A 72089-nucleotide genomic window follows, 5' to 3' on the forward strand; every position below is an offset into this window, starting at 1 on the left:
CATATTTCAAGGTACTGGGAGTCTTACAGTAAAAACCTAGATTTTGTCCAATTGAAATCACAAAACCTTTTCACAATCAGAAACCCTCCAAATTGGATAGTATTGATTGGATTCATTCAAAAACTAGGGCACTGAATTGAAATTACATTTAAACAGATGACTTAATTGGATCCCCCAACATCCTTTCAGTTGGAAAAAAATTATGAGGAAGGGCAACATGGATTGGAGCCACAGCATTAGAACAGAAGGGGTTTATCCCTTTCACCAACAAAGATAGGTGGCCTTCTATCATGCAGCTCTGCTGGCTGAACAGTTCTTTGCTATGTGGATGAGTCAATACGGTGATGGAATGCTTCGTCATTGTTTGCAAATTGTTAGGAGATAAGTGATTGTGAGTGTAGGAAGAAAGCAATTTTGTTTTGAAATGCTGGTTTAAAAGAACTCATTTTGCAATTAGTTTGGGATTTTCTATCTTCCTAAACAATTAAGCCGTAGAAATGGAGTGCATCAAAATATTAACAAGAATATGCCAACAAACATGGAAAACAAAACAATGCTCCACAGCCTGGAAACTCTATATCCAAAACCCAATTCCAAAAAAAGAGGCATCAAAGACTGCAGCAACTATTGGACCATCCCATTAACTTCTCATGTGAATAAAATGATGCTCAAAATCTTACAACAAAGACTGTTACCATATGTGGAATGAGACATGACAGATGTTCAAGCTGGATTCAGAAAAGTAAGAGGCACTAGAGATCATATTGTAAATTTATGTTGGTTACTGGAGCATACGAGAAAATGTCAGAATTTCAGAAGCGCCAATGCAGGATTATAGTTGAAGATCAAGAAGACAAAAGTAATAACTACTGGGGAATTACACAACTTAAAGGGTGACAATGAAGAAATTGAAATTGTTGAAGATTTTCTATTCCTTGGCTCCATCTTCAACTAAAAGGGAGACTGCAACCAAGGAATTAGAATGAGATTGAGACTGTAAAGGACAGCCATGAAGGAGTTAGAAAAGATTAATAGGTGTAAGGATATGTCACTGGAGACCAAGATCAAGATAATTCATGCCATAGTATTCCCCATACTATATATGGGTATGAACATTGGACAATGACGAGAGCTGACAGGAAGAAGTTGATTCATTTGAAATGTGGACTGCCAAAAAGACAAATCAGTGGACTTTAAATCAATTCAAGCCTGAACTTTCCCTAGAGGCTAAAATGACCAAACTGAAGCTATTGTACTTAGGTTACAATGCCATAGAGTCCAATTGCCAAAGTGGTCATTTTCTCCAGGTGAACTGAACTATATCGGCTGGAGATCAGTTGTAATAGTATGAGATATCCTGCTACTACCTGGAGGTTGGCAACCCTATACCATGTATATATTTGTGTATATATAACTGTATATAGTGTATGTATTAGAAAGTGTATGTATTAGAATGAATATAAGGTCTTTATGTGTTTTAGAAAGCTGAGCATTAATGCAAATAAGGGTTTGTAAAGCTAACCAATTAGAGAAGGAGAGAAAATAGAGTTGTTGTATTGGTAAGCCTGGTAAGAGAAGACCCAATCAGGCAGCAGGGAGAATGTAGCAATCCTATTGGCCCATTTAGAAACCATCGATAGGAGCCAATTAAATGTTAAAGTTTTCAATCCCCCTTCAGTCTATAAGCAGAGCTAGTTTAGTCAGCTGGATACACAGAGGAAGTACTCTGGAGGATTTCAGAAAGTGGAGACAGAGCTGACGTCCAGATACCTGCAGCAGAGAATTCCCTCAGTTGGTGGAAGGAGCCTGAGAGCTGAGGAAGCTGCAGACCAGGCAGTGCTGAATAGCTATGGAAAAAGCTAGGCCCCAGCAGCCTGACTACAGCCAGTCTTAAGGGAGTCCATGAAGGGAGCTGCTACACTGAAGTGCAGGGAAGAGGAGATACCCCTCCCTGTGAACACTGACAGAAAAGGCCTCAGAAGATTGTAAATTGGAATTAATATAGAATAAAAATAAAGACAATTCTCCTATATCCAGTTTTGCATTTTTCTATTGTTACAGTTGTTTGGATACAGTTGTTTGGATCTGAAGAGAAGTGAGCTGTTCTTTTACTTGGTAAGCAAGCGGCCAAGGCGAAACTACGTTAACCAACCCTGAGTATCCTGACAGTCACATAGGGTTGCCAGGTGGGTGGTATTGGCGGGCAATTGCCCGCCAATCCACCCAGCTGCTCGGGGGCCATGACTGTGTGTGCGTGTGGGCGAGCGCATGCGATGATGGCACTCCCAGTTTTACTTCCAGAAGTGCAGCATTGCGGTGGCTGCTTTTGCACTCAAACCCCCAAAACAGCCACGGCGCTGTGGCGCTTCCGGAAGTAAAACCAGAAGTGCCGTCATTGCATGTGTGTGACCACGACCGCTTCAGCCCCACCCCCTAAAACCTCCCACCGATTGGATGGGGGGACCTGTAAACATCTACAGTGACATTATGAGAAGACAAGAGTACCTGGAAAAGAGGACAATGCTAGGAAAAGTTGAAGGCAGCAGGAAAAATAGAAGACCCAACACGAAATGTATCGACTCAAGAAAGTCACAGCTCTCAGTTTGCAAGACCTGAACAAGACTGTTAACAACTGGACATTTTTGAGGTTATTAATTCTTAAGGTCACCATAAATTGGAAGTGACTTGATGACACTTAATACACACACAAATGATTTCTTAGCATTTGCTAACTTTGCTACTTCATTATTTTATTTCATTATTTCTCCAGACCATTTATGATCAAATTAATTAGCATAACTCCCAGTACAAATATTTGAAGCCTCTGCTGTTTACTTTCCTCCACTGTGAAAAGTATCCACATTTATTCCTGTCCTTGAATTTTTAACCAGCTTCTAGTCTATATAAGGTCATATCACATCCTACAATTGCTAAATTTTCCTAGGTTAACTGTCATTTTAGAATTGTTTGAACAGTTAGTAAGCATATAGACACTTATGTCTGTTTGTGATTAAAAGGTAGCATTTTCCCCACATTCTCAATATTGGGATGTTTTCTTAATTCTCAATATTGCATTCTCAATATTGGGATGTTTTCTTAATTATTAGATGATAACCTCCTGATAACCCCCTCCCATCTGTCTAATACCAGTTGGCACGATTTATACACCAGGAGACATTATAATTGATTGGAAAATGCTAAGTATGACTGGTATAAACCAGGCAACTAAAATTTGACAGATCAGCCAAACAGAGATTTAAAAAAAAATCAGGTGGAAGAAATCTGGATTGCCTGAACATTGGCGAATACTAACAAAACTGAATAATTACAGGTTTGTGCATCACTTCACCACAGCTGAAATGGCTACTTGGTCACCAAAATGGATTCTTGTAACATCTCAGTCTTACATTAATCTTAGTCTACTAGTATTTAAATAATAATCAAATTGAACTCAATTATTTTGTAAGGAATCTTTTAAATAGATTTTGAAAGATTTTTTTTTTAAGTTAAACTTTTTTTGTGAGTGTACTCCCTTTTTCTAAAATGACAGTAACGGCTTACTTCATCTGTTTTCATTCTTTCTTTGTCGTTTGTCTATCAGGAGACCACTATGATTTATTCTCCCATTCCATTTATTTTGCATTTGAATTGTGGGTCCCCCACACATGCATGCCAGGTTTACTAGCACATTTAAAGTGAAAACCTGTATTCTTTCTAAATAGCTTGTCCATATCCCTAGTACCAACTGACAGGATAAATTGAAAATTCCAGAACAGATGACAACTCAAAACAATAGATGACTATATTTTTGCCTGCTAGTTCACTGTGTCAGATCGAAAGCTCCATTTCTCAAGAAGAAGGCTTTTTATGAGTAAGACGACAGATAAATGGCCTAAACATATTGTAGAAATAGCATATAAAATCTAGTCTTCTATTAATCTTTATTCTTAAGTCATTGCATTATGGAGGCATTGCAGGGAAATTTTGTCAGAGGTTTATGATAATATATGGAACATTTGTGATTAAAAGCATAGCATGTGAGTTAGACATTAAAAGTTTAATTTGAGCTAAATTGCATTTCTGTCCACTGGGAAATATTACTGAGAGAAATAAGAGGCACACAACAATACACATTGATTTTGCGTCATATCTTTCCCTGATGGTTTCTTTTTTTCCTCATGACATATACATGTCATGCCCTTTAAGGAGGTAAAAACCAACAACTTTCTATTTTATTAATAGAAGTTGCCTAGAGATTGGAGGCATTCCTAATTTCTTGCAAGAGCTTCCCTGGGTAGCAATAAAATGGTTTAATGAAAAGAGGAAAAAATCTTCCGACATAAAGTTTTATCCTTCACAGCAAGAGTGACCAAAAATCCTGAATTGGCAGTTACGGGCAGATATACTATGTGTATGTATTAAGAAACACTTACATGCATTCTCTGTATATTCACATCTTGTCAGTTCAGGGATAATCAGATGCTCACAAGCCATATTCCCATTTTCCATCTCTCTGTCTTCCACCCCACAGTCAGGATTCCACAATAGTCATATCTGTACCAATCAGAACTGCCAATAGTAAAGCGCTCAGTTGATCAGTGGAACAGAAATGATCTATCCAAACAGAAATCCAGAAGAAATTGCAGTTGTTTTTAACAGCAAAGCTTCAATTTGACAGCCTGCTTCTTGGAATGTTGACATCTTAAATCCTGGGTCAGACCTTCCATCCATCTGTAGTGCTTCTGTCTCATTGGGATTAAACTTCAGTTTATCAGCCCACATCCACTCCAAAACTGCCTTCAGGCACCAGTTCAGGGGTTCAACAGCATCCCTGGGATCAGATGGAAGCATGAGACAAAGCTAAGTGTCATCTGCATATTTGTGATAACCCAACCCAAATCTCCAGATGACTCAGCAGTTTCATATAGATGTTAAAGAGCATAGGGGACAAGATGGAACCTTGCAGGACCCTGTAGGTGAAAGGGCTGAGCAGCAGTCTCCGCTCACCTTCTGAAGCCTATCCTCCAGGAAGGACCAGAACTACTGCACAATGTTCCCTCCCAATCCCAGTTCTGATAGGTGGTCGAGAAGGGTACATTAATCTATGGTATCAAAAGATGCTGCAAGATACAGGAGAATTAACAGAGTCACACTAACTCTGTCCATCTCCTAGTGCAGGTCATCCTAGGGCTGTTGATTCGGTTCGGCCTGAACTGAAAATCAGCCGAATTTCCCTTGATTCGGCGGTTTTTAGTTTGGGACGAACTGAACTCAAAACTGGCGGGCAACCCGGGAGCCAAATTCAGCGAGTTCGGGAGTTCACGAATAAATCCGGCAAATTCGGGGCATCAGTAAGCAGCATAACCGTCAGTAAGCAGCATTCTCCTCCCCCGGCCAATCGGTGACCAAGCTGGGTCTCCTTCTGGCCAATCAGTCAGGATTGAATACTGGAGGAATCAGTTGATGTGCGGCCCAGCCGGGGAGAGAGAGAGAGAGAGGGAAATCCTCCTGTGTGTGGGGGGGTGCTTGTGCACATTCGCTCCTTTCCGTGGCTGCAGGGGGTGCATTTTTGAGGGTACAGACCCCAAACTTTCAGCGGATATTCAGACAAGCCTTCTTAAGAGACCACCCAAGTTTTGTAAACATTGGGTCAGGGGGTCCCAAGATATGGGCTCCCCCCTTTTTTCTTTCCATGGCTGCAGGGGGTGCATTTTTGGTGGTACAGACCCCAAACTTTCAACGAAGCTTCAGATGAGCCTCCTTAAGAGACCCCCCAAGTGTTGTAAACATTGGGTCAGGGCCCCCTGAGATATGGGCTCCACCCCTTTTTCCTCTCCCCCCTTTTCCATTTCCGTGGCTGCAGGGGGCGCTTTTTGGGGGGTGCAGCCCCCAAACTTTCAGCATAGCTTCAGACAATCCTTCTTAAGAGACCACCCAAGTTTTGTAAAGATGGGTTCAGTGGGGGCAGAAATATCGGCTCCCCCCTTTTCTCTTTCCGTGGCTGCAGGGGGCGCATTTTTGGGTGTGCCGACCCCAAACTGTCAGCGGAGCTTCAGACAAGGCTTCTTAAGAGACCACCCAACGTTTGTAAACATTGGGTCAGGGGGGCCCGAGATATGGGCTTTCCCTTTTCCCTATTGGGATGAATGGATCACCCTCGAGAGATGCATACATATTGCATCGAGAGATGCATCTCATATTGGATACAAATGGAATCATATTGGATTACCCAGCCTCCCAGCCCCTCCTGATGGAACAGAAGACAACCACAGTATGACCCCTTTGGGGGCTTTAATCTATAATTTTTCCTTTCTGTGTGTGTGTGTGGGGGGAAAGCAGAGTCTGTGTGTGTGTGGGGAAGGAGCAGTTTCTTTGGTGGGGGGGGAGCCAAAGGGGGCTTTTGCCGGTTCTGCCTGGGGTGTGTGTTCCCCCTCCAGTCTCTCTCTCCCTGGTTTGAGGGGGGGGGTTCAGTTTTGTGTCTTCAGGTTTTCCCTCATTCATAACATCAGTTAGGTTATTTTGATGCTTGCTCAAAACTGGTTTTCAAATGGTGACTTAAAGAATGCATCTGCCTGGTCCCAAGTCCAATGCAAAAGGAGAAATTCCACCCCCTCCTGCTCATTATGCATAGCTAGCTGCCTCTGTCCCTTTCCATGGTTTGCAAACTCCCAGGTGTCAGGTGTTGCTTTGCACTGTTGCAAAGGTGTTGCATTGCATGCTTGTGTTGCTTTGCAGTTGTATTGCTTTGCAAATTTTTTCACACCTGCCCCACCCTTGCTCTCAGCTGTATGTCGGGTCTGGGAGCTTTGTGCATGGGCGGCAAGCTCTGCTCGGAGATACACATTAAGGGTGGGGGGTAGGGCTGTTGAAAAAAAATCGGTATAGTTCGGCTTCGGCAAAATTCGGCCCGTTTTTATTCGGGCCTTGCCGAAGTCTGAACTCCCCCGCTTCGGATCCCCGGAAATTCGGAGGGATCCGGAGTTCGGGGGAAAATTCAGGCCCCGCGCACCTTCAGGGGGATTCCCTGAACCGAATCAACAGCCCTAGTGGGGGGACCCCTTTCGGGGCCCATATCTCACCCCCCCGACCCAATCTTTACAAAACTTGGGGGGTCTTTCAAGAAGCGTTCTTTGAAGCTCCTCTGAAAGTTTGGGACCTTTACTCCCAAAAATGCCCCCCCAGAGCCGTGGAAAGGCGCAATTGTGTTTTTAATGGCTTTATTCGGCCGAATTTTTTCCCCGAATTTTGAATTCCCGCCGAATTGCACGGACCCGAAGAGGGGGAGTTTGGACTTTGGCATATCCCGAATCTAAACGGGCCGAATTCAGCCGAATCCGAACTATACTGAATTTTTTTTAATTCAACAGCCCTAGGTCATCCACCAGGGCAACCTTTCCTAATCACACCAAGTTGTGAGAGCAGTCCTAAAGAGAGCAATCCTAAGAAGATCTACTCAGAATCCTACTCAGGCATACTCAATGAGGCTTACTTTCAGAAACATGTTTTTAGGACTGCAACGTACAGCATGAGAAATAAATGACAAATTTTGTATATATTGGTGGAGACACTGGTGCATTATAAATCTAATATCAACAGTTCAGTGAGCCTGATCATGACGGGATATACCAGAATCACACAACCCTTTAGCTATGATTTGACAGTGTTATATTTCAACTAATATATTAATATCTAGAACACATAAAATATTTTATAGTATATCGCTAAGCCATTTTATGTAACTATGTATCTTCTAATCCCCAAGACTGTAATAGCTAAACATCTGAGGCAAGCATTCCCAAATTTAAAATATTATCCTAAGATGTTGACAACCGTATTACAAAAATAAGACTCACATCCATGAAATAATTACAATACACCAAGCAGCATAAAACAACAACAGAACATCTCTTGCAATCACCTGAAGATACTTCAGTGGATCATAACACACCTAAATCCTATTCTGGTTCATGATGCAACTTTCAGAGATGCAGTGGGAGTTGGACCAATGGTGGCATAAAGACAACCCATAATCTAAAATGGTTGAGTAATAAGAATATCATGCTTGACTTTCATCAAGGCTACACAACATAATGATGAGATGCACAACAAAATGAAGTGCCAGCTATGTCCCTTAAGGAATTGCAGCAGGCTTGCTGTTTTATGCTCCCTGGCTCCCAGTTCCCACCACTGGTCCTGTGGCCAGCAGGAGAAAAATAATGAGGGGAAACAGCATGACATGCAACAGCATGACATCACTTCTGGGGAAACCTGGAAGCGGCATCACTTCCTAGAGAGGTGTGATATCACTGTTGCCCGATGGTGTTCCCCATCTGGCTGCCAGATGCTGGCTAGCAACCCTCAATTTCAGCAACGCAGTCAGAGGACCTAATGTCACCATCCACACATCCAGGATGCTTACATATGTCGTATATGCAATATTTTGCAGAAATATCCACCAGCAATTTATATTGGGTAGACAGGGGCTATGTTTGAGAAAAAGGTTAAATGGACAAAATTGACATAAAGGACAAAATTGACTAAAAGAACAATGCGTTAAAAAACAAAACTAAACTATGGATAGATATTGTAGTGTCCCTGGTTGTCCCATCAGAATAGACAGTCTCAAACATCTGTATTTGGGTGGACATATGGAACATGAGGTGGCAAGACAGGGATTTATACTGAAAGCGACAATATTTGTCAAGACATGAATAGGAATTACAATTTCTTCTTACCCTGTAAGAACTGAGAGTAACATTGTTTTGTACTCTGACCTACTGAGTATCTTTACCAACAATGGGTTGGGAAATTCCTTGAGATTTAGGGGTGGAACCTGGGGAGGACAGGGTTTGAGGAGGAGAGGGACCTCATTGGTACATAATGCCATAGAGTTCACCCTCCAAAGCAGCCATTTTCTCCAAGGGAATTGACCTCTGTAGTCTGGAAATCAGGTATATCCCCAGGAGATCTCCAGGTCCCACCTGGAGTTTAGCAACCCTTGTAATGAACTATGAAAGGCTTCTTCAGTTCTGTGCCTTTGAAGCCGGCATGAAATATCTTGCCACCTCTGCTTGGTTTGCTGCCTCAAAGTTCAGACTTTTCTTACACTTTTCTCATTCTACCCCCCTTTTGCCCCCCTTTTGCTTTGGGCACATTCTGCTCCCTTTGCAAGTCAATGGTATCAATTTCTGGATTCTAAAATAGCTGGATTAAGGTTTTCCCTCTTTGAGCTAGGGTTTGATAGAGTTTGTACTTTGATTAAAAAACACCTGGAACTATTAGACTGGGGTCATCTTCTATTAGATGCCAAACAAATTTGCTCTCCGTTGTATTTGGGTTTTACTCCTTCAAGAGCATTTGTCGACAATAAGTATCTATATTCTCTCATGGTTCCCTCCTATAGCATCTCTTCTGGCCCAATAGGTAATGCTACCTATTGCTGATCTTTTGAGGGGATTTTCTAACATATCACGTGGCCAAAGGATTTGCTCCTGTGGCGTTGAGGTACCTGAGACCCTGTCACATTTTCTTCTCTCATGCAAATTCTATGGCAGTTAAGAGCTTCTCTGATAACCCCCACCTCACAACTTTTCACTGCTATTTGAAGGATTATCACTTACTTAATCTTTTGTCTGGAAACAAATATCGCATATCACTGGGAGTTGCCAAATATATCTTAGGGCTTTTCCGCATTCTTTTTTTCCTCCTCTGAAAGTTCCTGTTTCTTTGGTATTCTTTTCTTAAGTTCTGCATGTGTTTTCCTCCCTCTAGTGGTCTATTCGATATAGCAGAATGTTAAATCTAGTTTATTTCCCTGCTGATTTATCCAGCAGCTTTTAACTCTTCATAAAATATGATGTGATAGCAAATCGACCCCTAGAAAGAGAAAAGTATGTACAAAACCTTAACCCTCCCTGAAGAAACAGGAACATCAAGACTAGGAAAAAGAGAATGCAGAAAAACCCTCAGCTGCACTAAAAATTCAAACTACTACCATTAACTCAATGCCTAGTTAAATATCCTGGGATTCTGTGGCTATTGTAACTGCAATTTTAATTTGTTACCTAAAATATGTATTTAATATTTTTCCCAAAGTGACAAATGTATTTTAATTATTTTAATATTATTTTGTCTAAACGCCTGTGTGCTATATGAAATGTGCAATGAGCTATGAAAGTTCATATTCTGTAACTAAAAATAGTCTTAGGTGCAAATGGGTTTTATTAACATTCATTATTACATTACAGATTGTGAAAAATCTTCAGAGTTGTTTTTAAAAATCACAAGACCAGGACAATATGAGGTCTACTAAAATAAATTCAAGTAATTCCACCAGCAGTTTAGACTGATAATACTTTCAGTGATCAAAATAACTACATTAATTCTAGGAATAGTGAAGGAGGCCTGCTATTACCTGATCCTATCAGATCTTAGAAGCTAAGCAGGGTCAGAACTTGGAAGGGAGACCACCAAGAAAGACTCTGCAGAGAAAGGCAATGGCAAATCACTTCTGCTTCTCAATTGCCTTGACAGCTCCTTGCTGGGGTTGCCATAAATTGACTTTGACTTGATGGCACTTTACAGACACACAGATCTAGGAATAAACAGATTTTGACAGTCCTGCCGTGCTTAGAATTTGGTTTCTTTCTGCTACTGGGGCTTTGACCATGAGATTACCTGATGAGCTTCATGAACTTCAAAAGAATAGAAGCCCAGGAGCAGAGGAAAAGGTCCACATCTTCCTTCTCATTTTCACCCCTTCCATGCTTTTTTCCTACAACTGGAAATTTTTTGGAGCATCACTCCACCAAATGCTATGAGTGCATGTGTGCTATCAAAATTTAGTGACCCTGTCAAACATGCTCTCAATTTGTGAGGATCCGTCCCCTGGGCCCCGCCTCTTATCCCCGCGGCCTGGCCGGCTCGACTCTGAGGGCGCTTCCTTGGCCTCAGAATGGGAGTTGAGGAAGGACTTTTTCCCACTCCTCTCTACCCATGGCAGGTCTCTGCTCCACTGAGCCCCCGCTCCACAGCAGACTGCCTCTTCCTCCTAGGCCTCCATGCCCCTCCCGGGTCATATAGGCCAAGCCACCTGGGGTTCCGCCCCTTCACCTTCCTCCCCTCCTGCCCTGCTGGGGCTCCACCAATCACCTCCCACCAGCGCCTGTGTCCCGCCCTCCCTTTCCACTGAACCACGGCCCCGGCTCAGCTGTTCGGCAGCTCCTGCCCCGCCTCCCCCACTCGCGCCCGCCTGCTTTTCTCGCTTTTCCCCGCCCGGCTCTTTCCCCGCTGGGAGAGGCTGCAGCTGAGCAGGGGGCCCTGGCACGGCTCTCGGAGGCTGTGCCTCTTGGGCCCCAACGTCGCTGGGCGGTGTTTCTGCGTTGCCTGGCTCTACCCCTCCCGGCCTGGATGGTGGTCTCTCCAGGGACTTCGCAGGCGGCGGGACAGCTGGCTCCACCCCTTCGACCAGGGATGGCTGGGATTCCCGCCCGGTAAGTGCGCCGCCGGGCAGTCCCGCTGCCAGGGCTTGCCCGGGCGCAGGACACAAGTGTTCTTCAAGTTTGGGGAAATTTCAGGAAGTCATAGGAGCACAATTGCACTCCCAGAAGAAGAAAAATTGTGACACAGATGGCACGGTAAGTTTTAGGAGTTGGGCTATGAATACAATTGTAGGCTAAATGGAACAACCCTATCACTGAATGTACTCTCATTGCTTCCTAAGACTACAATCCTGAAAGGGGGAAAGCTCCCTAGGAGCCAGCATGACCCTGTGCTGGCATCCGTGCCATGTTCCCATGGCACAAAGTGGCACCTACGCTGGCATGGGGGCAAACACGCCAGCCCCAAGGAGCTGCAGAACTGAGCCAGCCTCTGCCACCAGCACAGCCTCAGTGGTGGCAGGGAACTCCTGGAAGGGAAAGTCTGCACTGGCATGGGGGGGGCATTCCTGGGGTGTTCCAAGGGGCAGAACTGATGTTAGTCAACTCACAGACCCCTTTAAGCCGGGAATGGCTCATACCTTTTTTTGGTGGTGCCGCCCCATTTTTTTTTTTTTTGCCTTTTCCATTTTGCCTTTTCCATTTTGCCTTTTTTAATTTTTGTTTTGCTGTGTATCCATCCCCACTCAGGAATAGGCTGCCTGCTTCTCAAACTGTAGGAAAGTTATACCAGTGCACTTGCCAAGGTTGCTAAACTTAATAGCACTTTGTAATTTTTGCCAGTGTCCAAATTCTCTGAGAACAGCGGAGAAACAATAAGTTTTAAAATATAAGCTGTTTTTGAACTGCTCATTAGGAGTGCCAGGAATGGTATTCAATCTGATGAGTGATCAAAGAAAATGAGTGCCCTGACCTACTTGGATTTTGCAATCACCTTTAATTAACACATCAGTCCTCAAAATAGTTTAATACAGGAGGTTCATATGATTATCTCCATGTTGTAAATAGAGGTTTAGGATCAGAGAGACCTGTCTGAGGGCACCTAGAGAGCATGTGGCTGGGATTAAATTTGAACTGTCTTCCTGCCAGATCATTCTGTTATCCATTATTAACTATACTATAATCATAGGATCCTTATCATTAAAATCAGTATATTGAAATCCAGAAGATTGTTCTGTTTTCAGGCAGAATTAAAGTTATTTGCAGATTGAGAAGATAAAAATCATAAGGTAGTGTTCCTACATCCACAACTGCAGGAGAAAGAGCCTTAAACAGATCAGGTTAAAATTGTCAGAAATGCATCTGGTTGTACAATACCAGTAATTAGTTCTCGGATAGGCTGCAGACAGCTATTAACTCAAGTAGTAATGGTACCATAGCCACTCCAAAGGGGTAAATCAGGTGGATTTGGGGGAAAGTAAGATCTGAATGTAAAATCTTGAGATAAGTAGGCCATATCAGAGTGCAAGGTAGACTGTGGCTCTGGCAAAAGTTTGAATATATTCACCAATCTGAGGGAGAAGTCATTGTAAAGGTAATGAATAGAACAAGTTAAAGGTCCAGGTGCCTGATAATGAAACTTAAAGTAATGCACTGAAAATCCAGGATAGCTCCAGGAACAAATGTTTCTTGAGAACACAGTAAAGGTGAAGAGCAAACAGTTTGGCCCATAAATGTCTGTATTCACTTTTAAGAGCACAAGTCTATGTTCATTCATGGACTTTTTTATTAAATGTGTCTGTCTGCTGAAGTGCTGGTATTTGTCTCCATTCATGGAGGCATGGTATTTGTCTCCATTCAGATGGAGACCATCAACTACGGCCTTCAGTGGGGTCTCCATCCCATAGCCCAGCACTAGATTGTCTGCCTCTGAGCATTTACCTAGTGAAATTCTGAATTTTGTAGAACCTCCCTTCTTTCCCCTCTTGTCTTCAGAGTTCTCTGTGCTCAAAATGGAATTAATTAGAAATTGACTCCAAATTCCTAAAAAGAGAAAAAGTGGATTATTGGGAAAAATTGGATGAAAAAGAATTAAGAGAATTTCTCTCTACCTACAAATGGGCAAGATCGACAACTGCCCATACACATGCATTCTCTTTTGTGGCCTTCGCCTTGTGGAATGGCCCACTTGAGGAAGTCAGGAACTGCCTGAAGCACAACTGTTCAGGAAGGCTATTTTATATAAAAGTGGCCCAGGAAAATGCTCTTATAAAGAGAACACGGACTGAGAAATATACCACTGTGTATGTGTATTATCTGTTTGCTGTATTATTATCCTACTCTTATTACATTGTTTTTTATTCTTCTGTCACACTGTTTTCTGCATTGTTTAACATGTCCAATACTCTATATACCTTGTTTTCAGATTGCTGTAATCCTAGTCCTATTATACTGTTTATTGGATGTCTCATCGTATTGATTGCATTGATTAACATTGTGTAATCTACCTCGAGCCTCAGTGAGAAAGACAGGATATAAGTAAGTAAGTAAATATTTGTTTAAAAGTTATCTTAAAAAGTTGGTAGAAAAAATTGGGCTTGTTCTGTCTCGTTTTCTGTCTCTATTTATACCACTTCTTACCATTGGCAAATGGATTTAACCTTTCATAAAAAGGTTTAGTTGTTTTCTGAATAGAGTCTAATTATGTAACAATGCACAATAAAAATATCAGTTGAATCACTGATATTTTTATTACGGAAATGTATTGCTGTTCCAGTGATTTTGACCTTTTCCAGTTCTTTATCATTTGTCTTCTTTCAGCTCTTGGAAAACACATTTTCTTATTTAAAACAACTTAAAGTTTCAACTCTAAAAAAAGTCTTGGAAAGTTTAAATTAGGTAAAGTGTTTTATATCCATACTTACGCAGAATATTTTTAAGAAATTGTATTAATCAAAACAAATTGTTTGTTTACCTATCATTTCCCGCTTCTTCCCAGGCATTTATAATTAAAGACTGTATGTAATCAGTGTTTGTAGTACTAGGGCAGGATAAGAGACCTTTGCATGCAACAGAATGCATGGTCTAGTGGTTAAGAGTGGTTAAGAGTGGTGTACTATAATCTGGAGAACCGGATTTGATTCCTCACTCCACTAAATGAAGCCTGCTGGGTCACCTTAGGGTTGCCAGGTCCCTCTTTGCCACGGGTGGGAGGTTTTTGGGGCAGAGCCTGCGGAGGGCGGGGTTTGGGGAGGGGAGGGACATCAATGCCATAGAGTCCAATGATCAAAGTTGCCATTTTCTCCAGGTGAACTGATCTCTGTCAGCTGATAATCAGTTGTAATAGCAGGAGATCTCCAGCTAGGACCTGGAGGTTGGTAAAAAATAGCCACTTCTGTGTACCCAGTGGTTTAACCAAAATTCACACAGAAAACACATGCTCAAGCAATTTCAACATTATTCCAATATTTCTATCCCTAACACAACATTAGGTACAATAAGCATAATCCATTATCCAATAGAGTCATATCAAAACAATAGTCACATAATACAAGTTAACAAGATGTAAATTCACAGGTAAGTATATAAATACAGGTAATTATAGAAATCACAATTTCTGGTATCTATCTAACAATATTTCTTTCTTTCTTTTACAGCAAGATAATTATTCATCAGATGTCAGACAGACAAGGAAGACAGCCATTTTGTTCTTCATCAGTTCCTCAACCTTAATTTCTTTAGTTGGTATATACTCCCTTTTGCCTTACAAGTTATAAATCTAAACTCCCCATGGGTAGAAGACTGGTCCTTCTGCCTAATCAGGCTAGTATATTCAGTCCAAATTCAGAGGTTCCAGGGTTCTGGATCCTCCCTCACCGATGTGGATTTCTCAGGGTGCTTGCCAATAATCCCTAACTCTTGTGACCAGACCAGCTGATCCCTGCCAAACAAGGGGCCTAGCCAAGCTTTACACCCCTTGCCCCACCTGCTGACTATAACATCCCTCAGATACTGATGCAGATAATGTAAATAGGCATCACTTCCTTCTATAGAAAGATGCATGTCATCATCAGGTGTGGCAAATCAAATTCAATGGACTCATGCATTATACAGACAAGAATTCCAACCAAATGTGTGCATCTGCCTTTAGCTGCCCTGACACCCTAATTGTTTGATGAACCTGCCAACCATTCCTCGTTGAATCAGCCATATTCTGTACCCAGAGCAGCTGCTTGTGTGCCTTACTGGAGAAATGGCCCCATTTCAAACTATCAGTTTTATTATTACTTTTTGACAAAGTAGGAGCCACATGTATTTAAAGTACAGGTCCTAAACTCACACTTGAACCTCATCTAACAAAAACCTCTTTTAAAAGTGGTTTCCTATATTATCACTTCACCAATCATGCCCAAATCCGTAAAAAGCTCCCCTAATTTTAAAAGCACCGTTATCATTTTCTACCGAGACCTGTGTGAGCTATCAAAACTCAAAGGAATTTTTGCACCCTTTACAAGAGCACTTCCCAAGGATAAGAAAACAGCCATTTAAAACTTTATAGATCTCTGCCATTGCTTTAATGATTTTATACAGAAGATGAGGTAAATTGAACTTTCATTCAAGAGTTCAACTAACAGAACAGCTCCTCGTATTTTACTCTAGTAACCAGCAAAAATATTGGGTAAGCTGTTCTTTATTACAGTGTTCATTTGCCTTGTGCTGCAGTGCCCCTGGCCTTGGCATATTTCTTGTGAGCTGTTGCTGGAAAATTCTCTGTGCTTGGCAGGTCAAGAATTTATGACGTGCCTCTGAGCAACGTGGAGGCAAACAGCAAAAAAAAAAAATCCTTATTCTCTGTAGTGCATTCTTGCAAGGCTGTCTATTTGAATGTGCACTACATCTGAAATATTTAGCTTACAGTTCAATATTGCTTTGCCATTGCTTCAGTACCAGAGAAGCTCCATCTCATTTCTAAATTAAGGATGCATGTCATAGCTCTGATGCAATGATTTATGTTTGTAAGCCACCTGCAAGGTAACAAGGATAAAATAACTCTTGCCCTTGTTAAGACAAAACTCAAACTCATAATTGTGACTTTTCTTTGCGGAGGTAGAACACGATCAGGAATTGTGTTTCGCAGCAACAACAGTAGCAGTGACAACCTTGTGATGGATGCAGGTGAATCTCCACGGGATGCCTGTTATTCAGAACATAAAACAGGCAAAGTAGAGCCTTAGGAGATGAAATAAGATGAGAATGAATGGTGTTAGTAAATCTTAACCTTCTCCTCTGCCAGTCTCTGCATCTAGGTAATTTGACACAAGAATTGCCAAACATCTCCTAGCAAGCTTCCTCTACCTCTTACAACTAGCGTCCAATCAGCTGGAGAATTTTTTTCCCTTGCTTGGAGCTGTAGGTCTTCTGTAGGTTTATATTCCTAACAAAAATAAATTTCCAAATGCTCAGAGCATGTGAGCTGTCTTCCTAGGCCAACCAAAGAAAACCTTGGACCATTCAACAATACTGCCTCATGTGTGCCAATTGTGTCTGCTACGAGCAGACATCATTCTCATCATTTGTTGGTTGCACTGTAGGATCAGAGCACTATGCAAGAGTGCTTAATCACTCCTCTGTTTGGATTTTGGATCATGTTTTTGAGTGTCTGAAACTGGATCATAAATGCCTTATGTATGTGTATTATCACACTATTTTGCCCACTCCCATCTCTCATGCGCTAACTTTCAATATATTGGGGGGAAATCAGTGAAATAAAAATGATGTTTAAATTTTTTGGGGTTTCATGGGGAGAGAAAGCTTGTCTCTCTATTCTACCCATGCCCAGTTTGGCTGGCTGGGCCAAGTTGGGGCTTGAATACACATTAATCTGTCCAGGACTGCCCCAGGTCCTGTCACAATGTCTTAGGTGCTTCTTATGTTTGGTGGTCATAGACTTCTTTAAACAAGAATTACTGTAAAAGTTAATTGTTTCAATAACAAACAGTAATTAGAAATGTCTACGGGCTTAGCAGGGACAACAGAGTACAGTTTCTCTTCTACCAGTCAACTCCACAGTCTGATTAACAGCATTTAAATATAGCTGACACTCTGAAGACACACTATAGAAAGGAATCATCTAGTTTTGTATCTGGTGATCCTTAGATTATGAGGTTACCTTTAAACAAGACAGAAGAGGAGTATGAGCAGACACAATTCAACCCTTCATAAAATATTCAGTTATCCCATCAAATTAAGAGTATTGTATTTTTAAATGCCTCAAAAGACTTGGGGCTTCAGTGAAGCTGAAGTGATATATATTTTTTCAATTTCTCTGGCACTAACAAAATAGCTTAATAGATGTTGTCTTAAGAATGCGAAGGAAAGAGGGAATATCACAAAAAAAATTAAAGACACTAGGATTTTTCAATTCAATCTGATATTTTGCCAATTACCTTCTCAAGGTGACTACCACATGAATTTCCTTTGCAATATGATTACAACTTTCTGGTTGTATGATTATGGTGATTGAGGAAATGTGTGAGGATGTGGTATAGGGTTACTGATTTTGTAAATAGTTAAAAAAAAACAGGCCACTGTATTTTAGATATGTTGAGATAAAATAAATCACTGCTAAGTGGTGTGCCAATTCACACAGTTGTACACAGAAGCATATTTTGGGCATGCCTGCATACAGAAACAAACCTGGAATGATGCCTGTGTAAATCAGCTCCTGTGTGTGTGTGTGTGTGTGTGTGTGTGTGTTAAGTGCGGTCAAGTCACTTCCAATTCATGGTGACCCTATGTAGTTTAAACTTATTGAGTCTAAACTACAGCTCCTATGTAGTCTAAACTTATTGAGCTCTTTGGTTCTTGTAGGTTATCCGGGCTGTGTGAGCGTGGTCTTGGTATTTTCTTTCCTGACGTTCGCCAGCAGCTGTGGCAGGCATCTTCAGAGGAGTAACACTGAAGGACAGTGTCTCTGTTATTGAACTCTGACGAGATCTTTCACAAGCTCCTAAGCTACTTTATCTCAACATATGAGGCCAAGGGCTTTTGTGATAATACGATTAAATGTTAGTCCCAGCCTGTAGCAATGATGTCACAATCTCTTCCTTGACGCTGCGTCAGCACAGCAGCATGGGAGATGGGGCAATGTTGTGCAAGCAATAGCCTCTATTGGAAAATGCAGTGCAGTAATGGACCACAAGCCTAGCACAGAAATGATCTGTTGCACAGATGGGATGGATCAAAACTAAAGATGAAAGTCTTAAATGCCAGCCTTTTGGCTAGAGTAGAACTTACTATGATAGGGGCTTTCCACATAGCAATGCTGACCTGAAGTATCTCCATTACTGCTGTGATTGCTACAGAAACACAGTGGCAATAAAACTTCCATATGGTGTCCCTTACTCCACTTTCCTCTTTCGTGTAGTGACTTAACCCTTACACATGGCCCTGCATTTTCTGATGATGTAGTTCTTTTTAAAAATAATTTAGTAAGCATTACATTGATATATTAGATATAAATTTCATTGATTGGGCAATTGGTTTCCCACCACTGAAGTTTTCCTGTCTTTGGAGCGGTGGACTCTGATCTGGAGAACCGGGTTTGATTCCCGCTCCTCCACATGAATAGTGGACACTAATCTGGTGAACTGGATTTGTTTCCCCACTCCTACACATGAAGCCAGCTGGGTTTCCTTGGGCTCGTCACACACTCTCAGTCTCACCTACCTCACAGGGTGTCTGTTGTGGGGAGGGGAAGGAAAGGTGATTGTAAGCTGGTTGGATTCTTCCTTAAGTGGTAGAGAAAGTCGGCATATAAAAACCAACTCTTCTTCTTCTTCTTTGAACTTGAACCTTCACCATTGATTTTACAGTCCACTGGTGGTTTATTCAGTGTGTTGTGTGGCTAAGGTGTGTGGTGAAATCTGCTTTGTGGTGATAGCTGTGACGTATATAGATCACAATCTCCTCTCTTAGCAGTGTACCACATTGTGTTGGAGGCCACACTTGTGATCTTCAGAAGTACCCTCAAGTTGTGTGGTGTGGTTCTTAACAACCTATCAATCAATCAAGTTTTATTTCAATACAATATCAGCTCTGAATAAAAATCAAAGATAGGTTAAAATAATAAAATAAAATAATAAAGTGTATGATTCTGGGAAGGATGATTTGAAGAAGAGAAGGAAAGATCTATGGGGAAAGGTTTTCAATTAGCCATTTACGAATCCCACCAGACCAAAGGCAAAATTTGGCTACTTGAATGGTTATCTCCCGAGAGGAGACTGCCAAGAGAAGGGAAACTTTAGCTTCTTCCGATCTCCCAGGAAAGGATGACAATATAGGGAGAATGTACTGCAATCTTATGTCGTTGTAGAAGGGACATTGCAGCAGAACATGCTCCATTGTTTCCACTTTCTTTGTTTTACATGGGCATAGTCATTGATGAAAGGGAGTACGGAGATACCTGCCTTCCAGGCGAGCTGAAGGTAAGGCGTTGAAATGTGCAACAAGAGTAAAGGCCCTTTGATATTTGGATACTTCCAGGAATCCAAGGTAGTCTGCAGGGTGGAAAGATTTGATGTATTGTAAGATGGTTGAATATTTATGAATCTGAGCCCTATCTGATTGAAGGGCATGGTCCAAGAGTCTCTCATTAACAACCTTTGCTAGTCACGGCAAGGAAATAGCCAGACTGCCTAAAAGGTGTTTCTTTTAGGTATTCTATTAGGACATCCATTAGGTTGCACTGGTATGCCCTAGCTGAAGCTGATGTTAATCATTGCTGGTGAGTGTACCCATGAAGCAACAAGTGGTGGCAAAACTTCATGCTGCTTGTTTAGTATGAGGAGCAATGGAGAGCTTTTGGACGACTGGTTCTATACTCTTTGAAATCTTGAAAGCCTTCAAACAATGCATGCTGCAACAGACAACTAACAGAAGAGAGCCCTTCCTGGTGGAAAGAGGGTGGCTATAATTGTATGGTACCTGGCATATCAAGGAAGTAATTATAAATTGAATTTGAAAAAGTGGGAAAGTATAGCTGAAGGGGTTGTGTCTCAGTGGTATAGCAGCAGCTTTTCATACAGAAAGTCCCAGGTTCAGTTCCTGGGAATTCCAGTGAAAAGATCAGGTAGTAGATGATATGAAAGACCTTTGAGATCGGGGAGAGTTGTTGCCAGTCATAACAGACAATAATGACCTTAATGGACCATTGGTCTGACTCTGAATAAAGTAGCATCATGTGTTCAGAATGGATTTATATCACTAGGACAAATAAAATAAAATATACCAGTGTCTCTTTGGTAGAAGTCATTTGCTAGGGGTGACTCTTTTTTCAGTGATGGATTTGTATTCCATCTAATGCACACATGCACATCACATAGTTCTTTATTTTAAAAGAACATGTGCACAGGTCTTATTTAAAAAAATCATTGAAGTAATCAATGGAAACATTTCTCTTTATTTCTGAGTGCTTCCACTAAACCTAATTTCATCTTTTTAATGAGAATGGGTCAAGAGTGATGTGATTGTTCAGAATGCTAAGTTGTTTATTTCACTGACTGCCTCAATTACTTTCTACCTATCCAGTTTGTCTTTGTTCAAAGACTGACTGATTTATCAATAAATGTCCTTTCCTTGAGAGCTACCATCCATACTTATAATCAACATATATTATTTTTCTCACTGTCTTGTACAGTATGCTCCCCCCTTTTTTTTAGAGGAATGTGTGATTTGAAGGTCAATAGTTGCAATCCAGAGCTCTGGCTCTGGAAAACAGCTTTAGGATGGCACACCACTTAACATGGCAAGCGGTTCATTTGGACCCCATTCGTAAATACGTTAAATTAGAAAATTCCTATTATTTCAGTAACTAGCAGTAGATTTGCAACTGAATCTATCTAGGGGGGGGGGCTGGGGCTTAGTGGTAGAGCATCTGCTTGGCATGCAGAAAGTCCCAGGTTCAGTCCCTGGCATATCCAGTTAAAGGGACTAGGTAAGTAGATGATGTGAAAGACCTCAACCTGAGACCCTGGAGAGCTGCTGCCAGTCTGAGTAGACAATATTGACTTTGATGGACCAAGGCAGACAACTTCATAGTCCAAAAAGTGGAAGAAACAACAAGGGGAATAGCCATTTTGGATCTGGTCTTAACCAATAATGATGACTTGGTTTATGGGGTAGGAGTGGGATCTTTAGGTGGGAGTGACCATGTTCTCCTGGAGTTTGTTATACAGCAGAAAGGAGAAGCAAGAAAAAGTCAAACATGTACTCTAGACTTTAAGAAAGCTGATTTCAATAAATTTAGGGAACTACTGGGTGTGATCCCACGGGTGAGAATACTGAATGAGAAGGGAGTACATGAAGGATGGGAAATTCTTAAAAGGGAGATATTGAAGGCACAATTTCAAACAGTTCCCACGGGGAGAAAAAAAAAGGTAGAGGTTTGAAGAAACCAGGGTTGATGACTAAAGAACCTTTGGTTGAGATAGGATTTAAGAAGGGCATGTACAAGAAATGGAAAAAGGGAGAAATCAACAAAAAGAAATTCAAAAAGTAGCCGGCACATGTAGGGAGAAAGTCAGGAAGGCTAAAGCGCAGAATGAGCTCCGGCTAGCCTGGGAAGTTAAAAGCAACAAAAAAGGGGTGAGAGATCTTCTTGTGAGTTATCCCCAGGTAGAATCAGCCATAATGGATCTCTTTCCCCTCGTGTAAGGGAATGTATCTTCTCTGTTTGCCCTTGGGTCAGTCATCATCATGTTATTCCTAGGAAGAGGTACAATCTAGTATTTGCCACCCCACCGTCTCCGTCCCCTTTTAGGTGTCGCATTCCTGCTAGAGTTTGAGATGACCTTTTGATTGGTTTCTACTGGCTAGAAGCATTTGAATAACCAAACCTTAAGTGAGTGCTTGTGAGAGCCAGTGCTGGGATGGGGGATTCTTGAGGGCAACTAATTCTCTCCTGTTTCCTGTCCTTGTACCAACAAGACAACCTTCTTGGAATGAAGATGGGATTTTGCAGCCCCAAACTCCCCATAGCATGATGTTGTCCAAAGTGGAGAGAATTTCTCCACAGTTAAACATGGTGAAAGTTTGGATTTGTTATTCTCAGTGCTGCAATGCTAATGTTCCTGAAATTACTTTGCCTCTCCTACAATCTACATAGGGAGGGAGGGAGGGAGGGAGAGAGAGAGAGAGAGAGAGAGAGAGAGAAAGAGAAAGAGAAGGGGAGTGTGCAGTTATACTTCCATGACCATGTATATTTTGCTGTGGACATTGGGAAACTAGGGAAGGCCAGAAACTACAGGACATGCTGTAGTACCATCCTGTTTAACCATGATCACGTTGATATAAAGAGATATAAATATGGCAGCATACTAGGTAGATATACTCTTGTGTGTGTGTAAAGTGCCATCAAGTTGCAGTCGACTTATGGTGACCCCTTTTGGGGGGTTTGTCTAGCCATAATACGAAACAATGGACAGCCTTTAATTTGTGAAAACACAATTCATCTCACAGTCAATCATTCAAATCCTGGTTGGCACTGTTTCCTAATTCCCCCAGCAAATACCTGGATGGTATCTTATCCTGAGCTGCAGTGAAGGATATACCAAGGAACAAGCTAGGATCAAGCCAGGATGTCCATGTTTGTATATTGCACAGAACCATAGTTAAGAAAACTAATCAAGCAAGGATCTGAAGCCATGGCTTGATGTTAGTTTATTAATCACAGTCCTTCACTATGATTAGTAAATTAAGGTCAAGCCATGGTTTCAGATCCTTTGACTGATGTACCCTAACTAATTGTAGCTAATGGAGCAGACCATGTTTCACCGTAACACAAACCACAGTTAGTGTAATTAAACCATGGTTGTGTGTGACATCTGAACCACATCTTTATGTTCTTCTACAGAGAAGGAGCTGTGTCTGGCCACAAATCTAGTACTGAGTGTATAATCAATTATGTAGCACACAATATAGTTGCTAATTTAGCATTTTATATCTCCTGTTGTTTGTGTGGCTTCTGCTATCCAGTCAATGGGCCAGAACATTCATACTGGAATAAATATTCATCCACAGGTGACAGGCTATTTGTTACCATTACATTTTGTCTGCAGCATGATGCCTCTTTAATGTCAAAATGTGATGGTCATAGCCTACCAGGAATATCTACTGTCCAAACCCCAATGCAAAGATTGGAAGCATGACTCTGCTCTTCAGCAGTTTCCATTCATTTCCTTTTTTAAAAGGAAAGTTCCCAGTAGAATGTCTTCAATATATCTGGAACTATAACACAGCCGCAGGTGCAAAATAGTCTTGAACAAATATAGTGGCGGGCAAAGGAAAGGTTCTTTTTTTCCCATTACCATTTGCAAACTGCTGACGAGTAAGGCGGGTTAAATGTTTTTTATATTAAATGATTTGCATTTAAACTTGTTCTTCAGAAGAATACAGACTCCTAAAGTACTTTTGGTATTCATTTTCTACTGTTTTTGTCCTGGTAGGAAAATTATCTCAGAAGCTTGAAACCGAAATTAATTTCCCCACTATACTTATCTCAAGCTTTTCAAAAAGAGGAAACTGAAGCTTTACACCCAGGTTCTATTTTAATAAGTATGCATTTGAAAATAATGATATACTGATGTGTTTTAGAAGTGTATTACTATTACCATCCAGATATTAATCTTTTGTAATGGAAAACCTGGTGATTACATTTGAACAATATTCCCTAATGATAAAATGATGCAAACTATGAAATGTTTATGAGTATGATTACAATTTTTAAGCAATAAGTTATAAAGTAAGGGTTTTTTAGTCCTAATCTTTGCTTCTGCTTTAGAAAAGCAGTTTTTCCTCTGAAGTGGATTATTAGTGTGAAACATTTATGTAATTTAAACTGTAACTAACTATGACATATGATTACTCTCATGCCCGTTTTCGTGTTCAATATGGAGTAAGAATAGCTGTATTCTAAAACCAATAGCATATGACAATTTTTTTAAAAAAATGTATGTATCAAGTAGGGAGTATTGACTAAGGAAACACAGGAAGTGGACTTATGGGAAAAGGCAAACCTCGTCCCCTGTATCTTCTTTGGGTGGCTTCCTCCCCAATAGTTCCAGCTCAGTCCATCCCACCTAGCCTACTTTGGGTCTGGCTTACTTCCTCCCCCTCAACTGTGTATCACTCCCCCCTTCACCTTCTCTTGCTTCTAGCCACTCCCTTGCCATTATTTCCCCAGTCACTGCATTTTTGCATACTATTTGAATTGCAATCCCCAACACAGCCTGAACTCTAGCAGTTTTGGAGGAAGCGTTAACCCCAAATTTGGGTTCATGTTACCCTTCCCAATTAAGTTTTCTTTTAAACTAAGATTTCTGTGCAAACCTGGGCATTCCCTTCCCAGTGTCGGAGAATCCTAAATGGTAGCCATGGCCACTCCTGTTGTACAGATTTGCCTATCCACATTGAGACTAGGCTTTGGCTATAAGATATAAGAAATGTTTAACTGAGCTAAAGATGGCAGATAAGTGTGTGGGGGGGCCTTAAAATTGGCAGCAAATTCATAATTAGTTCTTTCATACTTACACATTTTAATAAAAGAGTGAGTCTCATATTGTGGCAAAGCTTTGTAACTTACAGAAGCAACCAAATAGCTAGATGACTTGTTGAACAGAATCTGGGAGTAATCAGGGGCAATCTGGTAATCTACTTACTTCATTTATTTCATTTATATCCAACATTTCCTTCCAATGGGGACCCAAAATGGTTTATATTGTTATCTGCTCCTTCATTTTATCCTTTCAACAACCCTGTGAAGTAAGTTAGGCTATGAGTGGTCCAGAGTCACCCAGAAAGCTTCCATGGCAGAGAGTCAATTTGAACCTGGGTCTCCTAGATCTTCGTCTAACACTCTAACCACTACACCTTACACCACACTGGGATATAGAAAAGAGTTCTGTGGCAATCGTGGTCCACACAGGAATTTTGACCCTGGCTCAGGCCCTCAATCACATTAGGAGGTCCCAGTTATATTGCTCTGCTCTCATCTGCAACCCTTGCATCCATTTTTGCCAAGCAGAAGATCCCGGGTTCAATCAAGAATCAGGGTGCCCACCCTTCGTTAAAGGAACTGATGGTAGCTTTAAGGTCTGAAAGGGATAAGATCCTGGCTCTCCCCAGTTCTAGTTTAATATGCTATGCTAACCTCCATATCACACTGGTTCTTCTGTGTCTGTCATACCTTCATAAAAGCTGATCAGAACAGTGAGAGGTGCTGAACTGCCACCAAAGTAGCAGGCCAGAATACAAGAAGGACTGTTCCTTTTAGTTCTGCAATTGTCAGGTGACATAAGGAAGCCATTGAGGTTGTACCTGTCCTATAAAGGACCACTCTGTGGCCTGGCTTTTCAACCTGAGCAATTCATTATTTAATTGTTTCTCTTACTATCCATAGTCCTTTGCCCAATTAACATGTATGTTCCCTCAAATCAGCCAGCTTTGAAAGCTCAAACACTAGAATATAAACTAAAAGTAGTCACATTGGTCCAAAGCAACATCTAGAACCAAAACCCATGTAATACCTATTAAGAGCAACCAAAATTACACAAAATAGTGTACAAGCTTTCACGTTCTCCATATGTCTTCATCAGGCTGGATGTTAATGTTGGAATAAGGCAAGTCATCATGCCTGGACAATGGGAGGCAGTATATTGCTCTAGATGTATATATGTGTTACCTTCTTAATAAATGGCATGCCTTTCTTTGTCTAAACTGGGAGCCTCTCTCTGACTCTTCCTTCTCTTCCTGTGCCCTTTGTTCTCTCTCTTTCCTCCTGTGAGGAGCAGGATGCATCTACATGTCTCTCCTATAGAAGCGATGCCATCTTACTTGCATACAGGCGATGCTGGATTAGCTGGCCACTTGTGATGGGGAATAGTACTGTTTAGATTAGGTTTGTCCTTTTCTCCTTTTGACTTCAAAATGAATGTGAATAGAATTTACCTCGATAAATGTCAGTTTTACCTTTTTGCAATACAATTTACTGCACACAATACCACACTTTTGGGACTTTGTAACTTTGTTATATTAACTAATACATATCCGAAATAATTAAAAACCAAATATGATTGGGGGCACCTCTTGGGTTATGATATTAAAGGTTCTTGGTTGTATTCCACAGAGTGTCTGATGGATATCTGGAGAAGTTGTACACACTGTTCTGTGTCATTTTGATTGGTCTCAATAGAAGTCATTATGTGGCTTTTCCTTTTGCATTAGACTATAAATTGCAAAGTTTGGGATTTATTTACAACAGGGTATTTAAAACAGAACTGCACTAAAACTATACCAAGGACTTATTTATAGGAAACATCAGAGGCTGCCTACTAGTAGCACCAGTATTCTACTGTACCATACAGCAAAATAGTTTTCTATCTGGAGCACATTACAAAAACATCTTCCTTTTTGAATTCAGAACCTGCTGTGTAGTAGTGATTTCAAATAACAAAATAGTGTAGTGAAAATCAATACAGATCTCAGCTTGCAAGGCTATTTGAGGGTAGCTGCTGCTGTTTTTAATAGCAGGATCATTCATCTAACTCTTCAAATATAATGCAGCTATGTATCTCTTTTATAAAATCAATACATTCCTAACTTATGGCCAGCAACTTTCTGAAGACAGGGTACAAAATCTACAATTATGCTGCATACATATCTCCAGATACAATGTGGTATAGCATCTAGGCAGTACTGTATTTTTTTTTCCATTAAAATAATTTCCCCAAAATACACCGATAGCAAAACTGGAATGCATACTTTACATGACATGTGTTATAGTCATTTTACTTGTGGATCTACTCATGTCTTTGCACATTTATTTTATCTAAAGCTTTAAAAAATGTTATTTTACATAGTTATAGCTAAGTAACTTCCCCCTAAGGGCCCATGGTGGGTTACAAAATGTTATGACAGCAAGTCTTCAATACCATCAGTGATGAAAATAAGTGATCTTAAACAGTAATAACCATCAATAATAAGAATAATAAGAATTCAAATTAACCTGCTCAAATATGTAAATAAAAACAGTTATTTTCCAAACTCAGCAATCCCCTATCACCAATGACTGCCTTTTTCTAGAAAGAAAGAAAGAAAGAAAGAAAGAAAGAAAGAAAGAAAGAAAGAAAGAAAGAAAGAAAGAAAGAAAGAAAGAAAGAAAGAAAGAAAGAAAGAAAGAGGGGGGCTGAAAAGATCCATGCTAACAAGATGAGTGCAATTAGTACTCATATAGGGAGAAGTGGTCCTGATCTGCCTCTGAATAAATTGCAGAAGAGTAAATGTAGTAGCCTATCATCAGCATGGAGTGGATTTTCAAAGTTCTGTTCTGTCCTGAATTCTATTCTTCCTGAATTCCAGTTTAACCGAGAGACATTCTAAAATCAGTTTTAAAATTGGTGCATGAATAGTTTGGTTCTGCTTTCAGTTCTCTAATTTAATTTCTGTTTTTTTTTTCTCTACACTATCAAAGTGTATATCTGTGTTGGAAGGGAAGGCAGAATGGTATAGCCCAGTCTTGGAAGCTAAGCAGGGTTGGTACTTGTATGGTAGACCACCAAGGAAGACTCTGCAAAGGAAGGCAATGGCAAACCACCTCTGATTCTCACTTGCCTTGAAAGTCCCTTGATGAGGTTACCAAAAGTTGGCTGCAACTTGACAGCACTTTACATGCACATGTATCTGCATTGTTTAAATATTTATCGATGTTACCAAATTCGTGAAAACATTGTTTACATTTAAAAGGCCAGTTTCCAACATGGATACTCTCTGTTTGGAATGAAAATCTTTTGTATGTATGCAAACTTTATAAATTTGATAGAATTATTACCATTCAAATTAATGGCAGTTGTTGCATCAATTGCATATTAATGGTGTAAAAATGGTTTATAACATATAAAACACGTAAAAACAAACATATCAATCAGGAACAACAATAATGAAAGTGGACTAGAAGGCTCACAACAACTACCAAAGACCCTAGTGCATGCACTGCTTTGAAACAGTGTAAACAGTCTTGTAAAGATACATATATCACAATCATTCTTGTGTGTTATCGTATTGAGGACTGAGAAGACTTCCTGCATGTCACGAATTCTGCACCAAAAGAATCTTGATTACACATCCATATGAACAATAATTTAAAGGTTTTTTGTGGGGCAGTAGTGTTATCTTTGAGCAATGCCATGCTGGCAAGTACATAGATAATGAGCAACTGGAAATATGACACAAGTCAACTGAAAGAACCAAAAGTTACAGCAAACCATATCTGCTCAGAAAGTGCTTTTCCGCATGGGTTTTTCCTGTCGATTCTGGCCCCATACTGATTCAGATTATTCCCAATTTTCACACACATTTTTGCATCTTCAGTTTTCACTTCTAGTTTCCCCCTCTCCTCCCCCCCTTGTTCTTTTGAGAGCACTTTTACCCTGATGTTTTTCAGGGAGCCAATTTTGAGTGGGCTTTTTTCTCATGCATAATGTTTCATTCAGTTTTCTTTGTCCTGTCCATGCCCCCCCCCTCCAGCCTACTCTTTAATGATTGCACTGTCATGGTCAAACCACTTCCTCTCCTCCCCCCCCCCACTTTGAAGACAAGTGATTTCTTTTTAAAAACAGCACTAAAATATCAATCTATCACTAGAGCATTGTAACAATAAGCTTAGGAGGTTCTTTCAATTCCCAGCTTTCTTTTTTTTTTTTTTAAAGTAAGACTCTAACCCCTTGCCTCATGAAGATATGACTTTTTCCTTATATCTATAAAGGGATGGAGACTTTTTATATAAAAAAGGAAAGCTGGGAATTCAGAGAACCTCCAAAGTCCATTGTTACAATGCTCAAGTGATAGATTGATATTTTAGTACTTTTTTTTAAAAAAGGGGGGTTGCTGTGAAACCACCAATGACACCACTGATGACAACAGCATCCTCTCTTGAAGATCCTCATTGTTGAAGGCACATGTGGAAGAAAATAAACTGATACCACAACTATGAAAATGCACAAGGATGTGTAGAACAACTGTGCACAAACTGATTCCAAAGCCCAAGAAAATCAGGTGTCAGTTGAGTGTGCAGAAAAGCCTACTGTGTATAACATTTAAGAATAAAAGAAATGGCACAATGCATAGTTCCATCATTTCATGTTGAAATTAAACGGGGAGGGTAGCCATAAAGGAGCTAGAAAAAATTCTTAAGTGTAAGGATGTGACATTGGCAACCAAGATCAGGTTAACTCATGCCATCGTATTCCCTATTACTATGTATGAGTGTGAGAGCTGGACAATGAAGAAAGCTGATAGGAAGAAAGTAGATTCCTTTGAAATGTGGTGTTGGAGGAGAGTGTTATGGATACCCTGGACCGCCAAAAACACACACACAAATCAGTGGGTTTTAGATCAAATCAAGCCCGAACTGACCCTAGAAGCTAAAATGACTAAACTGAGGCTGTCGTACTTTGGACATATTATGAGAAGACAAGAGTCACTGGAAATGACAATCATGCTAGGAAAAGTTGAAGGCAGCAGGAAAAGAGAAAGACCCAACATGAGATGGATTGACTCTATAAAGGAAGTCACAGCCCTCAGTTTGCGAGACTTGAGCAAGGCTGTTAAAGATAGGACGTTTTGGAGCACATTGATTCATAGGGTCTCCATTAGTCGGAAATGACTTGACAGCACTTAACACACACACACACACACACGGAAAAGTACCAGCAGAAAGTGCTTGCTGACATAGGTCATTTCCCCCTTTTTCTTCTCCCAGAGAAGTCACCTGGCACCAAAAAGCTGCATGGCCTAGCTACAGCTGCCAAACCCCTGTTTGAGGTTGGAGATCCTCTTCTCCAAGCTCCCATTGCCCACTGCCACTTTGAGCAGCTGTGGAGAGATAATTTTTTCTAAAAATCCAATGCAACCATGATGATAGCACTTAGGGGTTTCCCCAGAATACTGAGGAATACTGTTATGCATTCGGGGTATTATATTGGTTTCGACAGCAAACCCATCCCCACATGTGACTTGTATACCTCCCACTCAATTGTGATTTATGAACTGAAATATTTATATCACACATTCTCAGCAAAAATACTACCAAGGCAGATTTCATTTTTTTTTAAAAAAAAATTGAATAAGTAGTCTGAAAGTTTAAAAAGAACAAACATCCACATAGCAGCAAAAACTAATTAATAAAAGTGCCATAAAAAGACAGTATGAATGAAATAAGAAAGAGCTGTACATTACTCTAAACCCTGTAATAAATGTAGCAGAACATCATCATATTGCAGTTGCAGGCTACAACACAATAGATTTGGGGCCAGGTGACTTCTCTGCGGATAAGGAATTCCAGAGTCTTGATAATTGCAGTCTCAGGAATTATACCCAAAAGAGCTATCCTCCCAAAAATCAGATTGATAGGAGAACACATTTCTAGAGGCAATGAATGGCATAACACATTTCTGGATTGTTACTGTCACTAAAGGGATGCTAATTGTGTTGGGGGAGGGGCAGATACAGAAGAAGCAAGGGAAGACCACTGGAAGACCATTAAAATTATTTCTTGCAGAGCAGCATATAGTTGTGTGGTGATGGATTCTTACTCCATCCTTTCTGACTGCTGAGATGCTGCTGTGAACATGGTTGGGGGTGGGAGGTTATTTTTTAAACAGAAATGGTGCAGGATGCTAAACCGTGCACATAAACATCACCCTTTGTTAATCTCATTCATGTCAGCATGTTTCTTCCAGTCATTGCCTAATGTAACTTATTTTCTGGTAGCTGTTAACAAGCTGGTGGACTTTCTTGGACAAAATTAAATGTTTCAAATAATGGAACCCAGTGTGATAAGGTGCAGGAGGGTGAAGGCTTTGGTTTGATTATCGCACACGCGCTGTTTTTGCAAAAAAGAAAAATAATATCTACCTCCCATCTCTGCTTCACACATGAATGGGTAGGCTTGTACATAATTAATATTTTAGGGCTAGTCCAGATGAGGAAAGAGATTTATAAAGATAAAATGATTGTTTTTGTTTTGGGTAGTGTGATTATGGGGGGAGGGATCTTTTTTCCGAAATTCACTCTTTTTAGATATAGTTATTGATTCCACTTATTCTTTTCTCTCTCTCTTAAAGATTTCTCTTTGAAGAAAAATCAGTGCATCCTTTGAAAATGCAGCCCTTAGATGAGTAGATGTTCTTTATATTTAAGATTATACTTGACTTACTTATACAATGAGTAATTTTTAGAGAAATGGTAGCCACAGTATATTTATCGTGTTACTTTTTTTTTAACATTAGCGGCTCTTTCATGTTTAAGAATACACTCGATTCGTTTATTCGATTTTTTTTTCTAATCTTTGAATTGAATAAGATTACGATGAAAGCTAGTATACCGAATTAACTGTAATAAGTATAACATTTGTTTTTTGAATGTATAATACCGACTAAAGAAAACACCGCCTATTGCAGATGGAAGTGAAGTTTTCCCTCCTCCCTTTTTTCCTTTTGTATCCTATATAAATATAATAAAAGCATTAAAATTTAAAAAAGAAAAGAAAAGAAAGAAAATGCAGCCTTTGCGGTTGTTTGATGGTACATACCACAGGATGATGCTCTAATAGGAGGATAAGAAGGTTAAGGAAGACATTGCCCCCTTCTGAGCATCTGCAGAGTGAATTTTTTTGTAGAAAATCTCTTTCTTCTCCTCCTCTCTTTAAAATTCTCTTTGATCAAAACTGAATTGATCAGAAACTGAATCCAAATTCCTTTTTAAAAAAGGGGAAAGAAATGGAGAACAGGGGGAAGGAAGACTGGCCTTGGGCTTTTTTTAGCTGTCATACAGATAACATAAATGCACCCTTTGCTTCTGTCCAGAAATGACAGGGTTGGAGTGTGATCAAATTGGACTAGACTGTAGAAACCTCTGCCTGCTTCTATTCTTCTCCTGCTTACTACTGCAATCAAGCTAATAGTTGAAATATCTTTTATAGAATGATATATCATTTATACTGTTTTATACTGTTCAGCAGCAGCCTACCTCATCCCCCCAAAAACAGTATAATGTAATTACTAGAGTGTCAGACTAGTGTCTCCTGTGGAAGCTCACGGGGTGACCGTGGGCCTATTACACTCTCTCTGCCTAACTAACACATATAGCTGTTGTAAGAATAAAATGGAGTCAAGGAGAATGATGTAAGCTGCTTGGAATCTCCATTGTGGGTAAAGTTGGGATATAAATAAAGCAAATAAATTATAAATATGAAGATGATGGGGCAGATTAATGTAGGATGCTGGTGGGTATGAAAGAAAGAAGCGGGGAAAGCAAGAGAAAGTGAGGATATCGGGCCGCCAGGAGGAAGGAAAGAGGAAATAGTGTGGGGAGGGGGATACAGGAGAAAATGGTACCCCCTACAACCCTTGCAGGTTTCCCACTATAGATCTGGGCCCAGCAGCCAGCACTGCACAACTGGGCCACAGTTTTCCTGAGTAGAGGCTGCCAAGGGGAAGGAAGGAGGGAAAATTGAAGACAGGGTGGCAAAGCTGAAGACTGAGATTGGGGCAGATAAAGATCGATTTGTTAGTGGTGGGAATGAGAGAAAGGAGTAGGAAAAGGGGAGAAACTATGCGAGCTTTCAGGAAAGAAAAAGAGGGAATGTGAGGGAGGGGAAAATAAGATGCTCCCCGCAAGTCCTTGTGGGTGCCCTGTTTGTATTTTCTAATGATTGTACTTTCTAAGATTAAACAGATGTCAGAATTTCTGTAGTCCTCAGCTCTGGAGAAAGCCAGGGGTCAATGAATTAAACAGTGTAATGCATTATTTTGTCTATTGAATATCATCCTTTCTCTAGCGTAAAAAGCAATTTAATGAGATAATTATCATTGACATTCGTGTTTCATTTCCATAAGTATTACAAAATGTGCCTAAGCATGTAAAGAAATTAACCTTGGGGAAGTAATTATTTGCCAAAGAAATCATGAAATTTTAAAATTCATATTAAAAGTACTCACCAAACCAGTTTCAGCTATGCATCTATTTTATAAGACCGTAACAGAATCTACTGACTACTCAAAGCTGTCTCAGAATTCAGTGATAGGGGGACTTCTGTGAAGGTATTTTATGTATGTATTTACTTCATTTATACCACACCTTTCTCCCCAACAGGGACCCAAAGTGGCTTATAGGGTTGTGCATATTGATATACCCGAACCAAAAAATAGCTGATTTGGTCATATTTGGGTTTCGGGTCGACTTAATACCAAAACATGGGAATCTGCCTGAACCCTAATAAGCAATCCCTGAAAAAGTCAAATAGATATTTGGCTTTTCGGGTTTCGGCTATTCGCCTTCAGCAGAGTCTCCATTTTGTGGCCCTTGTGCTTAAAGGAGCGCTATTTCCTTTCTTTGTATTCCTGCCCCCTGGTTGGTTTCCAGGGCAGCAGGAGGGAGGGAGCAGGCATGATGGAGTGGCCAATAGGAAGGCTCACTGAAGCTTCCCATGTGGCCAATGGCAGCAATCCATTTTGCATTGCTGCAAAGCCAGCTGGTGCCATCTACCTAGATTGCAACAGAGGACAACCTAGAAAGGAGGAGGGAGGAGGGCCAGGTATTGCAACAGAGGACAACTTAGATAGGAGGAGGGAGGAAGGCTGGGAATTCTCAGTGGCTAATAAGAACCCAGAAGAACAATGTTCTTTCACCAATCACATAAGGTGTTTTTTTGGCTGGGATTATTTTCAAACTTTTCTGTGCTTGGCCAAAGACTATAAAAGCAGGTCTGGTTCCCAGACCAGGCTGTTTGAGAGAGTTTGGTGGCATAGCTTGGCTTTAGTTCCCGCTGCCTGATTCTTCCTTTGTGATCCTGGATCCTGGTGCTTCATCCTGATCTGCTGGATCACAACCTGCTGCTTGGGTTGTATTCATTTCTCCCTGGAGGAGAAGACATCGAAGGGTTTGAGATATCAACATTTTCCTTTTAAACAAGTTGTTGTATTTGGGGCTTATTATCTAAATTTTGCTAGAAGCCAGCAGGCCTTGGCCTGTTGGTTGGTGGGGAGGGGCTGCTAGTTTGAGGGGGTGATTTGATGATTTGGGGTGGGAGGTCCTGCTTCCATTTCTCTACTGCTTGCTGTTTCAATGTTGCATTGTTTGAATTTTGGTGTTTTCTCTGCTTCAGATCTTGCTCCTTTTACTTGAAAGGAGGGAGTGATTTGTTTGGGGAGGCAGTGCTTTGTTGTTATCATTGTTCCAACTGTTGAATTTAGAGAGAGGTTTTTTTGGCAGTTTGGTGTCTTCTTGTTCGAACTTTGCATTGTTTTCCTATGGGGAAGGGGGGCAACCCCTTTGGAGCCCCATAAAATTGGACCCCCTTACTCAATGTTTACCAAACTTTGAGGTTCATGCACGGAGAGTTCCTTCAAGCTACCCTGAAAATATGGGAACTCTACCTCCAAAAACGACCCCACAGGAGCTTTGAATTTTTCCCATGGGCCCGGATTTTTTTGGTAAACCCGGAAATAAACTGAATATCCATATACACTGGTATGGGTATTCAGCTTATTTCGGGTTTACCAAAAAAAATCAGGCCCAATAAACGCGAACCTGAAATGTAACAAAAATTTTTTTTTGCACAACCCTAGTGGCTTACACCATTATCCTCTCTTTCATTTACCCCTCACAACCCCATGAGGTAGGTTAGGGATAAGCGTGTGTGTCTGGCTGAAGGTCATCCAGCAAACTGCCATGTCAGAGTGGGAATTTGAGCCTGGGTGTCCAAGATCCTAATCTGACACTGCCACACAGGCTATCTTTGTATAGTGTGTAGTCTTAATGACCAATCTTAATTCATATTCACTTTTGAATGCCCCTTTCCAAATAAAGCTGTAGGTATAAAAATAGACATATAGATACATCCCCCCAAAAGTACTCTCATAGAACACAAAATAAATTAAATTAAAAATAAAACCATGTAGATAGTAGCAGCATTTAAAATGTAAAATCAAACCCCAAACAATTAAAAGGAAAAAAATCAGATCTTTAATATTATTTAAAGCACAAAACAGCATTCCCTTCCTACATTTCAACCTTGGGGGGGGGGAGTGAATATAGATTAAATAAGACTTTAGTAAGATTTAATAAGTACATAGATGTGAAGTTTTACTACATCAAAAAGATCATACAGTGCAAAGATCTTGTAGAGTTGTTCTTAAATTTTTGAAGAGCTCAGGCTTGTTTCTGTCTTACGGACACTAGCAGCTGGGAATGTTTCTGAAATTTCCTCTCTCCAAATTGATCTTCAGATGCTGAGATTCTAAATAACAGTAATGGAGAAGAACTAAAATTAACAGATAAGCATCATTGGGCTCTTTAATAAATTTCATTTAAACAGCTAATCTGTTAATGCTATCTTGCACATAATTGCAAGATGAAATAAAGGAGAAAAATTAGTTGGAAATGTTTGCCTCTCACACATGTTGTGTCCTTTTCTTTTAATAAGGATGAAGATATGCAAATAACTTTGCATGGTCTTGTAAGTGTGTCTTGTTATAGCTTAATAGCCATTTTTAAATATAGCCATTACTGGATGCACATTTGGATACCAAAGTTCTTATCCATATTGGGGCAAAACTATGAAACTGGGCATAAAAATTGTGCTAAAATGCTGCATTGGAAACAAACCAATTAAGGACAACCATGAAAATGGATGTGCCAAAAAGGCCCGCAATGACAAAAATCAGGATCAGGACTGTGGTATGATAAGTTAGATGTCACATATTTTGTGATAATGTTAAAGGAAGTTGGATAACAGGAAAATGATGCTTTGTCTTTACAATATAAACAAAAGGTCAGCATCTTATGTTTTTCCCCCATGCAAATATCTTTGAAAAAGATATAATTCAGTATTTTTATGATTCATACTCATTGTTTGACAGCTACGATGTAAGTATTTACTTTCCTGACAGCTCAGGGTTTGAAAAGAAAACTTAATTGTTAACACTGGGCTAGAAAAAAAAGATGTTGCCAATTATTTTTTAGTGTAAATATATTCTGACATATCTAAGGACACATGCTGCAATTGTCTGAACAAGGAGAGAATAAATACTCTGAATAATAAAACGATGTTATATAAAATAATGATATACTAGTGAAGTTCAGCATTTAAGGAGTCTGACATTTCATTACAAACTATTTCACATCTTTCTTCCCACTTCTCATCTGAAGCATCAGTGTGGAAATCAAGCAGTAGGAAAGTGCAGTCAGAAATATGCTAATCAAGATCTACCCCAGGGAATACCCATTCAGAAATATCAAATGGATTTATAGTCCAGGAGGCAGGTTGTGTCAGCTGCTTCATTCTCTGGACCTAGTCAGGGGCAAAGAGGTTGCTTTCCATGCTGTAAGGCAGTGCAGGCGTGCCAGAGGCAGAAGCTTGGCCTCATGCTGCATTTCCTTTCCCCATCCCCCATGATAGCCACTTATAGCAATGGAAAGAGGAAAGACATTTCTTATAGGTTGTAGTGGAAAATTGCATAAGACTACTGTGAGTAAGAGGATACAGTGAGTACGAGGAGCATGAACCACATGCTTCTCCACTGTAGCACAGATTGTCCTATGGCAGCACTGGGATGAAAGGGGTTAATGGAGTGGAAAAGGGAGTGATGCACCTGGCATAGGCATGCAGAAGCTGCCTTAACTCCTGACCTTGTGGAGCTCCATTCCAGGTTGCTAGACACTCAAAGTCTCTCTCTCACACACACCTTTACTTTCCTATAATAAAGGGGGGCTACTTTCTCCTGGGGGAACTTCTTCATTCCAGACCATTGTGGAAATGCTTCTGTTTGTGTTGGAGTCTACTCAGAGCTGTATTTCAGGGTCCTTGGAGAGAAAGGGGCGTGGGTATTCTTCTGCTATTCCTCTGTTTGTTTGTTTAAAGCTATTAAGCAATAAAACCAATTAAATTATCCCAGTGTTGTACCAATTGCCTCTTGAAATACCTAAGGGTAAAGAACCATTTGCCCTTTGGCAATACACCGGTGCAGGCAAAGTTGCAGAGTCAGAGGAGTAGGGTTCATGTCACCCAATGATAGGAAGGGCTCATCTACATGAAATATGGGATGCAAGTTGGGTTAGGGGTCCCTGGACCAACTTGCAGTCATATGTACCATTGGGGGACTCACCTTTGAACGGTGTTCAAAGCAACTTGGGAGGGCTGTATGAGGGGATTTTTTGGGATTTTTTGCCTTCCCTCCTCCATCATTTTCCAGAGTGGAAATGGCTACACGGGGCCCTGTTTGTCCCTATCTCAGGTTCCACGTGTTCTGGAATCATGTGATTGAAGACATATGGGGCCCAAGATAGGGACAAAGAGACTTTTCTTCTATGGAAAATAGATGCTTCTGTTCTGCAAAAATGGCACAGGAAAGAAGAGAGAAGCCCTCCCCCCCTCACATAGCACCCCGAACCACAGATCACTGTGTAAGATGAATGCCCTCATGCTACATCTGATTGGGAGACCCCCAAACTGACTCACAGCACATGTCTCATGTAGTAGAAGTAACTAAATGCTAAACACACTTAGGAGAAAGGAAAGAGATGAGTGATGAGGAAGAATCCAATCATCACCCTAGTTAAGAGAAAACCTCTGATTCAAGATATGAAATCTGTATGAGTCTTCAAGTTCATACGTAAATCAGAAGGATCAGTTTTTAAATGTAACAGGTAAGATATGCAGGTAAGAAAAATTATATATATATGCTCACTCTCTCCTTACTGCACTGTGTTCTACTGTTAGAAATATACAAGTGGGGGTCTGTGAAACTCACGGAGGGTGACATCTCCCCCTTGAGGGAAGAGGAGGAATCTGATCTCCCCCGCACAGTGGGGAGGAATCCCTTCTCCCCCTTGTGAGAAGGAGGAATCCCCCGGCAGGGCCCGGATCTCTGCAGCTGGAATGGCCACCACCGGAGAGACTCAGGCTTGGATGTCCCCAGAGCAGCCCAAGGCATTCTCCCCCTTGCAGGGGGGAATCCTTTGGTCAGGCCCAGCTGTCTGCAGTGGGGATGGCTGCCACTGCATCGAGTGTGGCTGTCTTTGGAACAACCCTAGGCTTTGGGACAGCCCTAGGCTTCAACCCACCCCATGGGAGGGCTGGGCCTGGTTCTCTGAGGTGAGGATGGCTGCTGCTGCAGAAATCTGGGCCCTGCTCCACGGAGCAGCCCAAGGCTTCCCCCCTCATGGGGGAGGGGTTCCCTGGCCAGCCCAACTCTCTGCAGTGGGGACAGCTGCCGTCGCAGAAATCCGGGCCCAGCCAGCCCTGGCGCAGCCCGGGAGCCACTCCCAGCATCTGCTGCCATTCCGGTACAACCAGGCCTGGCTGTCTGAGGCAGCGGCCACCACAGTTTTGAAACAGCATTGTCTGCACATGCACAGACGTAAGAACATAAGAAAGGCCCTGCTTGATCAGACCAAGGCCCATCAAGTCCAGCAGTCTGCCCACACAGTGGTCAACCAGGTGCCTCCAGGAAGCCACAAACAAGACGAGTGCAGCAGCACCATCCTGCCCGTGTTCCACCGCACCGTGTTCCACAGCACCCAAAATAATAGGCACGCTCCTCTGAGAGCACAGGTATGCAGACCGTGCTCTTTCAAAAATTAGGGGGATTTTGTTGGATATTAAGGTCCATAGATCATGTGATTATAGTCAGGTTACAGTCATTCAGTGCACCCAAATAAACAGACAGAATCTTTCCTTCTTTTAGAATCAAAACTTTATCTAAAAGGAAAGGGTAAACTGGGATAAAACAAATACAAGCCTTACTACCAAATCTAGTTTCCTATAAACTTGCTAGATTTCTCTAGCAGGAATCTAAAAGCTTAATGGCGACCCTATCTGCTCTTGGGAGAGAGCAGAGACAATCCATACTGTTTCAGTAAAGTCCAAAGGTGTGTGACTGCCTGGGGCAGCTTCTCTTCCTGTCTTAAACAAAGGGCAAGAGTCCAGTAGCACCTTAAAGACTAACAAAAATATTTTCTGGTAGGGTATGAGCTTTCATGAGCCACAGCTCAGCTCAGCTGTGGCTCATGAAAGCTCATACCCTACCAGAAAACATTTTTGTTAGTCTTTAAGGTGCTACTGGACTCTTGCCTTTTTCTACCACTTGCAGACAGACTAACACAGCTACCCACTGTGAATTGTCTTAAACAAAGGAGAGCAATTACTCCTAAAACATTCTATGTGACCCAGGGACATGTGGTCAATGTTGAATTTGCTGACTAATTCACTAGAGGTTGCAATGACATGACATCATATTCCTGAGTCTGTCTAAACATCAATACAAACAATTAACTCTTAGCTTTCCTGACAGAGGAAACTAGTTTCCTATACCCAACAGATTTACACCCTCCCTTTTTATTTCAGAATTTCCTTAGGCCCAGGGGGTCCACTGAGTCTGCAGAAAAAAAACTTATTGGGGATCTGTCTGCCTCTTATCTGTGGATTTAAGTATCCACATGCAGGGGGCAGGCCTGGGAATTAGATATATTTTTCCAGGAAGGGACTGATATGGATTGGCTGGGAGAAAAATACAGAAAGCAACAGAGCCTGTGGCAAATGCTTACTTCCAGGAAGGCAGAGCCCCTACTTTAGAGGCACCCATTGGCTTATCATGGTCTGGAGGACCCTGCGAGGTAAGTGAGGCTGAGAGAGCATGACTTGCCCAAGGTTACCCAGCTGGCTTCGTGTGTAGGAGAGGGGAAACAAATCCAGTCCACCAGATTAGCCTCCCGCCGCTCACGTGCAGGAGTGGGGAATCAAACCCGGTTCTCCAGATCAGACTCCATTGCTCCAAACCACCGGTCTTAACCACTACACCACGCTGGCTCTCTAGGGGCTGTAACAACAGCAGTCATGGCTCTAATGGCTGTAAGTGACGTTTTCCTCGACACCTTAAATGCTGCTGCAGCAGTCAAGCAGCTGTGGAAATGTATAGTACTTTCCCAACCCAGAGCTGGCAACCCTATGTGACCTGCCAAAGAATGAAATGTATGAAGCCTGATTGTTGTCTCCCCATTCCATGGAGACTGCAGTGCAGATAATCTGCCGTTAATCGTCACATACTGAAGATAGTTGTGACAGATAAATATAGCCTTTGCCTGCTGTAGACTGAAGAATATGTGATTAACAATTATAGCATTTTTATATTACCATAATACATGTGGTAATACAATAAAAAAGCTTATGTACAGCTTATTTGTTCAGTGATACCTATGTAATCTCTACTTTGTACCATTGCCATTCATATACCCTTTGTGGTTTTTCCTGAAATATAGCTCTGAAAGATAGAGCTGTCTTGGCTGGATCAGGAGACTTTGGCAGTATATTTATCTCTAGTTTGTTGGGGAATTGAAATTGCAAATGCTCCAGCACAATCCAGCATCCATGACCGATCTTCTAATGGCTTACTTACTGCTCTGTATTTTTTCCATAATGGCTTGCACATATTCTGGAAATATTATTGGACAAAAAAACACTCTTCACCCATAGCTTTAAACCTCAATTCAGTTTATCGAACTGTTTCTTTAGTAGTTTGTTCTGCCATGACCTTCAGCAAAAAATACTGTGACACGTATGAAGGTAACACTGTTTCAGGCTTATCTATATATAAGGAGACATTCATGCATGTGTTACTTGTCACAAGAGAATTCCAATGAATAATAAGATGCCTACATTGTTGTTGTTGTTGTTTTGCAAAGACTGTGACATACAAAAAGGTAATACATCACAGTCGAGAATATCGCATAATTCAATGGCCTGCAGTTTTCTGTTTGTGGAACTGGATAGAAATATTATAACTAAAGAATAGAAATATTATAACTAAAGAAATCAACACAGGGTGTTAGTATCAAACTTATGTGAGGTTGTATTTTACTTTTCCATACACTATAAAAGGTGCCAGGTACAAGGTTTATTTTTTCCCTTTATTTTATTTTATTTGTGTTGGGAAAACACAGAATGTGTTGGACTGTCACATATTTTTGATATTTAATACACTTCCTCTTCTAGAGTAACAGATGGTGATCTGTCCTTTTAACAGACCTGTTATTGTTTATCAGCTTTGATGAAGTAGAAAAAACGTCCCCTCATATGCACCTATGCTTATCCCCGATGATGTGATTATATTGTCATCCATCAATTTTACTTTTTTTCTGAAATTATTTTATACAAAAGCAGTGTACAAAGAGCTGAAGTGTTTAATGTGGGTAAAAGTTACCCTAGTAAAGATGCCAGGAAAGAAATAGTAAGTGATAGTACAAGGAAACCAACAAACCTGTTTCATAAAAATTGATATACATCATGATCAAACCAAATACAAAATCCTTAAGGAACATGAGTTGCAATAATAAAACCGTGTTGATGTTAGCAAAACTGTGACTGTATGCTAGAATCATATAATAGAAATATGACACTTTGTATTGTTTTTATTTTTCTCAAGAAAATACTTCATATGCTATTATTACAACTGCAAGGCCACTATAATTTGGAACTAGATGTCATGGTTCTCTATCTTCTGTACAAAACTGTGGGATGATCATTGATTGAATTAACCATATCCCTGTGATTGCTAGATGACAGGGTGGCCAACTGAACCCTAACAAGAACCCATGCAGGTGAAAGCATGTGGACTGCCCAATATCGGTTGAGTATGATGCATAGACACACTTTCCTCACATAGTGTATCACAATGCACATTTTAATATAGGCCTGCATTTTTATTTTAGTTATTTCTTTATTTAGCACTATCATGTAAATAGGTTCCATCAATAGATTGAGATGATCAATAGAATCCAATAAACAATGAAATAGGACTAGGTCTACAGAAAACTAAAACAAGGCATAAATATTAAATGCGACACTTTAAACCATTCAAGAAATAGTATTGCATAAGTAGAAATACAATGCAGTGAGAACAACATAAAAACTTACAGCAACAGACAATACATATTAGTAACAGAGGACTGTTGAGAAAAAATTAGTAACAGAGGGCTGTTTAGGGCTGTTGAAAAGAAAATCGGTAAAATTGGGATTTGGCAAAATTTGGCCCGTTTTGATTTGGGAAATGCTGAAGTCCGAACTCCCCCGATTCAGATCTGTGGAATTCGGAACGTAATTCAAACTTCGGGAAAAAACACCGGCCGTTTAAAGCCATTAAAAACACATTTGCGCCTTTCCGTGGCTCCGGAGGAGCATTTTTGGAGGTAGAGGTTCCAAAATTTCAGCGTAGCTTGAGGGGACCCATCTTGCAAGAACCCTCAGGTTTTGTAAAGATTGGGTCAGGGGGTCCCGAGATATGGGGCCTGGAAGGGGTCCCCCCCGAAATCGCCAATTGGAATAAAGGCATTAAAAACACATTCGCACCTTTCTGCGGCTCTGGGGGGGCATGCTTGGAGGTAGAGGTCCCAAAATTTCAGCGTAGCTTGAGGGGACCCATCTTGCAAGAACCCCCAAGTTTTGTAAAGATTGGGTCGGGGCCCCCAGGTTATGGGGCCCGGAAGGGGTCCCCCATCTGCCCATTGGAAGAAAGCCATTAAAAGGGATGTACTAAAACAAATGACAAGTCAGCCCATTGGAAGCAATGGGAGAGGCTGCCCAGCCCTCTGAAGATAATGGGAGAGGGGAATGTCGGTTGATTTGCATTGACTCCACTGAAATACATTACAGGGGATGTACTAGAACGAATTACAGGCTAGCCCATTCGAAACAACAGGAACGGCTGCACAGCCCATTGGAAACAATAGGAACCAGCCAGAGAGAGACTCACTGACCCACAGTTAACTCCACACGAAGTTGGCAACTGGTGAAAACAGTAGAAAGCACAGTCCCACACAGAGGCAATCAAGCCCATCCCCCAGCAGAACAGGTAAACCCACCCCCTTTGGCTTCCCCCCCCTCTCTCTCTCACACACACACACACAGAATCTCCCCCCACATACACACACAGAGGAAAAAAATTATAGAGAATTATAGAGAATAGCCCCCAAATCGGTCTTACTGTGAATGTCTTCTTCTCTTCTATCAGGAGCAGGGACTGGGAGTCAGGACTCAAGAGTAATTCAATACAATTCTAGCAGTCTCACACACACATACACTCTGGCATGGGAGGTTTTGCCTTGGATTTGCCGCTCTCTAAATGCACATTAAGGATTACCTGCTCCCATTCATTCCAATGGTGGATGGGGGGGACCCCATAACTCGAGATTAATTGCCTTTTAGTCAGACCCCCGGGCCGGGGTAATGGTACGGCCCAACTGCCGAGGCAACCAGACCCCCAGGCCGGGGTAATGGAATGGCCCAACTGCATAGGCAACCAGACCCTCAGGCTGGGGTAATGGTACAGCCCAAAGCGAATGTGTTTTTAAAGGCTGTAATGGGCAGATGGGTGTGGGGACCCCTTCCGGGCCCCATAACTCAGGACCCCCTGCCCCAATCGTCACCAAACGTGGGGGTTCTTGCAAGAAGGGTCACCTCAAGCTACACTGAAGGTTTGGGGCCTCTACCTCCAAAAATGCCCCCCCAGAGCCGCAGAAAGTTGCAAATGTGTTTTCAATGCCTTTATTCCAATTGGCGATTTTTGGGGGGACCCTTTCCGGGCCCCATATCTCGGGACCCCCTGACCCAATCTTTACAAAACTTGGGGGTTCTAGCAAGAAGGGTCCCCTCAAGCTATGCTGAAATATTGGGGCCTCTACCTCCAAACATGCCCCCGCAGAGCCGCAGAAAGGCACGGATGTGTTTTTAATTCCTTTATTCCAATTGGTGATTTTGGGGACCCCTTCCGGGCCCCATATCTCGGGACCCCCTGACCCAATCTTTACAAAGCTTGGGGGTTCTTGCAAGAAGGGTCCCCTCAAGCTACGCTGAAAGTTTGGTACCTATACTTCAAAAAATGCTCCCCCGGAGCTGCAGAAAGTCGCAAATGTGTTTTTAATGGCTTTAAACGGCCGAGTGCTGCTAGTTGCTTACTAACTTACGATTATGCTGATGATTCGGAGCCCCTGAATTCACTGAATTTATTTGGTGATCGCCCCAAACTTGCCGAATTCTGCTCATTGTTTTCCCACCTTTTTTGAATTCGGTTCCATCCGAACTAGAAACAGCCGAATCGGGAAAAATTAAGCTTTTTTCGGTTCGGGACAAATTGAATTGACAGCCCTAGTCCAGTTTCCTCCGCTGAAGTGTCCTCCTGAATCACTCAGTTATAATGCAGCACTATTTCTTTTGTAAAAATGCTTTCCTGAACAGCTCTGTTTTACATAGTTTGTAGAAAGCCAGAGGTGCTGGAGTCTTGCAGATCTCTTTGGGCAGACCATTCTACAGAGGAGGTGGGGGACCTACAGAGAATCCATGTGTATGAGCAATTCATGTTCTGGTCCATTTGCAGTATGGCTCCTGTAGTAGGCTCTATTCATATGAACAAAATTATTGTAATGGGGCATAAGAAGAGAGATGGTCCTACAGGTATGAGAGTCCAAGGACATGAAGGATTATGTGATAGCCCATATTTTGAATTGAACCCTGTAAATAAATAGAGTGACTGAAGACTGTGCATTCATATTCCTTCATAGAGTCGAAGTGTCTGCTATTATATATTCTATTTTAAACTCATAATTCATCCAAGGAAGTTTTCCTTTTCTTAAAACATTTTACCCTCTCAGATCTCCAAAGAGGTAAGTTAGGCTGAGAAAGGGATGCATGAAACTGTAGGCTTTTGGTTCTTTCAAGGTTTGCCAAAGCTCAGTAGAGGAGTGCACTGTTTCCTGTCTGATTTTTTTTTAATTTGAATTTTTGGAAACCTGTTCTATTCCTGTCAGTTTTAGCATACAGCACTTTTCTCATGGACTGTAATATCTCCTAATGTGTTAATTGTTTCACCAGTGATTAATTATTCTAACAATAAATATGCCTTGAGTGACATCAACCAACTTTCTGAATCATCAACATAACGAAGGAACAGAAAGCCACCAAAGTGGGTTAGGAAAAAGAATACTTTTAATCTCCACACCTTTGAATCTTTTGTCATAATCCATGTGTGAGCTGAGAGAGCGAGAGAGAGAGAGTCAGTCTCCACATCAGGGTTTCTGCATCCCCCAATAGCTGAGTTTCATCCCAAGGTCCCTCGCGCAAGTCTAACATTCTAATGACAATACCACCCTGGCTCTCAAATTGTATGTTTATCAGGTAAATATGTTTGCTTTGCAAAGGATTTTGAATGTCAGAGGCAAAGCCTATGCTCCTACCACTTACATATGTGTAAGCTCTGGGTACAAAGCCAATGAACACATGGAGGGTAGGATGGGGCAGATCAGCTGCAATGATCCTGCTTCTTCCCATGTCCAATTTTTGTAACTGATTGAATAAATAAGGTTCTTCTTATCTGCAATCTAGGCAAAATGGTGAGATAAAAATTACCACGCACTCATGCTCACTCAGGAATCTGGGGAAGGAAGAAAGAGGTCTAATTTCATTTATTACTCAGGCAGATGTGTTTGGGATTAAGTGAACTATGAAAGATGGAAAAGAAAGAAATTATTGCCCAACTGACACTGTCACTATGCTATTGCCATGCATCCCAAGTTCAGGCATTGTTGTTGTGCAAGGGCAGTATCTCCTGTCAGCATTGCAAGAGAAAGGGCATAACCCCACAGTAGGAAGCTGCACAATATTATATGCAAATAACACACTTATGTGATTGTATTTATTTAGAATTTACAGCTCAACGACCCCTTTAATTTATAATGTGTCAAGCAAGGTGGTGACCTCAGGGCTTAAGATATTGAGAATTAGGATAGCACAGGAAGGATACTATAAATGAAAAAGACATACAAACAGCTCAAAAATTACAATTAAATTTCAGATGTTAAATCTGTTGGTTGCCTTTGGTCCACTTAAAAGTCATATAGGAGCATTTCAATTTAAATTAATTAGAAAACAATCTGTTCTACAGCAAGCAAAGTGCTATATACAGTTCCATTAGCAAGCAGGTATTTATTTTGACAGTTTTGTGAAAAGTTTTAATCTTGTTTATCAATATAAATGAAGAGCAGCAGCACTGTATGTCCAATAATTCATTAGTCCAGAAGCATGTAGCAAATACCATTAATCAAAACAGTACAGGTTAGAAAAAAATTAAAAGCCCGTGCTGTGTGTTCTGAGATAACAAACCCGTAATACATATTTCTTGTTGTTACTAAATATCTGGTGTGTGAGCCTGTGTCTGGTTCTATTGCAGAGGAAGGCTAATTCATTGCTACTTGATTCCTGTGTGTGTATGTGTGTGTTAAGTTCCCACAAGTTGTTTCCAATTTATGGTGACCCTATGAATTAATGACCTCCAAAACATCCTGTCATTAACAGCCTTGCTCAGGTCTTGCAAACCGAGGGCCGTGGCTTCCTTGATTGAGTCAATCCACCTCATGTTGGGTCTTTCTCTTTTCCTACTGACTTCAACTTTTTCAAACCTTATTGCCTTTTTCAGTGACTCTTGTCTTCTGATAATGTGATCAAAGTATCATGTGTGTGCATAAAGTGCGATCAAGTCACAGTTGACTCATGGCAACCCCAGCAAGGGGGTTTCAAGGCAAGTGATTAAGTAGAGGTGGTTTGCCATTGCCTTCCTCTGTACAGTCTTCCTTGGTGGTCTCTCTTTCAAGAGCTTCTGAGATCTGACGAGATTGGGTTATACCATGCCGTCTTCCCTTCCCCAAAGTACAGTGGTTTCAGTTTAATCATTTTAGACTTATTTGTCTTTTTGATCCTTGCTACTACAGAGGAAAGTGAGCAATAAATCCAGCTATATGAAAAGAAGGCTGAATTCATTCTTTAGGGTATGAAAAGCATATATTTCATTTGTGTAGACGAGCATCATGGTTCTTTGTGGTGCTCCTGCGGGGAGACCCCCTCTAAAACAATTAGAATATCACTGATCTTTGTCAGGAAGAATATTTGAATATGTCAGCAAAATTAGAAGGTAAAAATGGTTTTCCTAGTGGCAGTGAATAAATAATGAAGATGAGAGCTGGCTGATCCACATACAGTATGAAACAAAGCATTGTTACTGATGATGGGTAGCCCAACTTGCACTCATTCACCGGATGGATTGGTGAATTAAAATCCTATTAACATTATGCAGTCTTGTTATGAGCAATCATCAAAATCAATTTGCTGCTCTAATTTCATGACCAAACCTTAAGAAATCTTCAAAATTTGAGCAAACCCAACCCGTACAAGGACACATTATACTGCAGAGTTATGTTTTTACCATATTTGTTTGGTACACTTTCTCTAAGATGTTCAAGATAGCGGTTTACAGAATTACCCTTTTTATACTCACAATATTATAAAGTATTTATTATTTATTTTTTAAAAGATTTACAGTGCATTCCTGAAAGGGGGGTGAATGGTCGTAGGAGGCTGCATGACCCCTATGCCGGCATCCATGCCACTTATGCTGGCCCGCCTGGACCATGGCCCTCGGATGCCAGTGGGCCTCCTGCCAGCATCCTCCCAGTGCAAGCCCCCATGCCAGTGTCCCAGGAAGCGTTCCCAAGTGTTCTGGTGGCGGAGCTGCCATTAGGCAGCTTCCTAACCCCTTTTAGCCTGGCAATGCCCCCTAAAGCAGTGGCACTGCTGCACCACCTTTTTGTTGGTGCAGCATCATTGTTTCCTATGGAGCCCTTTCCCCCTCTTTAAAAAATGTGTTTTTAAAAAACCCCTTTTTTACCCCTGCAGCAGCCTCAAAATCTCTTTGGAGGCCCCGCGGTAGCGCCATGGCCATGCTGTCCCCGGTTGCTGGAGCTTTGAGAAATGGGCTGTTATATACCAGCCCAGTCAAAGCACCAAGGCAGCTAACTAAAATTAGAGTAGCATAACAATTGTATCATAAAACAAATTTAATCCCAGAAGTTTTATATGAAAGATGGAGTTTCATAATTTCGGCAACATGACTTAATGGGCCTTCTTTCAGGTTGCTACCCTCCCTAACCTCAGAAGGTGAGGACAAATTGCCTCAGAAGATGACTGTATTGGTCAGGGAGGTCCATATGAGAGTAAGTGGAAGGTAGCTGCAGTGCCTGAAGCTGCAATAGTTATTCCTTGTCAAGAGAGGTCATGTAAAGGTTTAGCCCTACTGCTAGCCTTCGTAACCTTCACCTGAGGACCCTGTAGATAGGGTTGCCAGGTCCCTCTTCTCAACCGGTGGGAGGTTTTTGGGGAAGGAGCCTGAGGAGGGCGGGGTTTGGGAAGGGGAGGGACTTCAAAACCATAGGGTCCAATTGCCAAAGCGGCCATTTTCTCCAGGTGAACTGATCTCTATTGTCATAAAATCAACACTAAAACAATAAAATCAATAGCTTCCAGCCCCATAAGAACCTCAATAAATAGTAAATTTGCAAGATTTACAAAATTAGCAAAATGGTGCTCATTTTGGAATATAGGGGTAATTGTGAGGCCTACAGCCGGCCAGGAATTTGGGGGTATAAATTTTCAAGAGTCAAAGCTCCCTTTGTATCTGTGAAGGGAGCTTTCACCCTCAAAAGATTATACCCCAAAATTCTTGTTGTTCTTGTTGTTCTCTAAGGTGCTCTGGATTCATATCTAGGACCTCTGAGAAAAAGCAGCCTGATATTGAATGGTGAACCACATGCATGAGTGGTTCAGCCATTGAATTAAAGGTTATTCTTTAGTGTACATTAGGACTGCTATACATTTGGGTAGGCTTTGTGCTTCCAAGGTGTGCCATGTATTTTCCTGGCTATGCCAGCTCATTTCCACAAATCAGGTTTTTTTGTTTTATTTTTAAGGTAGAGTTTTTCTTAAATAGAGGTATGATGAGCAAAATACATTTGGCAGACTAAAAACAAACAAACTCCACACAGAAATTATTCTGAGAGATGTCTACTGCCCACACAGTATGAATTTGATTAAATTTTAAATCACTTTGTTATAAATTGGGTGGTTTGTTAAATGTCATCACCTCTTTAAAAAGTTTTTTTTGCAAACAGTATGCTGATATTCTTCTTCAGTTTCTCCTGTAATAAAAACTAAAAAAAAATGATCTGGCACTGATCTATCTCGATTCTTACTGAAGAGTTGATAATCTCTCAGATGAGTACTGAAGCTTAGCTAGTGACATCCAGTTTTGGAAATTGAAATGCTCTGCTGCTATTTTACTTCTGTTCAATATTTTTTGTTTCTCCCTTACTATTACAAGATTTAGCTGATTCCTTGTGTCTTGAAAATATTACTTCAAATCTCATCACTAGGCACCGTAATTGGTGGAGATATTTTTCCTCCTACAGGTTATGCCTAAAAACAAACACAGAACACTCTTCACAGAATAGAGAAAGACACTTCATAAATATTGAGAAAAAAATCCAGCAGTTGTTGTTAAACAGCAAAAAGAAAAGGGAGGCAGAATCAGCTGGCTGAATGCCAAATTGAATTTCCCTATAATTAAGATTTGACTTTGTGGTTTATTGATTCATGTCCCATCCTCTTCTATGCTTGTCTAGAAGACAATATTGTTCTAGATGACATTGATATCATTCCATGCTTACATGCACAGCATAATGACTCAGTGGCATATGAATAGTGAAAGCTACAATCTGATTTACATTCCTATTAGTTGAAGTTCATTTGTTGTAGTTGTTGCTACATAAAAGTTTCAAGCAATCTAGCTATGAATTCATCTTGCATTAGCAAGCAATAGAAGGTCATATATTTTACTTTGTCCGCCCTTGAATCTCAGGTAGTATTCTGCCTACAAACTGAAAATGGAGAATAAATATATAGTATGTCCTAACCTACAGAAGCAAAACAAATATAATTAACATTTTATAATGTCTCTCTCATTCGTCTCTAAACACATAAATGGAAACTAATAAACACTTCTCCCATTATTTGTTCTCCATGAGCCAAAATGCAAGTGATAGACTGACACCATTTTAAAAGAATTTTACGTCTTTTAAAATTGCCACAAGGCCCTGATCCAGATTGGGCATGTGGTGCAGCGGCCCCAGGAGCACTTGACCCCCCCCCCAAACCCTATATAGAAACAATCCCCCATGGCTGTTTCTACACTTGAAAAGGCAAGGGAGGGGGAAATAAGAGCTCCTTAGGCTACCACGCAACACTCCCGATCTGGATCAGGGCCTCATGGCAATTTTTAAAGAACTACAAATGCTTTTAATGTGCTGTTGGTAGCCACAGGATGGGATATCAGTGTAAGTCCAAAACCAGCTACAAAAAATGAGGCTAAAGGGGGGAAATTTTATACCTTTTTGCCTAGGAGGGCAATGGGTGTTGACATAGTAATGTGGGAATAATAAAAATGTAATCTTTCAAGGATAGGGTTGCCAACATCCAGGTACTAGCTGGAGATCTCCTGCTATTACAACTGATCTTCAGCAGGTAGAGATCAGGTCACCTGGAGAAAATGGCCACTTTGGCAATTGGATTTTATGACACTGAAGTCCCTCCCCTCCCAAAACCCTCCCTCCTCATGTTCCACCTCCAAAACCTCCCACCGGTGGCGAAGAGGAACCTGGCAACCCTATTCGAGGATGAGCAAGCCTGAAAAGAAGTCCTTTGTCTAACTGGTAGAGAGGAGTTTTCCTTTTGTGCACAGAAAGGGAATGTTCCCTTGGGGCGATTGGGAAGCTAGATCTGGGGTATTTGTCATGACTGGGGAAGGGCAGGAGTCCTCCTGTTCAGTCATTGAGATATGGAGAAAATTGCTGGAATTGGCCCATGGCTTATTGTTTGGAAATCTGGGTCATTGATTGAGATCAAATTATCTGGTAGGAGGCTCCGAGGTCCTTGGGAAAAATGGCCCTCAATTGAATCCCTCTTAGGGTGGGTTTTCACATGACTGATAGAGGAGCTGCCCTGCATTCCTTTCCTCCTTTGGAATGACTCACTGCCCTTTGATATCACTTTCATTCCGGCTCCTTTTATCAATTCTAGGTCCACACTTGGCTGTACACATGTACAAAAGGAAGAACAAGCTATGTCCAAAATGGGGGTCCCCAGGGAATGAGGGCCTTGGGGACATCACTTGAGCTGCAAGGGGGGAAATGGAAGATCTTAGTGGGAAAAATTCTGCCCCTCTTTTCTCATAACTTACATATAGGGTTACCAGGTCCCTCTTCACCACCGGCGGGAGATTTTTTGGGCGGAGCCTGAGGAGGACAGGGTTTGGGAGGGGAGGGACTTCAATGCCATTGAGTTCAATTGCCAAAGCGGCCATTTTTCTCCAGGTGATCTGATCTCTATTGGCTGGAGATCAGTTGAATTAGCAGGAGATCTCCTGCTACTACCTGGCAGTTGGCAACCCTACTTACATAGGACCCTTGCCCAGTGATACTACATTGACCAGCTTCTGTAATCAGCTGAACTAGCATAAATAAGCAAAACTGAAGACACTTTATTTCATTGTCGTGTTTTTTTCCTGACTATTGAGATTGGTGGAAACTTAGTTTAGCATACATAGTAATGAAACAAGTCCCAGTGTCTCAACATGATGCCTAACAAAATGTTTTGCTATGACATCCTTATATTAAAATGGAATATGCAGAGAAACCATTTATCTTTTTATAAGCTTACCCCATCATTGAAAGTTATTTTCAAATAAGGCACTATCCTGGAAAATCATGAGGCAAAACTTGTCCTTGTGAGAACTGGGATAAGATTTAAAAGCCTATTACGAGAAAAAAAAATAGTACAAGGGAAACAAATAATTGAGCCGTGCAATGCCAGCATGAGCTAAGAAAGAGTACGTAAAATGTACAACTACTCTAACAAGATTTTCCTTTGGTATGAGTTAACACTCATCCAGGAATTGTTTCTGTATTACGAAGTACAGCATCTTCTGGTGCAGCCAGATTGAATGAGATTTTAGTGGCTCTGAGAAGGAACAACAAAATTTTAAAGATTACAAACAGTACTATATATTGTTATACCCCTACTTCTCCAAGCAGTGGGAAGTTTTCATTCAGAGAAGAGAGTATCAGCCTTGCTGGCTCAGATCAAGGAGATCAAGGAGCCATGTTGTTCTGTACCTGATTTCTAACAGTAGGTGAGCAGATTTTTTTTTTTTTTAGGAAACTTACCCACAAACAGTAGATAAAGACAACATTTCTTTCATTCATTATTAATCCCCAATTAATACAGTTTACCACAATATTTGAATGTAGTAGTGGAGGCATTCCAATTTTTCAGTTCTATCAAATAAGAAGCTGAATTAAAACTAGGCTACTTTAATGAGAGCCAGTGTGGTGCACTGGTTAAGAGTGGCAGACTCTAATCTGGAGAACCGGGTTTGATTCCCCACATGAAGCCTGCTGGGTGACCTTGGGCCAGTCACAGTTTTCTTTGAGCTCTCTCAGTCCATGCGAAGGCAGGCAATGGCAAACCACCTTCAAACATCTGTTGCCTTGAAAACCCTACGGGGTTTCTATAAGTCAGCTGTGACAGCACACACACACACACACACACACAAGAGATAGAAAGAGAATTAATTCTTTTGAGTTTCTTTCTTTCTTTTTGATTGCTTTCAGTATTTTCCATTGCTTTCAATGGAAGACTCTCTTTCTTTTCTCAGATCTGTATCTTCGTGGTAGTCCTTCCATAGTGGACAAAACTCCCCGAGGACACCTACACTTTCAAATTTCAGATAGATAGATGAAAGGAGACCCCTTTTGAAGCAATGAAAGGCGCCCAACATTAAAGTCTCTGGGAGAATTGATAGGAAATATTCTGAACAGCACTGCAGCCAGTAGCACAAAGAAGAGGCGGACTGACTAGGCAAGGTCATTTGGTGGCACAAGGTGGGTAAGGCACCTGTGCAGGAAGGCAGCAGCTGGAGGACTTTGCTTGGTCAGGGAATAAAGTTTGTGGAACAGTGATCGAGCAGGGGGAGTCCAGAGTGCAAGGGAAAAATTGTCGCAGCAGGGCAGGCATTGAGAGGAAAGAGGAAGACACAGTCCTACTCCATATCCTTCAAGATTGGTATATCTCACACACATGTAATTCTAGTAGCTACAGCTTACAGATAATCAAGAAAATAAAGCCCAGGGCCTCTTTGCCCGTCGCCCTAAGGAACACTCTATGCCTCTTATTAGCAAAAAGCTGAATACTTTGCAAAAATGAAACTAATAGAGAAAGACTTCACAATAAAGAAAAACACCAGAAGAAAATGAAATTACTTAGTGTGAAGCCTTCAGAGAACAAAGCCTATTTATCCATACATATTTAATTACAAAATATTCTGAGGCCTTGTGTGTCATTCTGTATTTTTGAAGAAATGTTTCCAGCAACATTTTGTGTGAATTTCTCTTTCTAATTTCCATATGACAATTTATTAATCTGAAATTTATATACTATCTCAGATTGTTACAAATTAGATCAATTGATATGTCAAAATCTCTGTGAGCCTGTCCTCTTTGACTAGATGAATTCATCAAGTATGTCCCAGTCATGTAGTTCATATACTCAGACCATAAGTGGTGTAGCCCTCCTGGGATTGTACTACTCTAGGAAGCAGATGGAGGACTGCATGTTTGAATGATTCTCTGCATCAGAAACTGCATTCAGGAAACATCGGGGAGAAGGCTAGGCGAGAATACTTCTCTCGAATGTAATAGCTTTCCATGCCCAGGTAGTTTCAGTCACAATAGCTCCTGCATTCTGTTAATGTCACATATTAAGATGCAGCCAGTTCCAAAGAAGGAATTGTACAAGGTTTTAATGACCTTGTCAATTAAGTATATATTAAGTATATAATATGTCACTTTTATAAGTTTTAGTCATAAAGAATTTATTTTTTTCTTTAGGAGTACGCACTAGAAAAATATTTTAATTCCATATCATGATTTAAGAAAGAGAAAGTATATAATTTTAAAGATTTCTCAGAAATGTTGTTGTCATGAAGACATTTGGGTTCAATTTCCATTTCTATTAAGATCAGATTGGATGTCTGCCCATTCTGTTCCATGTGAGGAACAGGGCAGATTTTCCTGAGCATACTTTTTTTCTCACCAAATGGTATCAAAACATCGAGGAACCCAGTTCACCCTCTCCTCTAAAGACTCACCAAGTTTCAAGTGAATTGGACAATGGGGCCAATTTTGCAGCCTCTCGAACAAGGTGCCCCCAGCCATCCTCTCTGCATATTGGAAAAGGGCACAAAATAGATGCCAGCTTTTCGGAGAGGCTTAAAAAAAAGCCTTTGTAACTGCAAGTGAGAAAGGCGGGCTACAAATAAATAAACGAAGAAAAAGATGGATAGGTAACTTAGATAAATAAAAAAATTGTGGAGAAATAGGAGTAAAATTAGCAGGATGGGGTAAGGTGAGGGAGCAGGGCAGAAGGGAAAGCAAAGGGAGGTGGTACTGAGGATGGGAGGGTGGGATAACTGTAGTGAAGGTGGGCGTAAAGCAGTGAAGATGGGAGCGGGTGGAAGACAGGAGAGGAAGGAAAGGCATGAGGAATAGAAAGCCCCCCTTGCAAGTTCCTTGTGGATCCCCACTTGTATATTCTAATAGCCAGGTTAGCCAAATCTGAGGATATTTAAATCCAGAGACTGGACCTGTGAACAGACAAGACAGATCTACCTACAAACCTGAAAAACACCCCATGTTTGCAGAAAAATCTGAAATCTATAATAATAATAATAATAATAATAATAATACAATAGGAGGTTTAAAAACTCCAAAATGATAAAAGGAGGGTCTATATTTTTAATAAACAGATTCCCTTGGTGGTTCTTCCGAGGCAACCACAACAGGCTTAGTTTTGGTCAGTAAAAGGCAGGGGAAGGGGGAAGGCCTTTTTCAGGGATATTTTGGCCTTTGAGGGAGGACTCATTGGGGCCAGATCCGGCCGCAGCCATCAAGCGACTTGCTACCAACCAACTTGCATGACTTACCTAGGCCTGGCTTCTTGCTACCCCTCAACAGCAGCCCCACAAAAATGCCAGTGTGGTGTAGTTATTAGAGTTTCAGACTCAGACTTTGAATTCCCCTTCTCCTGTGGAACTCACTAGGTGATCTTGAGCCACATCCATGTATGTGTGTAAAGTGCCATCAAGTCGCAGCCGACTTATGGCGACCCTTTTTGGGGTTTTCATGGCAAGAGACTAACAGAGGTGGTTTGCCAGTGCCTTCCTGTGCACAGCAACCCTGGTATTCCTTGGTGGTCTCCCATCCAAATACTAACCAGGGCTGACCCTGCTTAGCTTCTGAGATCTGACGAGATCAGGCTAGCCTGGGCCATCCAGGTCAGGGCGCCACATCCATATCTCAGCCTAATTTACCTCACAGGGGAAAATGGCTTTTGAGAGCACCTGGATACCTCCCCCAAAAGAGGAAAAAATATAAAATTGTTAATGCATCAATACTCTGAAAATAACTCTAGTTCAACTGAAATTCCAAAACTTAGGACGAAATTCAGGCAGTGAGAATCTTGTATTGTTGTTTTGTTGTTTAGCATCTTGGATGAGGGCTGTAGAAACTCAAGTCAAATCCCCATTTGTCAGTGAAAGTCATTGTGTGGGCTCACTTTCTACCTGAACTACCTCACTTGGTGATTGTGCAGATAAATTATGGGGGAGAGAAACATGTGTACTGCCCTGCACTCCTTGGAGAACGGTCAGGATAAATATGTGGTAAATTATATTAGTCATTAAAAATAATGCAAGCTTTATCCAACTATCTAACGTTAGAGAAAGAAGTAAAGCAAAATAATTATTGCATTCACATGACATATTTAAAAATGAGTATATATTTTACCTATTATAAAAAAGGTTTCCTGTTTATTGTCCTTCCCCTCTCCTCACACATTTGTTATTATGTATCTAAGAAACACCACTAATAAATCCACACTGAAAGAGTAACAAATTCAGCGACAACTTTGTACTGCCACCAGCAGAACTTAAAAGTATCTCTAGGCTTCCAAGAAATTATCTGAAGCTGGAACCATTCTCTTCACATTGTTGGAGTTAAATATTACCTTTAAATCCGTTTATAAATTTTAATAGCTTTCATTCAAATTTAACTATTTATGCATTTGATTATTTCTATCCTTCTCTGTTCCAAAAACAAAAAAAAAGCACTTGAGGCAGCTTACAGACATTACCAATAAGACGAATAAATGTAAATAACCATCATAAACTTGATCACACATTAAAAAATACCCAATCTATCGAAATCTTGAGTAAGTCTATTTGGTTATTGATACATGCATACACTCCCTTTATGATATGACATTCAAGGTAGGGCTGTTGATTTGGTTCGGCCAGAACCGAAAAACAGCCAATTTCCCCCGATTCGGCGGTTTTTCGGTTTGGATTGAACCGAACTCAAAAAAGGGGGGGAAACGGGGAGCCGAATTTGGCGAGTTCAGGGTGTTCCTGAATAAATTAGATGAATTTGGGCCCTTTAAACAGATCTGCGCCTTCCAGCTGGAAGGCGCAGATCTGTTCCCCCCCGCGCACTTTCAGGGAGATTCCCTGAAGGCGCGGGGGGCCTTTTAAATCAGTGTCTCCCAGCCGGGAGGCGCAGATCTATTCCAAGCCCCCCCCCATGTGCCTTCAGGGGACTCCCCTGAAGGCACGCAGGGGGGCGTGGAATAGATCTGCACCTCCTGGCCCCGTGAAGGCCCATGGGGGGGGCTCTTTAAAGACCCCGGCCCCTTTCCCGACTCTTTGAAGTGGCGAGCGCTGCCTGGGCAGGCGGTGCCCAGCACTTCAAAGACCCGGTTGAATTTTTCCCTGAACTCGGATCTCCCGCCGAATTTCAGGGATCCGAAGCGGGGGAGTTCGGACTTCGGCATGGCCCGAATTTAAAAGGGCCGAATTTTGCCAAAGCCGAACTTTACCGAATTTTTTTTCAACAGCCCTAATTCAAGGCCCTTTCCAATTAAAATAACTGTGCAGTATAATGATACAATATAAAATGAAAAACAGAAGGGAAAAGGTAAACAAGCATAATAAAGTGTTATTAGACAATGTATGCAAATATCTCATAATGACCAGAGAGGATGGTCAATGCAGGAAATGGCTCTGGAAAGAGAAGAGCCGGTTTGTCCTAGGCAAGCCAATGGAGACCGCCTTCCTGCCTTACCTGTCCCTCTGATGCAAGCAGATGGGGTGGGCTGTCTTTAGCTGGCAGCAGAAACCTGCACCATCCAAATATGTACTGAAGGGTATGTCACAATCAAAGCACCAACAACAACAACACAGTTCTATCTGTCATTGTCATTTATCTTATTTCATATAATAGTGGCGTATGGACTAGGGTTGCAATAGATTATTTAGTACCATTCATAAATATGTGCATTTCTATTCTACAAATACTCAAGGTTGGCACTGAAAGGGGGACATGAGTGAGCTCAGCCAATGAGGCAGAGAACATCTCACTGGCTGATAAACTCTGTGTGGTTGGCTACTGTGTGAACAGACTGCTGGACTTTATGGACCTTGGTCTGATCCAGCATGGCCTTTCTTATGTTCTTAAACTCAAATGAACTGAAATGGGGCTGAGGTGTTACTGATAACATTTCTCCTTTAGATATATCAATTTTTTAAATTCAGAAACATTCCCTGGTAATTTGTGGACTTGCCATGAGACAACATGACCTTAGTAAACTCCAGAATAAGTTTTAGAGACCAGTTCTAAACTGGCTTAGTCAATCCTATTCAGCTTTAGTAAATGGGTTTTACTACCAGGAAAGTGTACTTAAAGTTGCTGTTTATAGTAAAGATTTTTTAAGCCACTACTCCTTCTGTGTGTGGTAGTGGTGTCAGAGTATCAGCCTAAGTTCTGGTACACCCAAGTTCGAATCCTGAGGCTGCTATGGAAGGTTGCTGGATGATCATGAGCCAGCCACCCTCAGGCTAACCTACCTTATCGAGTTGTTGTGAGGATAAAATGGAGGAGAGAAGAATTATGTAAGCACTTGGGGTCCACATTGGGGAGAAAGGTGAGGCACAAATGAATTAATTAAATAAATAATCTGTTTTGAGGGCCCAGAAATATCACAAAGTGGAGACCATGGATGATCTTATTAGGACTGGGGAGAGAGCATGAAGTCTGTATATTTTTGTCTCTACTGCTTTTTGACCAAGAAATGAGGAAATAAAGTATTATATAGATATCTCAAAATGCAATCTAGTGATCCAACACAGACTGTGAAATAAATGTAAGAAGTAAAGTACAAGTTATGAAAATAAACAAGAATTTTAAAAGGTAGTTCACAAATAACTAAGCTGTCATCCCTGCCCCCAGTACACAACATTGTGAGCAATTATGATAAATAGGCTGATTACTTTAACAACTTTCTAAAGCCCTTAATTATCTTCAAATGTTATTTTGAGTAATGCATAATTTTGGTATGATATTTTGCTAAAGGTTTTAATTAATGACTGGTGTATGAACACTGAAGATAAAATGAGATCTTGTATAAGCTTAGCAAAAAGAACATGAAGTTGAAGTTAGTTTTATTCTTATAAAATAATATATTCAGACATCTCTGTTAATTGAAAGATGTCTACAGGGTCAGACCAATATCCATCTAGCCCACTGTTTTCTGTCCTGACTGACATTATCTCTTCATGACTTCTTTCCGAGCCTTTCTACTTGATCATTTTTAAGCAGAAATGCCAGTACTTGTATATATGTAAAACTTGTACTCTGGAACAACAACCATCTTTTCTGCTTTAGTCCATGTTATGATATTGCTTCTCAAAACAAAATCGTATTCTTCATACCTAGAACAAAAGCTAAAAAAGGTCTTTCCAAAAACCTTTCTTTTACCTCTCTGTGATGTATAGGATTAAAATTAAGATGCTTGAAGAGAACTATTAAAGTAAACCTGGGCCATGTCCGCACTTACCATTTCCAGCGCCGGCTTCCGTGGGGTTTCCTTGCATGTTCCCACTGCAACTCACCCGAAGGATTCTGAGGACGTCTCCAGAGCGCAATTTCGCCACGTTAAGCGCATCCGCTTATATGGCGAATAAAAAAAATAAAATGTTCTCCACACCTGGTGCCTTACAGTGGGAACATGCAAACTGTGCTTGATCCATTTCCTGCTGCCAGCCCACTTCCTGCTGCTAGCCAACCCCCGCATTCCCCCCGCCTTCCTTACTCACGCTGGACCAATTGCCGTCCTTGCTTGGAGAAGCTGACTGGACATGCATGGGAGCGTGCCGGTCTGGGCTTATCAAAAGCAGCGGACAAAGGCGGTGCGGTGGGAACAGAAATTTAAACTCGTCTTGGATGCTTTCGTACTGGACGCTTGTAAATAGCGAGGTAAGTTGCTGGTGCGTTCACAGTCCTGCTTAGGAAAAAATGCCAGAAATGACAGAAAGAAAGCACTTAAGATCTTTTGAAAAAGTGTAGAAACTGGAAGGGTTAGTTGGTAAACGAGGCTCAAATTATATCGTTAGGAATTACAATTAGATGTCATCAGAGATCATCAACAACATATTAAAAGAAACTCTGTTGTAATTGTTGAAATGATCAATTACAAATCAACAACAAAGGTCTACCTGGAACTGAAATTACTGCTTTTCCAAGTTCTCTTCACTTAATAAACATCCCATATCAAATAGCAAAATGAAGGTGGAAATAGAACTTTACTCGATGGATTCAGTTCAGTTATAGGTCTTCTTTATTTCAGAGGGAGATAATGAGGACTAGTGGGAATTGCTAGGTGTAGATTTAGCAGGGACATGAAAGCAGAAGTGAAGGTGGAAGAGGAAACCTATATTCCCATCCAGATATTGTTTTCATTTTGTATAGGGAGGATACTGTTCACCTAACCTTGGAAGGATCCAATCTTTTCCTTGTTGATCTGATCTATTGCCTGTGCAACTTGTTGACAGGTGGGGTTAGGGGAGTTCAGCAATGCTAATCTGCTTCTATGGTTGGAACTGTGCTGGCTTTTCACCGAATCATAGAGTTGGAAAGGGCCATTTAGGCCATCTAGTCCAACCCCCTGCTCAATACAGGATCCGCCTAAAGCATCCCTGACAAGTGTTCATCCAGCCACTACTTGAAGACTGCCAGTAAGGGAGGAGCTCATCACTTCCCTAGGCAGCTGATTCCACTGGGTGCTGAACTACCCTTACAGTAAAAAAAAAAAAATCCCCTCCTAGTATCTTGCCAGTATCTTTCCACCTGTAATTTATATCCATTATTGCAAGTCCTATCTTCTGCTGCCAACAAGAACAGCTCTCTGCTTTCCTCTAAATGACAGCCTTTCAAATACAAAGAGAGCAATCATATTACCCCTAACCTCCTCTTTTCCAGACTGAACATTCCCAAATATTTCAGTCTTTCCTCATAGAGCTTGGTCTCCATGTCATCCTTGTTGCTCTCCTCTGCACCTGCTTCATTCTGTTCATATCCATTTTGAAGGGAGGGAGGCCTCTAGAACTGCACACAGTAGGTGCAGCCTGACCAACGAGGTGTACAGCGGGACTATGACATCTTGTGACTTTCGTTATTATGTTTCTCTTGATACACCGCAATACTTCATTAGCCCTTTTTGTCGCTGCATCACACTGATTGCTCATATTTAGCTTACAGTCCACCAGTACCACAACATCTTGTTCACACACACACTGCTACCAATAAATGTATCCACCACCATCCAGTATGCAAGCATCTCATTTTTGTTACCTAGATGTAGAACTCTGCACTTGTTGTTGAACTGCATCTTGTTAACATCTTCCCACTTTCCCTGTGTGTTCAGATCTTATTGGAGTCTATCTCTATCTTCCAGAGTGTTCGCTGCTCTTCCCACTTTGGTTCATCTGCAAATTTAATGAGTAGTCCCTCCACCCCCTCATCCAGATCATTTATAAAAACACTGAAAAGAATCGGGCCCCGAACCAAGCCCTATGGCACTCCACTGGACACCTCCCTCTAATCAGATGAAATGCCATTGAAAACTATACTTTGGGTGGAGTTTTCCAACCAGTTCCCTATCCACCTAACTATCCTGTAGTCTAATGTGCAGTGCTCCAGTTTACCCATCAGAACCTCATGGGGAACCCTGTCAAATGTTTTACTGAAATCCTGGTAAACGTTGATGGCATTCCCACAATCTAATAAGCTCGTCACTCAATCAAAGAAGGAAACAAGGTTGGTCTAGCAGGCCCTGTTGGGGACAAATCCATACTGACTCCCCCAGATCACCAAGTTGTCCTTCAGTTGCTTGCAGACTGACCCCTTTAAAATCTGCTCCAATATCTTCCCTGGGACAGAGATCAGACTGACTGGCCTGTAGTTTCCTGGGTCATCCCTCTGCCCTTTTTTGAAGATTGGGATAACATTCACCCTCCTCCAGTCTTGTGGCACTGCTCCCATCCTCCAATAGGTCTGGAAGATGATGGGCAAAGGCTAGGTTTGTCAGCCCCAGGTTGAGAAATTCCTGGAGATCTGGGGAGTGGAGCCTGAGGAGGGTGGGGTTTAGGGAAGGGAGGGACTTCAATGGGGTATAATGCTATAGAGTCCACCTTCCAAAGCGGCCATTTTCTCCAGGGGAACTGATCTCTATTGGCTGGAGATCAGTTGTAATGGCAAAAGATCTCCAGCTAGTACCTGGTGGATGGTAACCCTAGTGGCTAGGGTGCCCACATTTGTGATTGGGCTATAATTATGTTTTATTTTAGCACATGATTGTGGAGTAATAGGGCACTTTAGACCCTTGGTTTAGGCCATGGTGGTGGAGTATTAGGGAACCTGGGCATTTTTCTATGAGGGGGGCAATGACATGGATCTCAATGATGTCCTTAGAAGGTAAGCTGTCTGGCTCCTGCCGAATTTAGGCATTGGTTGGGGACATGGTACAGGGTGTGCAGGGGTGAACTCCCTACATGACCCCAAAAGAGGGGTCCCCCTTAATGGACTTAGGGGTGAATGGCATGATAGCCACCTCTGGGACTGGCATGTTGTATGGAAGTACTACTTGTATCTTAGGCCTCTTGCCCTTAAGATGGCCGTACTTTGGTTCAAAATTGTAAGTTGCTTCAGTGGTTCAGGCCTTGCAAAGGAATTCTTTCAGTTGTTTGCACATTTAACACCTGTAAATCGCCCCAGTTTCGACTTTGGGAGTAAGCTCTAGTGAGCTTGATGCTTGCCTCCCTAGTTATTTCCACAGCTGCAGATGTTAATTAACCACTGGACCCTGATTGGTTCCAGGGTTGCCTAGCATGCTGGTGAGGTCATAAAACATCAGTTTTGCCCCAGCCAGTTACTTTTACTTTTTTTCCCTTGGCCCTAATTAGTATTTTGATGGGCAGCCTCCAAAGAACACCAGAGTAATGACGCAGAGACAGGCAATGGCAAACCACCTTTGAACGTTTCTTACTTTGAAAACCCTGTTATGCCCACAATAGCCCTGTGAGGGAGGTCAGCGAGGGGGAAGCAGCTGGGTTTCCCTTGCCTCTGTTATGCTCACAATAGCCCTGTGAGGGAGGTCATTGGGGTGGAGCTGGGTTTTCCTTGCCTCTGTTATGCTCACAATAGCCCTGTGAGGGAGGTCAGTGGTGTGGGGGGAGCAGCTGGGTTTCCCTTGCCTCTATTATGCTCACCATAGCCCTGTGAGGGAGGTCAGTGGTGGTGGGGGAGCAGCTGGGTTTCCCTTGCCTCTGTTATGCTCACAATAGCCCTGTGAGGGAGGTCAGTGGGGGGGGGAGCTGCTGGGATTCCCTTGCCTCTGGTATGCTCACAATAGCCCTGTAAGGGAGGTCAGTGGTGTGGGAGGAGGGCAGCTGGGTTTCAGGTGATTGCCTGTTCCTATTTGGATTGCAAATTGGGAACATGGCATGCTTTGTTCATCTTCAAATGCCAGTAAGCCTTTGAGACGGGACATTGGTAATTATGGGCCTTGTAAACTAATTAGAGAGCTTTAGCCAGATAGAATATCAGTTCAGACAGTTAGGGAACAGGAAGTTCTATAGTTACTAAGACGTTTTGCTTTGCTTGTAGTACTTTGTTTTAAAAGGTAAAGGTCCCCTATGCAAGCACCTGGTCACTCCTGACCCATGGGGTGACATCACATCCCGACGTTTCCAAGGCAGACTTTGTTTGTGAGGTGGTTTGCCAGTGCCTTCCCCAGTCATCTTCCCTTTACCCCCAGCAAGCTGGGTACTCATTTCACCGGCCTCGGAAGGATGGAAGGCTGAGTCAACCTTGAGCCGGCTACCTGAAACCGACTTCTGTCGGGATCGAACTCAGGTCGCGAGCAGAGCTTTTGACTGCAGTACTGCAGCCTAACAATCTGCGCCACGGGGCTCTTTGTTTTAGCTCTCTCTTAATAAACTTTAATATATTTTTATAAAGCTGTGGAACAGTTTTTGCTTGTGAGCGGCTGTGGTTTCAGCACTCAGAGCTGGGGCCTGAGGTCGCGGGTTCATACTCATGTTGATCATGGCCCCAGTAGGCTACTAGTGGGCAAGAACAGTGGCTTCCTCTGCTTCTGGCTCTTAGACTAGCTCTCTTTCTAACAGGGAGGTTAAGCAGAGTGGTTCGCTGTCAGCAGCTGGGCTGACAGCTGCATGTATTGTCCACAGCCAATGCTGCGCCAAGACCTGAGGAACCTGTAATCTATTACACTGTAGCCTGATTTCCCCCCAGTCCAGTGTCTGTGTCATTCTTCTATTTCTCCCCTTCAGCTTCATATCCCTGACCTGGATGGCCCAGGCTAGCCTGATCTCGTCAGATCTCAGAAGCTAAGCAGGGTCGGCCCTGGTTAGTATTTGGATGGGAGACCACCAAGGAATACCAGGGTTGTTGTGCAGAGGAAGGCACTGGCAAACCACCTCTGTTAGTCTCTTGCCATGAAAACCCCAAAAAGGGGTCGCCATAAGTCAGCTGCGACTTGACGGCACTTTACACACTCACACACACACACACACACACACACACACACACACACACACATACACAGCCTCATATAGGGTTGCCAGGTCCCTCTTTGCCACCGGCAGGAGGTTTTGGGGGCAGAGGCTGAGGAGGGTGGGGTTTGGGGAGGGGAGGGACTTCAGAGCTATAAAATCCAATGGCCAAAGCAGCCATTTTCTCCAGGTGAACTGTTCTCTATTAGCTGGAGATCAGTTGTAATAGCAGGAGATCTCCAGCTAGTACCTGGAGGATGGCAACCCTAGGCTCATACCCAGACCAATCACGCACACACACAAGTTCCTATTTAATATAAGTATAGTGTTTTGTCTTTGACAACTAGTGAAAATATGATCAAACGCATTAAAGCCTCTTCACTAATAATTTCCAAGAAACTCAATAGCGGAAAACTTTGCCATACTTGCTGTCAATTTTTGTAGCCTTTGCAATCAATAAAATGCACACTTTTTAAGTTGTTCAGGCTTCAGATTTTCATACACATCATTGGAAAATGTTTTGGGGACTTATTTTTCCCTTTGTCTTGATTCATTTCCTGTGAATTGTAGTGTGGCATTGCATAATTTAAGCATATAATAGCATTAATCCATCAAAAACATCATTTTGTTATTTTTCAGATGTTCATTCATTTTATCTTGCTTATACATGCTCAAAGAATGTAGCATCTTGGGCCGAACAAATTCTTTGAATGATGGTTAATATATCTGAACTCCAAATTTCCAGATGAAATCCACCCATATATTTATTATGCTATAACTGATGATATATAATCAGTTTTGTCAAATCAGTTTGGTTATAACAGCTTGTTGTTGTTTTATAAATATATATTTTTGGAAGAAAACAACAGAGCTTTGAGGTCTGGCTAAGAACTAGCCTTTGAACTATGGACATGTAAACTGTTTCTTGTATCGTTATCAGGCAGAAATTATCTGGTGGTGCATTGTTCTAATTAATATATTGTTCTAATTAATGTATTATTCTAACTAATGTATTGTTCTAACTGAGGTGCATTGTTCTAAGTAATGATCTTTATTTTTATACAGTGATCTGCCTTAGGTACCAACTATATTGGGAGAAAGGTGGTCGTAACATATTTTAAATCAAATATTGTTGAAAACTCACATGCCCACAAATTTTCATTTGGCCATCTCCCCCCCACACACACACACAAACACACACACAGATTTTCTTTTCTTAGTTACTTTCCAATAACATTAATTTGAAAATATACATCCATAAAAGGTACTGGAATCTGACTAAAGCAACAGTGGCTAAGATTACTAGTCAGATTCCAGTACTGTTACATACTCCCTTGAAAACTTGTATTCAGTTTTTGATTTATGATGTATAGCCTTCTATATCTAGATGGGCTATTTCATTTCATCAGCCCTGGCAGTGACATTGGGGTTTGACGAGATACATATCACTATGAATAGTGGTGCCAGGTCAATGATATGTCCTTCAGTTTTGCTTCAGCTTTGACCTTCTGCAAGGCTGCTTAGAATTTACAAGGAGTAAAGCTTCTTCCCTATTGGTGTTTGGAGAAAACATTCATCTATGCTGTTTTGAAAAGTCTTACAGAGTATAACAGTGTATCATCTGAAAGAATCTTACAAAACTTTTGATACTTTATCTAGCATTAATCCAAACAGTGTCTAAAAAACTTTCTTTTAACCTGATGGTGGACCAAATCTGATTTTCCTAAATCTTCATAGTTTTCCACAAATGGTGGTTCATGGCAGGTCATAGCATGCTGTTTGGTACACTTTCATTGAACTTATCACCTACCCTGTCATACCTAGCAGCCCTTATCTCCATTTGAATTGGAGTGTTGACGAACAATTTGCAAGAGCCCCAGTTCTGACCACTGTAAGATTTACTGCTGCGGTTGCCAGTTCCAAAAGTGTCTAGCTGTAAGTCAAGTTCTGGATGATAAAGAACTGCAGACTATGGCTACAGAAACAGCTTGTGTGTGTGTGTGTTAAGTGCCGTCAAGTCGCTTCCAACTCATGGAGACCCTATGAATGAAAGTCCTCCAAAATGTCCTATCTTTGACAGCCTTGCTCAGATCTTGCAAATTGAAGGCTGTGGCTTCCTTTATTGAGTCAAGCCATCTCTTGTTGGGTCTTCCTCTTTTCCTGCTGCCCTCAACTTTTCCTATCATGACGGTCTTTTCCAGTGACTCTTGTCGTCTCATGACGTGACCAAAATACGACAGCCTCAGTTTAGTCATTTTAGCTTCTAGGGTCAGTTCAGGCTTGATTTGATCTATAACCCACTGATTTGTTTTTTTGGCAGTCCACGGAATCCGTAACACTCTCCTCCAACACCACATTTCAAAGGAATCTATTTTCTTCCTATCAGCTTTCTTCACTGTCCAGCTTTCACACCCATACATAGTAATAGGGAATATGATGGCATGAATTAATCTAGTCTTGGTGGCCAGAGTCACTTCAAAATCTTTTCTAGCTCTTTCATGGCTGTCCTTCCCAGTCTCAATCTCCTTCTAATTTCTTGGCTGCAGTCTCCCTTTTGGTTGATGGTGGAGCCAAGGAATAGAAAGTCTTGAACAATTTCAATTTCCTCATTGTCAACCTTAAAGTTGTGTAATTCTCCTGTAGTCATTACTTTTGTTTTCTTGATGTTCAGCTGTAGTCCTGCTTTGGCACTTTCTCTTTTAACTTTCAGCAATAGTTGTTTCAAATCTTCACTATTTTCTGCCAATAATGTAGTGTCATCAGCATATCTCAAATTATTAATGTTCCTCCCTCCAATTTTCACTCCACCTTCATCTAAATCTAATCCAGCTTTCCTAATTATATGTTCTGCATATAGATTGAAGAGATAGGGGGATAAAATACATCCTTATCTGACACCTTTGCCAATTGGAAACCATTCAGTTTCTCCATATTCTGTTCTAACTGAGGCCTCTTGTCCAGAGTACAGGTTGCGCATCAAAACGATCAGATGTAGTGGCACACCCATTTCCTTTAAAACCAGCCATAGCTTTTCATGATCCACACAGTCAAAAGCTTTGCTGTAATCTATGAAACACAAGCTGATTTTCTTCTGAAATTCTCTTGTACGCTCCAGTAACCAGCGTATATTTGCAATATGATCTCTAGTGCCTCTTCCTTTTCTGAAACCAGCTTGAACATCAGGCATTTCTCGTTCCATATATGGTAACAGCCTTTGCTGTAAGATTTTGAGCATCACTTTACTTGCATGAGAAATTAATGCAATGGTCCGATAGTTGTTGCAATCTTTGATGTCTCCTTTCTTGGGAATTGGAATGTAAATGGATTGTTTCCAGTCTGTGGGCCATTGTTTTGTTTTCCATATCTGTTGGCATATTCTTGTCAAGATTTTGATGGACTCCGTTTCTGTGGCTTGGAATAGCTCTATTGATATCCCATCTGCTCCTGGTGATTTGTTTCTCCCGATTGCTCTCAATGCAGCTTTCACTTCACTTTCTAAAACTGTAGGTTCTTCTTCAAAAGATTCTTCTTGGAAAGAATCTTTTATCCTTTCATCTATTCTGTATAGTTCTTCAGTGTATTGTTCCCACCTTTTCTTTATTTTGTCCTGTTCAGTTAATGTATTTCCATGCTGATCTTTCAGCATGCCTAACCGTGCTTTAAATTTCCCTTTGATTTCTTGGATCTTGTGGAATAGATCTCTTGTTCTTCCTTTTTTGTTGTTCTCTTCTATTTCTTTACACTGGTTATTATAATAGGTCTCTTTGTCTCTACGTGCTAGTCGCTGGAACGTTACACTTAGACTTTTGATTCTATTTCTGTCACCTTCTACTTTTGCTTCTCGTCTATCTCTGGCAATTTTAAGAGTTTCCTCAGACATCCATCGAGGTTTTTCTTTTCTTTTGGCTACAGGAATAGTCTTTGCACATTCTTCCTTGATAATATCTCTAGTTTCCACCCATAGTTCTTCAGGTTTACATTCACTTGAACTTAGTAATGCAAATCTGTTCCTTACATGGTCTTTAAACTCTTCTGGAATATTGCTTAGATTGTATTTTGATGCTATGAAAGTTTTGGTGTTTTTCTTAAGCTTTATCTTTATTTTCGATATTAGCAATTCATGATCTGTACCGCAGTCGGCTCCTGGTCTTGTTTTGGCCGAGAGAATAGAGCTTCTCCATCTTCTGCTTCCAATTATATAATTTATTTGATTTCTATACTGGCCGTCTGGTGATGTCCATGTATACAATCGTCTATTTGGTTGCCTGAAACATGTGTTTGCAATGAACAGATAGTTGTCTTCACAGAATTCTACGAGGCGTTCTCCTGCTTCAGTCCGTGCTCCTAGCCCAAATCTGCCAACAACATTTGATTCTGCTTTGTTTCCTACTTTTGCGTTCCAATCACCTATGATTATCAGCATATCTTGTTTAGGTGTGTGATCAATTTCTTCCTGAACACTGGCATAAAAACTTTCAATTTCTTCCTCATCAGCATCTGTAGTTGGGGCATAAACTTGAAGGATGCTTATATTGATAGGCTTTCCCTGAAGTCTGATTGATATTATTCGGTCAGACTTTGCATTATAGCTCCTGACTGCCTTTGCTACATCTTGCCTCACTATTAAAGCAACTCCGTTTCTTCTCTTTTTGTCATTCCCTGAATAAAACACTTTGCAATTTTCTGATTGAAAATGTCCTAATCCAGTCCACTTTAATTCACTTGTTCCCAGGACTGAAATGTCCATACGTTCCATTTCTTGTTTAACAATTTCAAGCTTACCCTGATTCATGCTTCTCACATTCCATGTTCCTATTTTATGCGTCGAACAGCTTCGGACTTTCCTTTTGCAGAAACAGCTTAGCCGGAATTAAGTCTGCCAGGCTGTTAGGGTGGAATAGGCAAGTCCTATGTATTCTTGCCTTATTCCCACTGAGGTTGCATCTGTATCTGTACTGTACCACTTCAGAATCTAGCTATGGACTCATATGACGAAATCTTCCTCAAGACAAATAAAATTTTGTCCGAGTAGAAAACTAGTTTCAGCTTTGACCTTCTTTGACCTTAAGGATAGAACACTTTGGAGGACATTGATTCATAGGGTAGCCATGAGTCGGAAACGACTTGACAGCACTTAACACACACACACTTAGAAAACTAGCATTCATAGATCTATTTTAGGTTTCTCTTGAGATGCTCGTTTGAAGTATGGAACATACTTGCCTTTCAGCATGGGGAGAGGTATGAGGTGAAATTTATATACTCATTAGTTTCCAGTCAGTTTATTCCTGGCATGAAGTTTAATGCTTCTTTCAATTCTGGACAAAGGCAATGGAGGATAGAAACATGTGTGATCAAATATGGCTTCTATGGTATTCAGAAAAAAATGTAAAAGAATTTATGTAGTATAGTGGCTACAAGTCAAGGAAGTTCCTTGTTCAAACCTGTTTGCAGCCATTAACTCAGGCAAGACATCTGGCTTGGTCAAGACATCATTTATCGATGAAGAAGAAAAGTTGGTTTTATACCCCCCTTTACTCTACCTTTAGGAGTCTCAAAGAGGCTTACAATCACCTTCCCTTTCCCCCCTTGTGAGTTAGGTGGGGCTGAGAGAGTTCATAGAGAACTGGACTGGCTCAAGGCCACCCAGCAGGCTTAATGTGGAGGAGTGGGGAATCAAACCCAGTTCTCGAGATTAGAGTCTGCCACTCTTAACCACTACATCATGCTGGCTACAACCACCAATCTGGCATGGGGATAATAAGACTCTCCTACCATGCAGTGTTTTTGTAATATTCCTAAAATAGTGTATATGAGTTCCTTGAATAAAGCCATAGAAGAACTAAATACAAATGTACCTGCTTGCCTTAAAAATACTTTTAAAAACATTTGATATGGAGAATAGTACTATAATTGTGCTTTGGTTTGTCACCTCTTTTTAAACCACCCAGTACTATGACATGAGTCCTGCCAGTGAAAGTAGACTGTAAAAATGCTATGCAATACATCACTTTGTTGTGGAGATCTCCAGGGGCCAAATTAAGCCTTCATGTAGTTCTATGGCAGTGAATGAAATTATACAGCAGGAATTGGTCTAACATGTTCTAATAGAAGACTTTTTAAAGCATAAAAAACAGGGGGAAAGGTAAAAGCAATCACATTAAGCTCTGTTGCTTGCCCCATACAATGAATCACTAACTTCTGTTGGATTTTATCCTCATTTTTATTTAGACGAAGGAAGACTTAGAATCAGAGCAACGAGTATGAAAACCAAGCAGGCAATAAAAATGCATTTTAAATTTCAAATCTATCACTTTCACAGACTCTTGGTCTGTGTAATGAGATACATTTGCTTTGCTCTGCCTCCAATCAATAGAGCAGTAATTCCCAAACGAAGTGCTAGGTTACAGTAATGGGCCATGAGAGAACCGTCGGTGCACTGTGAGGAATTAATTAATGGAATGCTCTCATGAGCCTAAAAAGCCCACCTAAGAGGAAGCTGTCCCAATTGTACAGTTTGGAGTCCACACCAGCAGGCCAAGGGTATAAATCTGCTTTATTTGAACTGCAGAACACAGAGCTTCAACCAGGTACCCATCTTGGAACCAGATGGTTCCCCCACCTTCTTCAGGAACATGCCTGGTCTGACTGCTTAACAAAAAAATATTTGCTACTCAGCCACTAGCTGGCAACTAACAGGAACATATATTACACCTATGTCTATGCTTTAGCCTTGTCATCCTTCCAATCTGCATCTTTGGAGGGACAGGGATTCTATTAGGCTTGCCAACCCCCCGGTGGTGGCTGGAGATCTCCCACTATTACAACGGGTCTCCAGGCGACAGAGAACGGTTCCCCTGGAGAAAATGGCCACTTTGGCAATTGGGCTCTATGGCATTGAAGTTCCTCCCTTCCCCTCTCCAAACCCTGCCCTCAGGCTCCACCCCCAAAATCTCCAGGTATTTCTCAACCTGGAGCTGGCAACCCTATCTCCAGGTGATAGAGATCAGTTCACTTGGAGAAAATGGCTGCTTTGGAAGGTGGGTTCTATGACATTATGCCCCATTGAAGTCTCTCCGCAAATCCCACCCTTCTCAGGTTCCATCCCCAAAATCTCCAGGTATTCCCCAATTAGGGTTGCCAACTGCCAGGTAGTAGCAGGAGATCTCCTGCTAATTCAACTGATCTACAGCCGATAGAGATCAGATCACCTGGAGAAAAATGGCCGCTTTGGCAACTGAACTCTATGGCATTGAAGTCCCTCCCCAAACCCTGCCCTCTTCAGGCTTCACCCCCAAAATCTCCCGCCGATTGAGAAGAAGGACCTGGCAACCCTATCCCCAATCCAGAGCTGGCAACCATATATTCCATAAAGGTACAGCATAATTATCCTCCTCAGGGAAGACAGCACTTTTAATGTTTGAATTCCTCTTCTGTGCTTGCCTCATTTCACTCAGATGGCAAGGACAGAGTGGAGACTTACACAGAAAGGCAGGTTCTTCTGGTTTTTTGTTTTAGTTCAGTACACACACACATTGTTCCAAGGCTCCATGAATTATGTTTTTGTAGCATTCTCTTGATAATGTTCTACTAAAAATGTGATTGCTTCAAAGGTTGTTTTCTTGTTGTAGATAGCATCCCAGTACTGTCACCTTACAGAGTAAGAGCCATTTTCAATTTTACAACATTTTTTTAAGTTGACACAAAGATGTCA

This window comes from Euleptes europaea, chromosome 4 (assembly GCF_029931775.1).
Source record: "Euleptes europaea isolate rEulEur1 chromosome 4, rEulEur1.hap1, whole genome shotgun sequence".
NCBI lineage: Eukaryota > Metazoa > Chordata > Lepidosauria > Squamata > Sphaerodactylidae > Euleptes > Euleptes europaea.